This window comes from Phodopus roborovskii, unplaced genomic scaffold (genome assembly GCF_943737965.1).
Source record: "Phodopus roborovskii unplaced genomic scaffold, PHOROB, whole genome shotgun sequence".
NCBI classification, from domain to species: domain Eukaryota; kingdom Metazoa; phylum Chordata; class Mammalia; order Rodentia; family Cricetidae; genus Phodopus; species Phodopus roborovskii.
In genome coordinates this window covers 125551-197639 of record NW_026126632.1, presented here as the reverse complement: position 1 = coordinate 197639, position 72089 = coordinate 125551, and positions in this window count along the sequence as shown.

The following is a 72089-nucleotide window of genomic DNA, read 5'->3' as shown; positions in this document are numbered from 1 at the left end:
ACTAGGCCTGTATATGTAAAATCAAACTCTAGCCCAGCACACTTGACAAGGTCAGCAGGTTTCTGGATGGAAGGCTATGCTCCAGGAATTGTCTACCAGGCTGGTCTCCTGTCTGAGCAAGGGAGGAAAGTGGAGGAACTGTCTTTTTCTTCTTTTTCTTTTACATACGATCCCAGTACCTCTCTCCTGAGCTCCTTCCCTCTAACCTCTCAGCCTGCTCACATGCAAGCTGGACCACCCTACCTTCCCATCCTCCATCCCAATTCCACCTGTAGGGCAATGTCATCCAGGTGGGGTCATGTAAATCTGCCAAGTCATTTGAAGTAGGGACTAGGACTTCTCTCCTGCCTCTAGGTTAAGGCAGCATTCCTCCATGGGGGATGTGTCCCCAAGGTCCTTTTGTCAATCAGGAATACATCCTGGTTCCACCATCTAGGGGTCCCTTGGACTGCTCATTCCTTATGGCTGAGACCCATATTCGGGGTGCCTGAGTCAATCCCATGCTGGATTCCCAGCTATCAGTCTGGGGGCCGTTAGTTCCTCCTTGTTCAAGTCATCTGTCTGTATGTGTTTCTGCAAGCTGGTCTTGTCTGTAGGGAGCCGTCCCTACATTCTCCATTACAAGATGGTGCTGGCATCCGGCTGGCTGTTGGAATAAATAAGCCTGTGCTCATGTGCAAGGGGATTTCTCCTGCACCTCTCCCCGTGGTGTCATTTGGCCTGATGAGCGAGCAACCAGTCAGGGAGTGACATGTCCTAATCGAGGCTGAGTTTCTATATAAGGGTGTGGGTTTTTGCTCCCCGGGGTCTTCGCTCTGCAAATGGTGTAAGCTTATGCTCTGCCTCTGAAGAAGCATTAAAGCTATTATCTCAGAAGGATCCTATCTGTGTGACGCCTCGTTCTTGCTGGCGAGACGGTAGCCCAAGACAACTGGTGCCAAAACCGGGGAACTCGACCAATCCATCGTCAGCACCATCAAAGACCCCCCCAACTTTCGAGTTGGGAGGATTCATAACTGCGAGGAGGTAAGTTAAGTAAGGTATGACTGATCCTCATAACATCTTTGATTTTGGGTTGAATCTGCCGGAGCCATGGGAGGGGTCCGTAGAGGCTTTAGTGATTGGTTGGTATCGCTTTTATTCTCTTTCTGTAGATCATCTTTTGTTACCATCGAGGCCGCTGCTAAGGAGATTTCTGTACTTAAGTCGGAAGTAGATAAGCTGCAGTATGCTGCGCCTCTTAAGTATTTTGTAAATAAAAAGCGAGGTGCTCCAGATCCACTTTCGGTTTCGTGTGGTGCCAAGGCTTGTAAGACGGACGAGATAAGCCGAGGGCGCCTGTTGTGCAGCCATGGGCTCTATGCATTCCACTGTTACAGCACTGCAATCAATCCTTACACAGCGGGATCTGAAGCTATCTCACCGACTCCTACAGCGATTTGTCAAGGATGTAGACAGTGTAGCTCCCTGGTTCGCGGTCTCAGGCTCTCTCTCATTGGCCTCATGGAGGAAGTTAGAAGGGATCTTGAGCTGCTCAGGCCAATGGAGAACTTGGGCCTAGCGCTATGGCCATCTGGACAATGATAGAAAATTGTTTAGAGGATGAGGATTGTAAGTCTGCTATTGCGGAGTGGACAAGGGGTTTTAACCGAGTTTCAGGATAGTCTATCAGAAGATGAACAAAGCGAGAGGATGGGTGCGCGCAAAAAGGAAACTAAAAGTGAAAAAGGACCCCTCTGGAAAAGATAGTCAGGAGGAGAAACCAAAGAAATCTCTTAGGAGGTCTAAAAAGAAAGACCTAAAGAAAAGGGAGAGCTCAAGCGGCCTCTATCCTAAGTTATATCTGGAGGCCCGGGTATTGAAGGCCCCTCTGAGTCCGAAGAGTCTGATGTCTTGGACACAGAAGAGGAGGCGGACTTGGAGGAAGAGGCCGCCAGATATGAAGGGGGAAAGGTACCACCCCGATGATGATTTTGGCTTTCCTATTACTATTAAGAAAGGGGACGAGAAGCCTTCTGCTTTATTGCCTTCTGCTCCTCGGCCTCCATATGAGCTTCGATAACTGAGGGACCCGAGGATCCCGTAGAGAAGGCTTCTCCTTAATCCCGTCAGGGGTCAGAAGAAAGCTGGCTTCGTTACACCTCGCATTTCCAGTTTTCGAGAATGCGGATGCAGGGAGAGTGGCCGCCCCAGTGGATTATACTCAAATAAATGAATTGGCGGAGTCAGTCAGAAAATATGGAGTTACAGCAAATTTTACCATAGTTCAACTAGAAAGATTGGCCCTGTATCATTTGACTCCAGCAGATTGGGAGACGATTGCAAAGCAGCTCTGGTCAGCATGGGCCAATATATGGAATGGAGGTCCCTCTGGCATGAGGCGGCCCAAACACAGGCAAGAGCTAATGCTGCTGCAATAACTCCGGAGCAGCAAGCCTGGGACTTTTGAATTACTCACTGGGCAGGGCCCTCATGTTAATAATCAAATGAATTATCATTGGGGAGCTTATGCACAAATTTCAGCTACAGCCATTAAGGCCTGGAAGTCGCTCTCCCATAAAGGGGAGGGTAGTGGTCAGCTTACTAAGATCAAGCAGTGCCCCCAGAACCTTTCTCAGACTTTGTAGCCAGGATGACAGAAGCAGCAGAACGCATTTTCGGGGATACTGAACAAGTCATGCCCCCTGCTAGAACAATTGATTTTTGAACAAGCTACCCAAGAATGCCGCACCGCTATAGCACCTCAAAAATAAGGGGCTACAGGATTGGCTCAGGGTATGTAGGGAGATAGGGGGGCCTCTGAGCAATACAGGTTTAGCGGCGGCAATTATCCAGGCGCAAAGGCAGAACAAAAAACCTCCCGTAAGACATGTTTTGGATGTGGAAAACCAGGGCACATTAAAAAGGACTGTAAAATGTCCAACGCCCCTAGGGCGAGCCTCTGCACCCGATGTGGCAAAGGCTACCATCGGGCGGAGCAATGCAGATCTGTTAGAGACATTAAAGGGAGACTCCTCCCTCCGACAGAGGCTCCGACCCTTGAGGTGTCAAAAATCATGCAGACAGGCCCTTGGTCCCAGGGCCCTCGAAGATATGGGAACCGATTTGTCAAATCGCTGGAAGGGAACCAGGAGAGCGGCCAAGCAGACCCATCAGAATGGACCTGCGTGCTGCCTCCTCAATCTTACTAATGCCCCAAATGGGTATTCAGCCCGTGCCTTTAGAATCAATTATTCTGCCTTCAGGCACTATGGGATTGATCCTTGGGCGAGGCTCCCTTATAGCACGGGGGCTCATAGTACATCCAGGAATTGTGGATGATGCCCACACCCCCGAGATACAGGCACTATGCTCAAGCCCTACCGGGGTTTTCTCCATCAGTCAGGGAGACAGGATTGCACAATTGCTGCTCCTACCTCATGATAACCAACATGGGCCCATTGATGGTGTCCCAAAACAAATGGGATCCTCAGGAACAGACTCTGCCTATTTGGTCATGTCTTTAAATAGTAGGCCAAAAACTACACTTTGGATAAATGAAAAGAAATTTGAAGGCGTTTTGGACACGGGGGCTGATAAGAGCATTGTCTCCACCTACTGGTGGCCGAAGACATGGCCAATGGTGGAATCTTCACACTCTTTACAGGGTCTTGGCTATAAGTCCTGCCCTGCTATCAGTGCCGCCCCTTAGCTGGAGAACCCAGGAGGGTCAAAAAGGGCAATTTACTCCTTATGTATTACCGATGCCTGTGAATCTATGGGGATGAGATGTCATGCAAGACATGGGACTGATGCTGACAAACAAATATTCACCACAGACTCAGGGGATCATGGGCAAGATGGGATATCGGCAGGGCAACGGTTTGGGCCGCTATGAACAGGGGGCGCCTTGAGCCCGTTGCTCTTAACCCCAATAGAAATAGACAGGGTCTGGGTTTTTCCTAGGCGCCACTGAGGCAGCACGACCCATACCTTGGAAAACGGAGGATCCGGTATGGGTTCCTCAGTGGCCGCTTACCTCTGAAAAATTACAAGCGTGAATCAGCTTATAGAGGAGCAATTAAAATTAGGCCATATTGAGGCCTCCACCTCACCATGGAATACTCCAATTTTTGTAATAAAAAAAGAAATCTGGAAAATGGCGCTTGCTTCATGATTTATGCGCTATTAATGAGCAAATGCAGCTTTTTGGCCCCATACAACGTGTTCTACCGGTGCTTACCACACTTCCCAAATTTTGGCCGCTATTGATTGTGGATATTAAGGATTGTTTTTTTTCCATACCTTTACATGAGCATGACAGACCCAGATTTGCCTTTACTTTACCATCTATAAATCATGCTGAACCAGACAAGAGGTTTCAGTGGAAGGTCTTACCACAAGGCATGGCAAACAGTCCAACCATCTGTCAGCTGTATGTGTATGAAGCCTTGGCCCCAGTTAAAAGACAATTCCCTTCTCTGATGCTGTTGCATTATATGGATGACATCTTGCTATGTCATAAAGATTTTGATCTTTTAAAACTGGCATATCCTGTATTGTTGCAAGCATTGGAGAAGAGAGGCCTATATATAGCCACAGATAAAGTACAAATCTCGGATACTGGACATCTTTTTAGGCTCCAAGATCTTTCCAGATAAGATTGTGCCACAGAGATTAGAAATCAGAAAGGATTATCTACATACTCTTAATGATTTTCAAAAGTTATTGGGGGACATAAATTGGCTCAGACCTTTTCTAAAAATTCCCTCCGCCGAGGTTAAGCCTTTGTTTGATGTGTTGGAGGGAGATAGCCACATTGCATCCCCAAGAGAATTGACTCCCGCCGCAAGACAGGCTTTACTAAAGGTGGAAGCAGCCATACAGATGGCTCAATTGTCACGCATAGAGGAAAATAAACCGATTACTCTATGCGTGTTCAGGACAAAAGGGCTTCCGACCGCAGTATTATGGCAACAATGTCCTTTATTATGGATACAGCCTAATGCCTCTCCCATGAAAGTTATTGATTGGTACCCGGACGCGGTGGCCCAACTGGCCATGAGAGGATTAAAGGCCTCCCTCATGCACTTCGGCATTGAACCTAATTTGCTGATTGTACCCTATAATGCTGTACAGGTTGCCACCCTTGCCGCTACTTCAAATGATTGGGCTATTTTGGTCACAACCTTTGTTGGAAAGATAGACAATCATTATCCTAAACATCCACTTTTACAATTTGCCCTTAACCAGCCTATGATTTTTCCAAAAATTACCTCGTCATCCTATTAAAAATGGACTGGTGGTGTATACTGATGGGTCTAAGACAGGACTGGGAGCTTTTGTGGTGGAGGGCAAAATATACTCCATACAATTTCAGGAAACATCGCCTCAAGTGGTGGAATGCATGGTAGTTTGGGAAGTACTACAAAGGTTTCAGGGTCCATTGAACATCGTGTCAGATTCATCTTATGTAGTTAATGCTTTAAAATTGTTAGAGACGGCTGGCATTATAAAAATGACCAGCAAGGTTGCAATCATTTTTCTGGACATCCAAAACTGTCTGCTTGTTAGAGGGCAGCCCTTCTTTATTACTCACATAAGGGCACATTCCGGGCTACCAGGACCCATGGCCTTAGGTAATGATTTGGCTGACAAAGCAACTAGATTGGTTGCCATGGTTCTAATCCCGCCACTAGAGGCTGCCAAGGAATTTCACAAGAATTTTCATGTGACTTCTGAAACCCTGCAACGCCGTTTTTCCATCACTAGGAAGGAGGCTCGTGAGATTGTTGTCAATTGTCAACATTGTTGTCAGTTTCTTCCTGCACCCCATTTTGGAATTAATCCTCGAGGCATTCAGCCCTTACAGGTTTGGCAGATGGATGTGACCCATGTCTCATCCTTTCGAAAGTTACAATATGTGCATGTACCAATAGACACCTGCTCTGGCGTTCTCCATGCCACACCACTCACTGGGGAGAAAACCTCCCACGTGATTCAACACTGTCTTGAGGCATGGAGTGCCTGGGGGTAAGCCTAAATGTTTAAAAACTGACAATGGGCCTGCCTATACTTCTCAAAAATTCAGACAGTTTTGTGCACAAATGCAAGTCACACATGTCACGGGCTTGCCATATAATCCTCAAGGACAAGGCATTATTGAGCGTGCACATCGCACACTCAAATCATATCTCCTTAAGCAAAAAGGGGGAATAATGATGGGTTTGTCCCCCGTGCCACGGGTGGCTATAGCAATGGCACTTTTCACCATGAATTTTTTAAACATGGATGAACATGGTCGTTCTGCGGCAGAGCGACATTGCTCAGACCCATGTCGACCTAAGGAACTGGTAAAATGGAAAGATGTGTTAACCAATGAATGGAAAGGCCCAGATCCTATTCTAATAAGATCCAGGGGAGCTGTTTGTGTTTTCCCACAGAATGAAGAAAATCCTTTCTGGGTCCCAGAAAAACTCACTCGGATGGTCTTGGAGCAGAAAGATGTGGAGACCCGAGGGCAAGAAAAAGGGGAGCCGACTGCTCCCCCTGATGTCACTGATGATACTCAGCATCCCAGCTGTCCTAGGGGAGCCTCGTTGGGGAATCATGTCAACGTTCCCACTTTCAATGCTGGTGATGTATAATGCTCAGGTCTTTCCCCGATTCTTTGCCACCAATAGGGAGCTGGGTCTAGCCTTTTTGCCTAAGGACAGTTTCGGAGGCTCTGGATAAACAGACTTCAGGCAATACTCAAATTCAGGGGGGGCTTCATGTTGGTGAACCAATGTATAGATTTAGTACAGGAGCAGTTGGACATATTATGGCAATTGGCCCAATTGGGCTGTGAGCAGAAGCTCCCTGGTTTATGTGTCACCTCCATTCAATATGAAAATTTTACCAAAGCACCTAATTTGTCTAAGAGTCTTTCTCAGTTCATGTTACAGAATTGGACCGCAGAATTTGAACAGACCCTCGGAGAATTGAGGACCGCTATTATCCAGATTAATTCCACCCGCCTCGATCTTTCCCTGACAGAGGGCCTATCATCTTGGATTGCCTCGGCTGTTTCCTATTTTAAGGAATGGGTGGGGGTGAGGTTATTCTTTGCAGCCATCTGCTGTGGTCTGCTGTTGCTTCTTTGGCTGGTTTGCAAAAGTCAGGAATCAGGCAAAAAGAGATAAGGTGGTTATCGCCCAGGCACTTGCCGCACTTGATAGTGGAACGTCAGCTGATGTTTGGCTGTCTATGCTTAAGCAATAGGCTGCTGGCCGGATAGCTCTTGCACACCCGGAGCCTAGGCTCATTGCACAGGGTAGAGTGTCTGGCTTGAGCAGCCCATGAGGGATGTTGAGCAAGGCATCTCACAGAGAGTTGCTCAATAGGCAGGCCTCTCTGGGAGGCACGTTGTCCTGCATAAGGGTTGCCTGCCTAGTTCCCCTTTCCCAGAAAAAACGGCAGAGGACAGGTTGAGAGGACCTCTGGTCAAGCTAACAGCCTGATGGCGACTCTTGTACACGGTCTTAATGTTTATTTGGGAAGGTATGACCTCTGCCTCTATCCCTCAACATATGGGTGACCTATTTGCTTGTGAAAATATAAAGCCTTATCATTAAATAAGAAAAAAAGGGGGGGAGATGTAGGGAGCCGCCCTACATTCTCCATTACAAGATGGCGCTGGCATCCGGCTGGCTGTTGGCATAAATAAGCCTGTGCGCATGTGCAAGGGGATTTCTCCCCTGCCTCTCCCTTGGCGTCATTTGGCCTGATGAGCGAGCAACCAGTCAGGGAGTGACACGTCCTAATCGAGGCTGAGTTTCTATATAAGGGTGTGGGTTTTTGCTCCCGGGGTCTTCGCTCTGCAGTTGGTGTAAGCTTATGCTCTGCCTCTGAAGAAGCATTAAAGCTATTATCTCAGAAGGATCCTATCTGTGTGACACGTCGTTCTTGCTGGCGAGACGGTAGCACGGGACACTTGTCCTCACCCTCTGCAATTGGATTTTGGTTAGAATCAGTGTTTAGGTATGGTGTTTGCTTCTGTTACAAAGAGGAGGCACTGAGTGGGATCCCACCCAATAACCTCCTGGGGTGGGGGATGACTGCAGTCTAGCAGCAGGGAGGGGAGGCAGCAGTTGGAGGCCCTGCTCTGCTCTCACCAGCTCCCATGAAAGGCCCCTTGAGTGTTCCATGCCCCCTTCCAGAAGGCCCCTTCAGGCAAAGCCACACCCAGGCTCTCTCTTTCATAGGATAGAGACTTTGTTTCTATCATACAACAAACATGTACCACAGGGATTGTCCTACAGCCCAATAGTTATTGTTCCAAGGTCTCACAGGCACCTTGTCACCTGAAGGTCTTTCTTCCAACCAGCACAGAGTGCTTTCCCATTGCCCAAACTCTGTGCCCTAAGATGTGTCTACTGCAAAAGGAGCTCTATATTCTCAAATACTCGCAGTTGCAATACACATGCAGATGCTTAAGACTCCCTCCAGGGCACTGCCTCTGCTACCTCCCCATATCTGAAAACTGTAGAATAAATTTGTCATACTCAACCTCTTTTCTTATCTTCCTAAGAACCAAAAGAATAAGAGGCATTTGTGTATTGACTGGAAATTTGTACCAGGTCTAAGGGTGTAATGAGAAAGCGCTGATTTGATGCTCATCTCACACTTCACATCTAGAGAGATGCTCACTGTCTGGGGTACCAGGCAAAGCCACCTGGTCCCACTTCTTACAAGTCTGTCTTCATGTATCTGCAAAGGCTGGGACCAGTGGAATTTCCAGGAAGGTATCTATGAAACTGCCCCTCCCAATTTTTACAAACAATCTTCAGGTCACTTTCCCTAAGGTTTTGCATAGAAAAATCCTTGAAGTTTTCATCAAAATTGCTTTTTTCTACTTTCCATTTCCGAGATCAAAGAAATATGAATGTGTCCTAGGAGGAAGTAAATCCCCTTCAGGAAGAAAGACTTCTCTTAGGAGATATGCCATGTAATCCCCACAGCCAAGAGAGCATTTGAACTTTACTGGATCAAGCAAACTTCCCCAGTTTGTCCTTTGAATCAAGCTTCAATAAGGTTGACTTTTACTAGGTTCAGCCACCAGGCACATACACCATGTCTGTGTGATCCCACATGGACCAGGTACACCAGCATGAGGATTCCACAAGGGGCCTGAGGATCCTCTGGAAACACCCCAGAGAGGCCAAACACAGGCTTCGGTTGTTCAAAATCTTGACAATTAAGTGGTAGCCTCCCATACTCCCCATTTCCCTGATGGGCATATTACACCCAGGCACTGCAGTTGAATTCCACTAATGCAAATACTAGTGGAAAGATGTCACATCATCTCCTGTAACTGGTACTGACATAATCTGTGGATAGTCAATGTTGCACCACCCTGCATATCTCCAGAAGGAAAGCTGTGCTGGAGTGCCTTGTGTTCTGTAAATGGGTCTGTGTAGGCTTTTTCTATTCATTGTATACATTCAACCTGCAAAGTACTTTTTCAAGGGGCTTCTGTTTCTCAACTCTACCCAAGCCATGTACTGCCCTTGACTGTCACAGCTTGGGCTGTGCACCAGGATGGACCTGAGCCTCTCCCACCCTTTCCTGTTCTCCTGTTTCCAGCAGGTGTTTAATACTTTCTACTGTCAATCAATCATCTCCTATGAGAGGAATACAGTCAAACTGGAACAGAAGTTGCTGGTGACAAGGTGAGAACACAGATACCCATGACTCTCTTCCATTGCCAAAGACCTGTGCTGTGGCAGGACTGTGGCAGTATAGTTGGAGCACTGCAGGCTGGGTTGGGACTTCATGACCAGGCCTTCTGTCTCTACCCTGGGTTCTGTCAATACCCTTCAGGGCCCTGCCCTGAGCAGTCAGACATAGGTTGTCACTTTTATCAAAGCTAGAACCTCCAAAGTGCACAGGTGGCTTTAGTTTATAGGACAAACTTTCTGAACACATGACCCTCAGCCTGTAAGTTAGTGGATGTCAGAGCAGAGCCTAAGATTGTCTGTCCACTTAGCCTTAACTTTAGTCAGAGGTACCACCTATGAGTCAGTATCCTCACCAGTAGTTTGTGAGTTTGCCTCCTGCCTCAATGGAGGAAGTACACTTATGAGTGCTTTCCCAGAAGCCTAGTAGTCTTTAAGAGGAGGGACCAGGAGTGTATTCCAAGATGATGCCTACAAGTGCATCCTGTGGACTCTGCCATTGTCCTCCAAGGACAGAGAGTCTTCCTGAGGTGTATGTCTCATGGACTCCTCATTGTTTTGCATGATCTCTAATCCTGGACTCCTGTTTGGGCTCCTTGAAGGCAGGAGTGTCTCTCCTACCACTAGCAGTGACAGCATGGAGTCCCTCTACAAGCACATTGCACAAACCTCCCTTCACAGTCAACAGGAGCTCATGGTCACAGACAGCTGAAGTCTCAGTGCTGTTGCTTCAAACCTTTGTCTCTGTACTGCGACTGGTCCAGCATGTAGAAATCTGGATGGTAGAGTGGAACTCATCAGTCTCCTTCCTCCTCCTTTCTCACATTCCTCCTCTCCCTCTCCATTTCTCCCTCTTCCTATGCCTCCTTCCCGCTTCCCTTCATTCCCTTCATTCCCATCCTCCATTCTTTTCTCCACACCTCCATTCTCTTCTCTACTTCACATTCCTAGCAGGCAGGTGGGTTTGTCGTATTTAGTGCTTAGGATTCTCCAGAGAAGCAGAAGAAATGGACCACCATGGGGTATATAAGAAGAGAATGACAGTAACAGACTGGCTCAAATGGTTACAGAGCAGGAGGTATCCTGAGTATGCTCCTGGGAGGAGAGAGGGAAGAGAAGTCCAGCCAGCCTAGGTTGAGTTCTCAATGTGTCCTATCCCTCTAAGATACTTGTATGGAAACCCCTACGCTCATAGCATGACATGAGGTCATAGAGCATGTCCTAGGCCATGAGAGCACAACACCATCGATGGGATTCTCCTGTCCTATGAGAAAACAGCCAGAGATAGTATCAAGAGCCATAGAACTATCTCTCCAGATACTACTGTGCCTCAGCCTTAGACTTCACCCTCCTGAGCTGAGTGAGTGTAAATCCCTATTGTTTATAAGCCACGTGGTTTGTGATGCTTTATTATAGCTGCCAGAATAATCAGACCTTGTCCAAACCATCCATCTTTCCGGACTGAAGCTTGTATAAGTTGGCAGTGTCTCTGAATGGTGGGCTGGTAAAGGGATAGAAGGGAGGCAGCTTTCAGGGGTCACAGAAAAGTCTTCTACATTTTAGCAGTACCACAGGGTAGCTAAGGAGTGACCAGGCCCAGAGACCCCGCCCTCTGCGGCTACAGCTACCTGAACTGAAATATCCATGCAGACTGGACCCTTCTTTACATGAGGGCAACATTCATGGCATCTGACTTGTGCCTTCTGGCCATGAGATTTTTCTCAACCCTGGAGCAATAGTGTACACAACACAATTATAAAGAACTCTATTTCCTTCTTGACTATCTTGGGTAAAACATATAGTTTGCCAAACTGCACAGGTCAATGTGTATTGTGACCCAGCTAGAAGGTGTATATCCCTTGTCAGCTGTAGAATGCCATGGGAGTGGGGGTTGGTTTTAAAGATGTGGCCCAAGATGAGCAGGTGTCTCTAAGTGGTCTTTGCCGTGGGGAGGATCCTGACCCACAGGGAGCCCTGTGTTTTCACATCCATTCCTGTCCTCTCCCACCCACCTTTACTGAGATTCCCAGGAAACTGACAGTTGTGTGTACAAAAACAGCGCCCACCAGCATGTGCCCAGCCAAGATTATTCTGTCCAGTCAGATTTCCACACCTGCCTACTGCCCCATCCTACAAACTGGGCCCACAAGAATAGGGCTCAGCGCAGGCAGTGGGGAGACAGAGACGTCCAATTATGTTCAATAAACCAGGAACTTAAGGACTCACAGAGACTCTGGCAGAACAAAGGAGACCTGCACACATTCAAGCCAGAAAGGGTCACATAACTAAATGGAGGAATTAAGCACAGGCTCCCATCTCCAACTAAGATGATCGATAACCACTGACAAAGGAAAAAAAAAATCACTTTTCTCCATGTCCAGGAGTACTAGTTGAACACAAAACACACTCAAAGTATTTTTGTCATTTTTTATTTCTTTTTAAATCTTAGTGGCCTTTGTTTGTTTATTTCTCTTTTTGTGGTTCTGTCTGTGTTTCTTATGTTTTTCTTTTGAGTATTTACAGAAAGAGAGAGAAAAAAAATTTGGAAGGATAAGTGGAAAGGACCTGCAAATAATTGGGGGAGGGGAATACTAATAAAAACATACTGCATGAAAAAATTCAATTAGAAAGAGAAAACAAACTTGGTTCTGTGGTATCACCAGCATCACTCCCTGTGGTGTTTCCTGGGCTGCCTTGAAGGAGGACCTCAGACAAGTACCCTGACTAGATATCTCAGACCAAGCTGTGCCATCTGCTTCCTGACTCATGACAAACATATAATGTAACATTGGCTTGGGGTCCAGCAGCTCAGGCCAGGCTGCAAGATTGTGAAAGGAGGCATACCGTCTGTCCCTTGGACAAATGAGGGATTAGTGAATCTGGAATCGGGATCCCTGTGACAGTTTGAAGAGGACAAGGATATCAAGGACAGACTGTTAAATTTCAGCTCTTGTACCTGGAATTAACTCAGGACCCTCAAAATCAGAGATGCCACCTCTTGTGACTAAGATCTTGTAACTGTCTTCCCTTTCTTGCTGTTGTCTTAGAGTGAGTTGAGCATCTCAGGAAGGCATCCCAGAGAGCCATTGACCTGGTAGAACTTGCCAGTCAAGAGGGGAGCACAGGGCTCAGTTTATGAGGTGGATACAGGGTACATCTGTGGAGCCTGTGCCCTGGAGATAGAGTGGACTGTGAAAGTCCTGTCCAACCCACATCCCTGCCTAGGGGTATCCTGCCTTGGCAACCTCACACCTCCCTCATTCTGTGCCCAGGCCTCATTCTGAAAGCTCAGGATGAAGTGAGGTAGCCGATGTTAATGCTACACTGTTCCAGAAGATGGCACCCAAAGCTGACATTTGTTTCCTAAGTTGCTCTCCCAATTCCAGGTTCCAGATAAAGGCAGGCATTTGGCTCACATTTAGCTGACTGTACTACATTTCTAATGGTTGGAACTACATTTTCTTTTTTGGAGATGTCTTTTTAAACCACTGAGGGTCTGGAGATGCCTGTAATGGTACCCTGCATCACCCTAAGTCCACAGTGCTTCCCCAAGTCACAAAGCTCCCAGCCAAACATACACTTCCAGCTCTGAACAGTAGATCCACAGCTTAGGCTCACCAGCCCTGAGCCAGCTGGTCAGCTCTCCTTGTTCTATGGTCTGACACGTTGGAGCTCTGGCCTCTACACAAATAAGTGTCATTCAGAGAGGCCTGCCCCTCCCAACATCTTCCATCTCTTTCTATTCTAGAAATTGGGCACTTGATTCACACACCCTGCATACCAAAGCCAGGAGGTGTTCATGGACATGGTACCTCAACACCAGTGATGACCCATATGGTGTGTTGGTCTTCAACTATTCCTATGTTATCTTCCTCCCCCACCCTTAGCCAGGATTTGAATCTGGGCATCTGGTAAACACACAACTCAGATATGCTCTTATCAGTTCCACAGAACCTTCCAGGTTGTACAGTCTTTAGATACATACTCTCATCCCAGAATTTCTTTGTTTATTATAATCCTCATCCACACCTGCATCTTCCCTTCAGTGCAACACCTGAGCCTGGCCATGGTCCACTCATAACATGTTACATGTCTGTGATTTCCCACCCCCAACCACCTCTTTCTCATCGTATTTTAAAACTGTGTCATTCTGTAACCTAGGTAGACCTAGAACTCAGTATATAGTCCAAGCTACCTCAATCCCATCATAACCTTCCTGTAGCTTCTCCAGAGTTTGGCTTAGAGATATGAGGCATCACACATGTCTGACTCCTTTTCCTGTGTCCATGTTGCGGGTTAAAACTCCAGACTCAGTTGGATGGTAGTAATTGTTTGCCTTTCTGTGCCTGTCCTTGGCTACAGAAGGCAACTAGCTAAAACAAACACCAGCGATGTTTGCCTATGAACTACTCACATAGGCTCATGCTTACCTACTTCGTCAATGCACAGCTCACCAATGCATAATTTAGCTAATAGCAAGGGATCAATCTTCCATGTGTCAGAAAAATTATAAGGAGAATTAAAATGAGATAAACTTAAAGCCAAATTATCAAATGATTGTTTAAATAATTAAGGACAAAACAGTTGTGCTGGGGAGCACCTTTAATCCAAGAACTCATGAAGCAGAAACAGGTGGGTCTCTGAGTTCCAGGTGGACCTAGTCTACAGAGTGAGCTCCAGGATAGCTAGGGCTATGTAGAGAAATCCTGTCTCAAACAAACAAAGAAACAAACAAACAAAAAGAACACGGCTTCTTGCCAGATTTTAGAGATGGATAGGCATCTTCAAACCTTTCAAAGACCTATAGAATATTGCATTGAAAATGGTTAGGGTTTTTCTTGACAATGAGACAATACTCCTCCTGGAAACACCAATTATATCAGAAAGAAAGATGGACATCAAAGAAACTTGTTATGGGGTTTGATTTCAATATGAGAAGACTAGCCATTTGGGCAAGATACTGCACGTGTCTGGACTGTTTGACTTTGTGCTGTATAAACTGGACATGCAGGACCCACACAGGGTTCCTGCTTCATGGAAGAGTCTGCCGGAATTCTGAAGGACACAGAGAAAAATAACTGACAAACTGCCAATATAGGTGGACAGTTTAAACTGTCCTGCTTTGCTGAGGAGTCTACCAGACTCACTATGGCCTATAGGCTGAAGATGGAATATTACAGAATAACTTTAAGTGACTGATCTGGTGGGAGATGTCTCTTGTCATTACTAGAGTTTATACGCTATCCTTCGGTAGTCTTTGAAAGAGTTGAAGACAGATAGTATGGTTATAGTTTTCCTTAGTCCAACCAGATACTCTCCTCCTATCATAAGTGGCCCAAGTTGCAGATAGCCCAGATCACACTTTTGAGGTCAAACAAGGGTTCACTGCTCTGCAAGAAATCCTGGACAAATTAAGTGGGATGTAGAAGACTGGACGGCCTTGAATGCATTCCATGGGGCTTACAGTCCTGTCCATATCCATTTCCATCTCATTCTCTCTGATTACTTCCAAGTGTTGTATTCAGGTGTTTTTGGTGAAGTTTTCCTATATGTGTAAAAAAGGTAATAGCTGAGTTGTCATAGACATGGGCAAATGGTTTTACTCAAGAGAATATATACATTTGCATGAGTATGCATAGGTAGTAATATTATTTCTCAGTGTGCTTTGTATGGGATGTCCATTCTGTGTGTGGTGCTTCCAGGATGTGTGTGGTACATGTATGTGGTGATAGTATGGATCATAGAATCTTGAAATAGTAGTAGAGAAACCTGTAAGCATGACCATGAGGGATTTCTCAACTGAGTTCATTGAAGTGGGAAAAACCACTCTAGATACAGACAGCAATATTCATTGGTCTGAGATCCCAAGCTGATTAATAACAAGATGAAAGGAAGGGAGATCTGGCATTCTCCTCTCTATCATTTATGATTGTGGATGCTATATGACCCCGTGCCTCGTGTTCCTGCCACCATGCATCCTTCCTTTACATGAAGGACTGCATGTTTACTATGAACTAAAATCACCTTATTTAAGTTGATTTTTTTTCTGGCATTTTGTCACAACCTCAACAAGAAAGGTAACTAATACAGAAAACTGGCATCAGGAGTGGTGCTGCAGCTAAACCCTGACGGTGTGGTTCTTAGGCCTTTGAAAATAGATGCAGGAAAAAAGTCTGAAAGTTTGCAACATTGACACAGAAAAACCCAAGAATGCTTGTGTGTGTTAAATATGCTTTTGCTGGATATGTGAGAGCAGTGTGTATGCATGATATACATAATGTGATATGAATGGTGGAGAGGCTGTGGAGCAAAGTTGCTCAAACAGTCATGTCAGGAGAAAGTGTGGTAAAGATTGTGCTATGTATGTTAGGGTGTTCTGTGTTGTGATGTATTGTGGTGTAGAAGGGCATATAATGTGCATGTGACACATGACATGTTTTTGTGAAATGTCTGAGCTTTTATTGACACATTACCATTCAGAATCATTTCTCTATGTCAGCCATGCCTTCTGCTCTTGATGACCATGTCCAATGGGGGAGCTATAGGCAGCATGGACCAATGGAAAATGGACCAAGCATCATGCCTATCTCTCTTCCCACAATCATAGTGAAAGAAAAAACCCAGGTTCCAAAGGCATCTGGAGCCTGGCATGAGACTAGTCTGTCCTCACTACAGCATTCATTTATCCTTTTCTTTTTCCCCTCCTGGGAGTCTGATACCAGAAGGTGGCATTCACAGATGGGACAGAGCAGCAGTCTCCAGACTGAGCATGAAAGATGTCCAGAAAGTCTTTCTGGAAAGACATTCATTACAGCACACAGGAGAAAAAAAATGGAGTGGGAAACTGGAAGCCTAGCCAGTGAGGATAAAGCTCAGCTCTTGGTGGCCTGTACCCAAGCCACCAGTGCTTCATGCTGCCTTTATCTGGAGCTTCCATGGCCCAGAACACATCCATTGCACTAGGAGTAGAACCCTCTTCCCAGGGCCCACACTTCCTGACTCACTCAGCAACATAGTAGGTGCTTTAGCATTTGCCTCTCACGTATCCTCCAACCCAAAGGTCATTTCCTGGCTGCTCCTAGCTCAGACATCAGCACTTCACATGAAATCAGTTTCAGTGCACATGGTCTACCAAACACAAATGTACCAAAAAGTACATGGGCTAGAAGCACCCATAGCCACTGCCCAGGAGTTCACAATCCACACCGTGTAGCTCCCCGACAGTCTCGCCACTGTATATCTTTAGCTAAATTCCAAGCAAGGCATCATTTCATGTGTAATTACTTATTCTTTAAGTGAGAAATGATATCCTCAAAAGAAGGGACACATCAGGAGAATGCAGGAGTGGTAATGGCATCTGGGATAGGGTGGAGAAGGCGGAAGTGCTAGGATGAAAGGAAGAGAGGTGGGAGAGGAAGAAGCAGAGGTCTGGGGTGGGTAGCAGAGAAGATGAGTTGGATGGGGGAAGAGGGTGACACTGTCACACTGACCTTTCACATCATGAAGCCTGACCTCAGAATCCCTCACTACTTTGGCAGTGAACAGGGGGGAATGCAGATCAAACATGGTACCAGAAAGACATAGGTTTCAAACTAATGTCACCTAGACAATACCATTACCAAACTCCTAGCATTTCCACAAAATCAGGGCTTTGTTGAACTGACCCAGAGCATGTGCAGCTGTCCATTGCTGAATTGGAGTTTTGCAGTGAATCCCACAGGGCTCTCTGTAGAATGCCAAGGATGCAAACAGGTTCTTAGTATAGGAGCTGAATGAGTCAGAGCCAGGTCTCCATATACAGGTTCAGAGCCTTTGGGATTTCGTACAGATATCTCCATCACTGGCTAGTAGGGCTAAGTGTTTGACTCTGTTCAGCCTAGGAATCCCAGAAACAAAGGATATCAAAACTGACAATCAGCTATGAGGTATGTCCCCAGCTGAGCACAGGGACCAGGATGTAGACACCACTGAGCCTTCCTCAGGGTAGGGACCAGAAGAGGTAAAGAAAAGCTGCAGGAAACAGAGACTGAAACTGGGCCTCTGCTGGGGTGGGAACAGCTTTCCTATCCACATGGGACAGTGCTGGCTACTGGGATCCATGGGCTGCTGGCTACTGGGATCCATGGGCTCCTGTCCCTTTAATGGCCATGGCCTGGTGGAGGAGAATGCCACCTCCATAGCCTACCATCTGCACAGTGTGCTGGCTAGGCTTCTGCCAAGCAAGAGTGACCTCAGGAGAACCAAGAGTGTGACCCATAGTCATTTGCGGAAGCTCAATATCTGCAAGCTAGAGGGCTTTGGTTACTCTTGGTTATTCTTCTCAAGGTGTGCATTATAGCCTTCCATTCACTCCACAACCCTACTGCAGTTGTATGTATGGGTCTGTGTGCCCAAGACTGCAGGTAACAGTCAGACCATCTCTTTTCACTTCCAGGATCCAGAGGAGAACCTGCTCCCTCCTACATCACCACCTGCTCCATCCCCTCCTCCTCCATCTCCATTACCTGTTAACAAAAAAACCCTACTGTGATCATTGTGTGCTGTGGCTGTGGAAACAGAGGGGTACAGATGACTGGGTTGGGCAGAATGTGACCTTGGGCTCAGCTGGAGACCACAGGCACAGTCAATCACCAGCACAGAGGCCTGAGTGTGGGGGAGATACAGGACATGCATCCCTCTGTGTCTGGGGGCTCCTGGATCCCTGTCTCTCTCCCATGGCTAGAGGGCAGCAGCACAAAGGAAGGTTCTCTGAGAGCTGGCATCACTCTTTTGGTAGATTCCAAGTCCCTGGACACGGCCACTGTGGCCTGTCTTACCAGACTCTGGTTCCCATATCATTGCCTCAGCCCTAACAATGTGTTTGCTGTCACCCTTAGTCTGTGGATAAATAAGCCAAGATGTATTGGGTCTATCTAGCAAGTTCAGATACAGTATATAAAGAAAAGATCAGTCATGAGTTACTTCAGTCCACCAGGAAAACTGGTCGAATAAATGCCAGTAGCCCTGGCAAGCCAGTACTAAGGCTCTTCGTATGCAGTAGAAGAGCTGCTCTGGTGCCCACTGAAGGGGACAATGGGTTACAAGATGCAGGACTTGGAGGGGCATCACAAGATTGTTCTGTGTGTAGGTGAGCCCCAGGAGGCAAACAGCTATCCATCTGAAGCCCCTCTACCTAGGAGGCCCAGGCAAACCCCAAAAGGGGGAAAGACTGACAGCAACCCCAGGGCCCAATATGGAGACCCCACAGGAAAGGAAGAAAGAGCCCGCAGGTCTCCCACCATGCCCTACCCTGTCTGTGGAGGGCCCATGGCTGCCTCTTGGGAGCTTCTAAGTCTTCTGCAATTGCCCAGCCCATCTGAGAGCCATTCTTGCCAGTTCCCACAGTGACTACTCCAGAACCCAAGTCTTTAGCTGTTTTGAATGTAGGATCACCTGTTACTCTGTTTCAGGTAATCATGCTTGATCAAACCACATTAGTCTGGAAGGAATCCACATCTTTTCATTTTATGTGGAAACAAAAATAGAAATCCTTTTCCCCAGTAACTTGTCCTTCAACTTAAATTTTGGAGTCAAAGCATTTTTTATTATTATTATTTTACATGTCGATCCCAGTTCCCCCTCCCTTCCTCCATTTGACCCTCTCTGCGCTCTCACATGCACTCTAACCACCCTCCCCTCCCATCCCCCCACCCCAATTCCATATGTAGGGGAATGCCATCCAGTTGGGGGTCATGTAGATCTGACAGGTCATGTGAAGTAGGGAATAGAGCTTCTCTCCTGTCTCTAGATTAAGGCAGTTATCCCTCCATGGAGGATTTGTTGGCAAAGTCCTTTTGTGCACCAGGGATACCTCCTGGCTCCACTGTCTGAGGTCCCTTAGACTGCTCAGTCCTGGCTGAGACCCATATTCAGGGGGGCCTGAGTCAGTCCCATGCTGGCTTCCCTGCTATCAGTCTGGTGGCCTGTTAGCTCCTCTTTGTTCAGGTAAGCTAGGTGTTTCTGCAGCCTGGTCTTGTCCTCTCCATTTGCATATGGGCTCTACTTTGACTCAGTGTTTATGTATGGGTCTTTGCTCCTGTTTCCAACAGGCATTAGTTGAGGGATAGGACTTCTTGTGTCCATGTTGACCCAGTTGTAGGCAATGTGGGCCCCAGTGTCTTTAGGGTTGGGGGGCAGGTCTCATGCATTCCTGTTTGTTCATGGTCATGTGTGCTTTTCAGGGAAACCTAGATACATGCTGCAGCTACTTTTACCCAAACTGCCACCAGATGCCCTGATGTGCTGTCATTCCAAGGTCCAGGTGAGCCAGACAGGGAAACTGGGAGACTGAGAATGACTGCTGCCTTTATGTTTCAAACTATCAATTTACTGGTTCCACAGTTTCATGGGAGCCCTGCACTGAAAAGTGTTCCCTTTAGCTGAGACTGCTCCCTGCAGGATTTACTGTGTCTTGTGGGGCCCCAAGCCCCCTGCAGGGTACAAAGTTAAGTGAGTATCAGGTAGTACCTGTAGCTCCCCTCAAGACAGAAAGTAAGATGTCCACTGCTACACTCTCTGCTTGGATATAAAAAGTTGTCAGCAGGGATCTGTGCAGGGCAGGGATTCAGCAGGATTTCAGCTGGAACCTAAAGCCTCCTGCAGGACAGTCTGAAGCACTAGGCCTGTATATGTAAAATCAAAAACTAGCCCAGCTCACTTGACAAGTTCAGCAGGTTTCTGCATGTATGCACTCTGGGATTCTACAACAGGCTGGTCTCATGTCTGAGCAAGGAGAAAGTGTCTAAGTGGGATCCCACCCAATACCCTCCTGGGGTGGGGGGGTGACTGCAGTCTATCAGCAGCTGGGGGGGGGGCAGCAGATGGAGGCCCTGCTCTGCTCTCACCAACTCCCATGACAGGCCCCTTGAGTGTTCAATGCCCCCTTCCAGGAGGCCCCTTCAGGCAAAGCCACACCCAGGCCCTCTCTTTGGTAGGAACAAAAGCACAGGGATAGGATCCTATTGGAACTGGCTGTGCCTCCCCTGTCTGTGTGACCCAGTGGGATGGCTGTTCCTAAGCTCCTGATCCTGGGTGGGAGGGGCATGCAGGCATGAGGACTTGAAGGGGTCTCAGATGTTAGTAAACCAGTGTGAGAAGGCCTGAACTTGAACTTGGTGAGGACTGCTTCCTGGAACCTCATCTAGCTGCTTGTTTGTTCCAGGACTTCATATGCTTTTGTACCTCAACCTATCCTAACCCAAGATATTCTTTAGAAATATCGGTTTCCCGAATACCTGGGCAATTTTTTTTAGCAGGAGTAAGTGGTTTTGTTTCCTTTGAACTTTCACAAAATGAATGTCTGGCCCATGACCTTTGACTTCCCAAAGGTAAAAAATAATTGTCTAGTGGGCATCATCACCTTCATAAATACACACAAAATCCATTCCAGTTTGTGAATCTTGAGTCAAACCCGCTGAGGTCTGGGCTCTCTTTGCTCCATGCTGTATCTCTGTGCCTGTTAAAATGAACAAAATGTCTACAATAATGATGGATATCTCCCAAACCCACTCATCTTCCTGTACAAACCCTCACAGGACCTGCTTGAAACCTGTACATCATTTCTTTCTCACAGCTGCCTCAGAGAAACTATAACTTCCATTCAGATAGAAATGGACTAGGGACACTTTCTAGACCACTAGCTCTATTGTTGGAAGGAAACTAGAGATCCTGCAAAGTCAGAACAGCTTTCAGCAGTCATGCCCAGTAGTCAGCCAGAACAGCACCCTGCAGCCTGGCACCAGACCTTCTATTATGTGTGTGTGCCCCCTTTTCTGACCTGCTGGGTCACAGCTGTGGAAACTGAGAATATGGCATTCAGTTTGGGGCTCAGCATGGTGAGGTTGTTGAGTGGTACAGCCAGGTTGTAAACAGTGCCCTCTGTATCCAGGCTCTGTACCAGGTATCATGGTGTCGGGGTGATCAAGGGAAACATTTAAACAGTACACCTTATAGTATAAAGTGTGATATATGTAAAGTGATTATGAATATTCAATTCTCGGGGGCCGTAATGTAACTAATGCCAATGTTCAGAATGTTCTTTTTTGTTCTTGAAGTTCACAAATAAACAAGATATGAAAGAGCCCAACTATTTATAGTCACATGTAAACTAAGCAACATGGAAATAGGAATTTCTATAGCATCTTAACTATGCAGAGGAAGCATTATAATTAGACCTGTAATGTCAAGAGGAATTTCATCAGAAACATAGTGAGGTCCTTTGGGGTTCTTGCAGACATGTTTTAAAACTGAAACCAGAATTAGAAATAGTTTGTAGAAAAACATTCATGGTCCCGAGGCTGATGCCCCATTCTTTAAGGCAACATATTTAAACAGTCAAGGAAAAAGGGACTTTTCTGATACCAACCTAATCACCAATCAAAGAAATTCTCTGAAAATAATGATTTGTGAGCACTGAGACATTGCAAAGAGGATCACACATTCTAGAGTGTGGGGTGTGCATGTTATAAGAATATAGGGAAACTTTAAAGAAATTTAGAAGATACACAAATTACTTTGGAGACAATAACCTTTGGCCACAAGGAATCATAAAAGACTATTAAAGGGTCCAGAAAACAGGTGGCAACAGCACCAGTCCATACTTTTGAGCCCATCATTAATGAGTAGATGGCCTTGTAGGCAGATGTTTGTACAAGGGATTTGAAAGGCAATGCATTTGTAGGTATCTGGACTATAGGTAGTTATGGAGTTGCTGTGTGTGTGTGTGTGTGTGTGTGTGTGTGTGTGTGTGTGTGTGTGTGATGTGAAAAATTTGTGCAATGTGGTCCTAAGCAGTGTTTCGTGATAGTTTTCTATATGAATGAAATTCATTCCTTCATAAATACAGAGCTTCCCCAATTTTAATTTTGGTTTACATTAGGACTTGACACAAGTAACTTCATGTTGATTATGATTTTGCATCAACGTGGCCAGCATAACCAGTTGAGTCCTGATGGGTCCTAACTCCTCCACCTTAAGTCAGGCAGCTTCAGCCTTCCAATGACATCTCTGTGGCCTTCTGATTTTCTCCTTCCTCTAAGGGCAATATGCCAAAACCACTGTTGTAAATCCTAGCCTACTTTGGACTTTGCTCTAATAGAGACTGTGTTCATATCACACAACAAACATGTACCACACAGATTGATCTTCAGCCCAGTAGGGAGTGTTTCAACCTCTCATAAGCACCTTGTAACTGGAAGATCTGTCTTCTAACGATCCCAGAGTGCTTTCCCATTGCAAAACTCTGTGTTCTAAGATGTGTCTACTGCACAAGGAGCTCTACATTCTCAACTACTGGTAGTCCCATGCACAAACAGATGGCCTACGACTCCCTGCAGGGTACTGCCTCTGCTACCTCCCCATTCCTGAAAATATGTAGAATCCAATGTCATACACATTCTCTTTGCCCATCATCTAAAGGAACCATCTAAGAGGCATTTGTGTATTGATTGGACATCTGTACCAAGTCTTAGGTTGTAGTGACAAAGCTCTGATTTGCTGATCATCAGCATGATCCACATCTAGAGAGATGCTCACTGTCTGGTGTACCAGGCAAAGCCAGCTGGTCCCACCTCTTCCAAGTCTGTCTTCATGTATCTGCAAACAGGGAGACCGATGGAATATCCAGGAAGATATCTATGAAACTGCCCCTCCCATTCTTTAAATACTCCCTTGAGGTCACTTTCCCTAAGGTTTTGCAAAAAGAAGTCCTTGAAATTTTCATCAGGATTGCATGTTCCTAGTTTCCATTGTCCAGATCGAAGAACTATGAATGTGTCCTAAGAAGAAGTAAATCCCCTTCGGGAAGAAAGACTTCTCTTACAAGATATGCCATGTGATCCCCAAGCCAAGAGGGCATCTGAACTTTACTGGATCAAGCAAACTCCCCCAGTGTGTCCTTTGTATCAAGCTTCAATAGAGTTAAGTGTTACCATGTTCAGCCACCAGCACATACACCATGTCTATGTGATCCCATAGGGAACAGATACACCAGCATGAGGACTCCATGAAGGGTCCCAGGATCCTCTGAAAACACCCCAGAGAGGCCAAACACAGGCTATCTGGTTGTTCAAAATTTGATAATTAAGTGGTGCCCTCCCCATACTCCCCATTTCCCTAAAGGGCATATTACCCAGGCACTGTAATTGAATGCCTCCAATGCAACTACTGGTGTAAAGATGACACTTCTCCTGTAACTGGTACTGACTTAATCTGTGGATAGTCAATGTTGCACCACCCTGCATATCTCCAGAAGGAAAGCTGTGCTGGAGTACCTTGTGTTGTGTGAAGGGGTCTGTGTGGGCTTTTTCTGTTCATTGCATAAGTTCAACCTGAAAAGCACTTGCTCAGGTGACTTCTGTCTCTTAACATTACCAAGCATCGCTGCCATGTTCTGCCCTTCACTGTCACAGCTTGGGTTATATGCACCTGGATGGACCTGAGCCTCTCCCACCCTTTCCTGTTCTCTTGTTTCCAGCAGCTGTTTAACACTTTCTACTGTCAATCAAACATCTCCTATGGGAGGAATAAGGTCAAACTGGAACAGAGGTTGCTGGTGACAAGGTGGGAACACGGATACCCATGACTCTCTTCCATTGCCAAACACCTGTGCTGTGGCAGGATTGTGACAGTATAGTTGCAGCAATGCAGGCTGGGTTGAGCCTTCATGACCAGGCCTTCTGCCTCTACCCTAGGTTCTGTCAATACCCTTCGGTGCCCTGCCCTGAGCAGTTAGGCATTGGTTGTCACTTTTATCAAAGTAGTACAGCTAGACACTCCAGAGTGCACACGTGGCTTTAGTTTATAGGATAAACCTTCTCAACACATGACCCTCAGCCTGAAAGTTAGTGGATGTCAGAGCAGAGCCTTAGGGTGTCTGTCCACCTAGCCTTGACTTTAGTCTCAGGCACAACCAACGAGTCAGGGTATCCTTGCCAGTCATTTGTGAGTTTGCCTGTTGCCTCCCTTTCAATGGAGGAAGTACACTTATGAGTGCTTTCCCTAAGCCTAGTAGTCTTTAAGAGGAGGGACTAGGATTCTAGCCAAAGATACTGCCTACAAGTGCATCCTGGGACTCTGCCTTTGTCCCCCAAGTACAGAGAGTCTTCCTGAGGTGTATGGCTCAGGGACTTTTCATTGTTTTGCCTGATCTCTAATCCTGGACTCCTGTTTGGGCTCCTTGAAGGCAGGAGTGTCTCTCCTACCACTAGCAGTGACAGCATGGAGTCCCTCTACAAGCACATTGCACAAGCATCCCTTCAAAGTCAACAGGAGCTTATGGTCACACACACACAGCTGAAGTCTCGGTGCTGTTGCTTCACCCCTTTGTCTCTGCACTGCGACTGGTCCAGCATGTAGAAGTCTGGATGGTAGAGGTGAACTCATCAGTCTCCTTCCTCCTCCTTTCTCACCTTCCTCCTCTCCCTCTCCATTTCTCCCTCTTCCTATGCCTCCTTCCCTGCTTCCCTTCATTCCCTTCATTCTCATCCTCCATTCTTTTCTCCACACCTCCATTCTCTTCTCTACTTCACATTCCTATCAGGCAGGTGAGTTTGTCGTGTTTAGTGCTTAAGATTCTCCAGAGAAGCAGAAGAAAAGGATCAACATGGGTAGATAAGAAGAGAATGACAGTAACAGACTGGCTCAAGTGGTTACAGAGCAGGAGCTGTCTTGTGTCTACCCCTGGGAGGAGATAGGGAACAGAAGTCCAGCCAGCCTAGGTTGAGGTCTCAATGTGTCCATCCCCCTATAATACTTGTATGGAAACCCCTACACTCATAGCATAGCATGACATCATAGAGTGTGTCCTAGGCCATGAGCGCAGAGCCCCATCAGTGGGATTCATCTGTCATATGAGAAAACAGCCAGAGGCATTATCAAGAGCCACAGAACTGACTAACCAGACACTAGAGTGCCTCAGCCTTAGACTTCACCCTCCTGAGCTGAGTGAAGAGAAAATCCCTATTGTTTGTAAGCCACATGGTTTGTGATGCTTTATTATAGCTGCCAGAATAATCACACCTTGTCCAAACCATCCATCTTTCTGGACTGAAGCTTGTATAAGGTGGCAGTGTCTCTGAATGGTGGGCTGGTAAAGGGAGAGAAGGGAGGCAGCTGTCAAGGGTCACAGAAAGTCTTCTACATTTTGGCCATATCACAGGCTTGCTAAGGAGTGACCAGGCCCAGAGACCCTGCCCTCTGTGGCTACAGCTACCTGAACTGAAATATCCATGCAGACTGGACACTTCTTCACATGAGGCAACATTCATGAGGTCTGACTGGTGCCTTCTGGCCTTGAGATTTGGCCCAACACTGGAGGAATAGGGTGCACAGGTGAATTATAAAGAACTCTATTTCCTTGGTGACTACCTTGGGTAAATCAGATAGTTTGCCAAAACTGCACAGGTCCATTTGTAATGTGACCCCAGCTAGAAGGTGCATATCCCTTGTCAGCTGTAGAATGCCATGGGAGTGAGCGTTGGTTTTAAGGATGTGGCCCAGGCTGAGCAGGTTTCTCTACGTGTTATTTGCCTTGGGGTGGATCCTGACCCACAGGGAGCCCTGTGTTTCCACATCCATTTCTGTCCTCTCCCACCTTACTTTACTGAGATCCCCAGGAAACTGACAGCTGTGTGGAGAAAAACAGCACCCATCACCATGTGCCCAGCCAAGATTATTCTGTCCAGTCAGATTTCCACACCTGCCTACTGTCCCTTACTACAAACTGGGCCCACAAGAATAGGGCTCAGCGCAGGCAGTGGGGAGACAGAGACGTCCAATTATGTTCAATAAAGCATGAACTTAAGGACTCACAGAGACTCTGGCAGAACAAAGGAGACCTGCACACATTCAAGCCAGGGAGGGTCCCATAACTAAATGGAGGAAGTAAGCACAGGCTCCCTTCTCCAACTAAGATGATTGATAACCACTGACAAAGGGAAAAAAAATCACTTTTCTCCATGGAATCTCATTATGTGTATTAATACACTTTGAGGAAGGCTACATGTTCAGGAGTAATTGCAGAACACAAAACACAATGGTATTTTTGTACTTTAAAAAAAATCATATTGGCCTTTTGCTTTTTTATTTCTGATTTTGTGGTTGTATTTGTGTTTCCTGGGGTTTTCTTTTGTGTATTTAAAGAAAGAGCGAAAGAAAAAATTTGGGAGGGTAAATGGAAAGGACCTGCAAATAATTGGGGGAGGGGAATCTAATAAAAACATACCTCTTGACAAATTTCCATTAGAAAGAGAAAACAAACTCGGTTCTTTGGTATCACCAGCATCACTGCCTTGAAGAAGGACCTCAGACCAATACCCTGCCAAGACATCTCAGACCAAGCTGTGCCATCAGCTTCCTGTCACATGACAAACATGATGTCAAAGTGATTGTGAAAGGAGGCATATGGTCCCTTGGACAAACGAGGGAGTAGTGACCCTGGAATTGGGATCCCTGTGACAGTTTGAGGAGGACAAGGACACAAAGGCTAGAAGGTTAACGATCAGCTCTGCTGCCTGGAAATAACTTAGGAGCCTCAAACTCAGAGATGCCATCTCTTGTGACTAAAATCTTGAAGCTGTCTTCCCTTTTTGCTGTTGTCTTAGATAGAATTGAGCATCTCAGGAAGGGATCCCAGAGAACCATTGACCTGGTAGAACTTGCCAGTCAAGAGGAAGCACAGGGCTCAGTTTATGAGGTGGATACAGGGTACATCTGTGGAGCCTGTGCCCTGGAGATAGAGTGGACTGTGAATGTCCTGTCCATCCACATACCTGCCTAGGGGTATCCTGCCTTGGCAACCTGACACCTTCCTCATTCTGTGCCCAGGCCTCATTCTGAGACCTGGGGGATGAGAGTGAGGTAGCTGATGTTAATGCTACACTGTTCCAGAAGATGGCAACCAAAGCTGACATTTGTCCCCTAAGCCACTATCCCAATTCCAGGGACCAGATAAAGGCAGGCATTTGGCTCACTGATTAGCTGCCTTTGTACTACATTTCTAATGGTTGGAGATGTCCTTATAAACCACTGAGTGTCTGGAGATGCCTGTAATGTTGCCCTGCATCACCCCAAGTTTACAATGCATTCTCAAGTCACAAAGCTCCCAGGCAAACATGCACTTCCACCTCTGAACAGTACATCCATAGCTTTGGCTCACCAGCCATGAGCCAGTTGGTCAGCTCTCCCTGCTCTATGGGCTGACAAGTTGGTGCTCTGTCCCCTACACAAATAAGTGTCCTTCAGAGAAGTCTGCCTGTCACAACATCATCCATCTCTTTCTATTCTGGAAATTGGGCACTTGAGTCCCTCAACTTGCATCCCAAAGCTAGGGGGTGTTCATGGTACCTCAACACCTGTGATGACCCATATGGTGTGTTGGTCTTCAACTATTCCTATGTTATCTTCCTCCCCAATCCTAAGCCAGGTCTTGAATCTGGGCATCTGCCTAACACACAACTCAGATATGCTCTTATCAGTTCCACAGAACCTTCCAGTCCATACAGTCTTTAGATAAATACTCTCATCCCAGAATTTCTTTGTTTATTATAATCCTCATCCACACCTGCATCTTCCCTTCAGTGCCACACCAGAGCCAGGCCATGGCCCACTGTTACAACATGCTACAAGTCTCTGATCCCAACCCCAACCACCCCTTTCTCATAGCATTTTAAAACTGTGTCATTCTGTAACCTTGGTAGACCTTGAACTCAGTATATAGCCCAAGCTACCCCAGTCCCATCGTTACCCTCCTGCAGATTCTTCAGAGTTGGGCTTATAGATCTGAGGCATCACACATGTCTGACTCCTTTTCCTGTGTCCATGTTTGGGTTAAAACTCCAGATTCAGTTGGATGGTAGTAATTGTTTGCCTTTCTGTGCCTGTCCTACAGGCTACAGAAGGTAACTAGCAGAAAACAAACACCAGGGTTGTTTGCCTATGAAGTACTCACATAGGCTAATTCTAGCCTACAGTACCTTGGGTAGATTAGAATCCCACCTTCTTGGCACTGTAAAGATGCTTCGCAGGCTTGCTCTAATAGCTATACAGGGGCACTTGGTCACCTGGTCTGACTTACCTGCTATTTGTCATGTTGATACACACACAATTGAAAAAAGTGACCCTCATTTGCTGAGATTCGTTAGCCTCAAATATAGAAGATGCTGAAATAGAAAACTCCTAAGTACCAGACTAAAATGCTAACACTATGGCCTGGACTCACCTCTTCCAGGGTCTACTTAAATGGCTTGTCCATAAATAGTGCATTAAGTCAAAGCAATGATCATGCTGTTGACATTTCTCCTTAAAGTGGAAGCAAAAAGTGGGTGGACTTGGTATAGCACACACTAGGAATGGCCCAGTGAGTGAGACAGCAGATGCAGCTCTCTCCACTCCAGCAAAGCTTGTAGCACCTCACTCTTTCATGTTATAGAGTGTAAAGAAGACTTGTGTCCTATTTTATACAGAAGGGATGAGACCCTGCCATTAGGCCTGGCCTTTTACCCCTGGCTATGGAACCTCTGCCCTAAGTGCAGTCTACTCAGTGTGCTATGAGCCCAGCCTCTGCCTGGGCTGCTGGAGAAGCAGGAGGATGGTGGAATCTGTGCCAGCCAGCTTCGGGATCAATCTTAGGGACTTCTTACTGGGAATAGTAGGCCCAACAATTCAAGTCCTGCAATGAGTATAGTAAAAATAAATAATAAAATGCCTTTTAGACATGTAAGACTAGCTTAGTCAGGATTCCAACTACACGCAAGTCTGCACCTGATAACCAGAACCCACTGATATCACTCACTCAAGGTAACCACAGTCCTAGACCCCATGATACCCACTAGACACTATATAAGCATATACTTATATATAATATGAGGTTAAGAGCAATGTTCTGTTTTGCATATCAGGAGAGACCCCCACCTTGATATGTGCAGTGGCTGAAGAGTCTCCCTCAGGATCCTCACCATTGAATCAGACTTCTGTTAGCAACTGGACATGACCTTCAGCTAAGACACACTGCTCAGGTGAGCAGTCTTAGAGTGATAAACTTAAGCTGTAGCTTGGAATTTATACTTTGAGCCTTGCGTGATGACCCTTAACATCATAAAGCTTGTTTCACATGTCAGTCCCAGTTCTCTCACCCTCTCCTCCTCCCCCTGACCCTGCCCAACACCCATCCCATTTCCTTTCTGGGTCCCAGGGAGGGTGAGGCCGTCCATGAGGAGTCTTCATATCATTTGGCCTGTCATATCATTTGGAGCAGGACTTAGGCCCTCCCCCATGTGTCTAGGTTGAGGGAGTATCCTTCTATGTGGAATGGCCTCCTGAAGTCCTTTCATAGTCTAGGTATAAATACTAATCCACTACCAGAGGCCCCATAGATTGCCCAGTCCTCCAAAATAACACCACATTCAGGGGGTCTGGGTCCATCCTATGCTCATTTCAGGTCAACAGTTTCTGTGGGTTTCTCCGGCCTGATCTTGACTCCTTTGCTCACCACTCCTCCCTGTCTGCAACTGGATTCCAGGAGTTCAGCTTGGTGTTTGACTGTGGGTGTCTGCTTCTGCCTCCATCAGCTACTGGATGAAGGCTCTAGGATATCCTATAAGGTAGTCATCAATCTCATTATCGAGGAAGGGCATTTAAGGTAGCCTCTCTACTATTGCTATATTGGTAGTTGGTGTCATCCTTGTAGATCTCTGGACATTTACCTAGTGCCAAATTTCTCTTTAAACCTATAATTGCTCCATCTTATATGGTATCTCTTTTCTTGCTCTCCTCTTTTCTTTCCTTGACTCGATTTTCCTGCTCCTTCATGCCCTCTTCTCCCCTCTTCTCTCCTTCTCTTTCTCCTAAATCCCTCTCCCTTCCTCCTATGCTCCCAATTTGTGCAGGAGATCTTATCCCTTTCCCCCTTCTGCAGGGGACCAGGTATGCCTCTCCCACGATATTCCTTGTTTCCTAACTTTTCTGATGGTAAGGACTGTAGGCTTGTAATCCTTTGCTCTATGTCTAAAGTCAATTCGAGTGGGTATGTGACATGTTTGTTCTTTTGTGACTGGGTTACCTCACTCAGGGTAGTTTCTTCTAGTTCCATCCATTTGCATGGGACTTGCAAGATTCCATTGTGTTTTACTGCTGAGTAGTACTCCATTATGTAAACGTAATACATTTTCCCCATCCATTCTTCAGTTGAGGAGTATTTAGGTTGCTTCCAGGTTCTGGCTATTTCAAATAATGCTGCTATGAACACATTTGAACAAATGTCCTAGTTGTATGAATGTGCATCTTTTGAATATATGCCTAAGAGTGGAAAAGCTGGATCTTGTGGTAGACTGATTCCTGTTTTCCTGAGGAAATGCCATGTTGATTTCCACAGTTGCTGAATGAGTTTGCGCTCCCGCCAGCAATGGAGGGGCATTCCCTTTTCTCCACATCTTCTCCAGTATAAACTGTCTTTGGCGTTTCTGATTTTAGCCATTCTGCCGGGAGTAAGATGGAATCACAGGGTTGTTTTGATTTGGATTTCCCTGATGGCTAACAAAGTTTATCACTTTCTTAAATATCTTTTAGCCAAGTTAGATTCCTATATTGAGAATTCTCTATTTAGTTGTGTACCCCAAATTTTAATTAGATTATTTGTTATTTTCCTACCCAGATTCTTAAGTTCTTTGTATATTTTGGAACTCAGCCCTCTGTCAGATGAGGGCTGCTGTTTTGTCTTATTGACTATGTCCTTTGCCTTGCAGAAGCTTTTCAATGTCAGGAGGTCCCATTTACTAATTGTTGATCTCAGTGTCTGTGCTACTGTTTTTTTTTTTTTTTTTTCTTTTTTTGTTGGTGGGGGGATGCAATGTCCTGTAAGGATACGTTCAAGGTTACCTCCCACTTTCTAAGAGGTTCAGTGTGGCTGGAGTTAAGTTGAGGTGTTTGATCCATTTGGACTTAACTTTTATGCATGGTGAAAAATATGGATCTATCTGCAGTCTTCTACAAGTCAGCATCTATTTATGCCAACACTTTTTGTTGAAGATGCTTGATGGGAGATGTCATTCTGTAAATATGTGTCTATGCTGGTTAATGAATAAAGCACTGTTGGCCAATAGGAAAGCACGGTAGGTGGGACTAGGAGACAAGGAGGATTCCAGGAAGGAGTAAGGAGGAGTCAGCATGTAGAGAGCAAAATGTCAGCCCACTCTCCGGTAAGATGAGACCACGTGGACATACTTAGAGTAATAGAAATTGGTTAATACTTAAGACAGAGCTAGCCGATAAGAAACAAGTAACTGGCCAAAGGCATTATATCAAATACAGTGTCTCTGTGTGTTAATTGGGGCTCCTGCTGAAGTGAGTAACATATGGTGCTGCAACGTGGGTAATGAGAACTACCACTTAAACTTTAGTAAAACCTCTAAAAAGGGTTTTATAAACAAAAGAACAAAGACAAGCAAGGCTTCTTAATAACAGCATTTTCTGGATTGGACTCTGTTATGCATGAGACATGCAAAGATTTGCATGGGCTCCTTTAAGGGAGGTTTCCTGACAGCATAAGCTGCCAAAAAACTTCAGGGCCTTTAAGAAACTCTGCTAACAATTCATTGGTGGGTATGAGAGCTGGCTATGGCAGTGACCATATCTCCAAAGCAGCAGCCTGCTGCTGGATGGCAGCACAGACAAAGGGAATGAGTACAGCTCTCAGTGCTGTTGGTAAAAGTACCAGCAGCCATCTTTGATAGACCACGGCTGAAAAAACTTTGGCTTTCATTTTAAGAATGTTGTCTAGTAGATAAAAGACTTGTGGCCAGAAAAAGATAAAGATTTACAGTAAAGTCAGATTCAGATTAAGAAAAACCGCTAAGGGTTTACAGTGTGTTTTAAAATATACATAGGTTTGGGAGAGAAAAAAGAATAAAATGGTTTTAAAAAGATAGAGAGGAGCTTGGTGTGATGGCACACACCTCTAATCCAAGCATTCGGGAGGCAGAGGCTAGCAGATTTCTGTGATACCAAAGTAAACCTGGTATGCAGAGTGAATTTCAGGACAGATAAATGATACACAGAGAAACCCTGTCTCAAAAAAATAAAAAAATAAAAATAAAAGAAACAGAGTAATAAAAAAGCCACATAAAGGTGAAAAGGACTGAGAAAATCTGGATATTGTACGGTATTATATTGTCTTTGTGTCGTTTGACTGCTGAGGAAACAACAACTGGTAAAAGAAAAGCTGCTGGATTAATTCTATTTATATATTTTAAAAGTGCTTTGACTTCAAAATTTAAGTCTAAAACAAGTTACTGGGAAAAATGATTTCTATGTTTGTTTCCATAGAAAATAAAAAGCTGTGGATTCCTTCCTGACTAATGTGGTTTGAGCAAGCCAGACCCCCTGAAACAGCATCCCAGGTGATCAACATTTAAAACAGCTGGGACAGGGCAGCATTGAAGACTACAGCCAGGATTTCTACATCTTCTTAGGATCCCCAATGGCAGTGCCCCCTAAAGGCAGGAAGCAGTTTGGAAAGAACAACGCCCAAATTCCCAAATGTGGTTTATAAATGTAGGTTATAAATGGTTAATGACCACAACCAATTTCCTTTTAAAGGTAAAAAGGGAATTATGGTATAGCTATGAATACTTTACTTTGGAATGGATTCTCATTTATTGATATAAATTTAAGGTCAATTTTGTAATTAAGTATATGTCTCCTCTTGTTTAGGTATTGTGTTTATATAACTCATTTAGAAATGTAATGTATAATTTAATACAGGGTATAGATAGTTATATATAATAGTCAGAACTTACAGTTAGGTTAGTATTTCTATATATATAGAGATGTATTGTGATGAATAGGCATCCTTCAAACCTTTCAAAGACCTACAGAATATGGCATTTAAAATGGTTTACGGCTTTTCTTTACAGTGAGACATAATTGCTCCTGGCAACACAATCTGTGTCAGAAAGGAAGATGGACCTTGAAGAAACACATTATGAAGTTACTTCCAGTATAGCCAGACTAGCCATTTGGACAAGATACTGCTCTTGTCTGGACTATTTGACTTTATGCTGTATAATCTGCACCTGCAAGACCCTCAAAAAGTGACAGCTGATACAAGATGGACATTGCTACAGAGTTCCTGCTTCATTAAAGAGTATGCCAGACAGTATGCAGGACACAGAGAAAAATGACTGACAAACTGCCACTACAGGTGGACAGTTTAGTTTCCTCCTTTGCTGAGGAGTGTGCTAGACACACTATGGCCTATAGGCTGAAGATGGAACACTACAGAAAAACTTCGGGTGACTGGCCAGGCAAGATGTCTCTGTCATTTCTAGAGTTTGTATATTATCCTTCTGTGGTCTTTGATGGAGTTGAAGACAGATAGTTATGATTATAGTTTTCCTTAGTAAGATAGGTTACATGGAAGACTTTAGATTCACAAAGATAGGATAGGTGATAGACTATTTTCTTCAAATCTTACTAAATATTAATGGACTAACTATTGTTAAATGTGATTCTTATTTGATAACTGTTGTGTGATATATTTTGCTATGTTAAGGTTAAAACCCTTCTTTTTATTTAGACAGAAAAGAGGAGATGATGGGAGATGTCATTCTGTAATTATGTTTGTCATACTGGTTAATAAAGAGCTGTTGGCCAATAGGAAAGCAAGATAGGAGGGACTAGAAGACAAGGAGGATTTGAGGAAGGAGTAGGGAGGAGTCGGCATGTAGAGACCAGAGAGTATAGTATGCCAGCCCACTCTCCGGGAAGATGAGATCACATGGATATATTTAGGTTAATAGAAATGGGTTAATAATACTTAAGACAGAGCTAGCCTATAAGAAACAAATAACTGGCCAACAGCATTATATCAAATACAGGGACTCTTGTGTGTTAATTGGTGCTGACCCTACATTGAGAGCAAGCTGACAGAAAACCTTACTCATAACAGAGGCTTTCTTTTTTACATTGTATAATTTTGCTTCTTTATCAAAAATCAGGTGTTGAGTATAGTGTGTGTTAATATCAGGGTTTTCAATTTGATTCCATTGCTCTACCTGTCTATTTTTGTGCCAGTACCAAGATGATTTCAGGTCTATAGCTCTATTATAGAGCCTGAAGTCATGAATGGTGATGCCTTGGAAGTTCCTTTATTGTATAGGGTTGTTTTGGCAATCCTGGGTCTTGGTTTTTCCATCTAAAATTGAGTATTATTCTTTCAAGGTCTGTGAGGAATTCTGCTTGGATTTTAGTGAGCTGCATTGAATCTGCAGATTGCTCTTAGCAAGATTGCCATTTTTACTATGTTGATCCTACTTATCTAAAAGCATAGGAGATCTTTCCATTTTCTGGTATCTTCTTTAATTTCTTTAAAGACTTAAAGGTCTTATTATATAGGTGTTTCACTTGTTTGGTTAGCATTAGCCCCAAGATATTTTATGCAGTTTGTGGCTATTGTAAATACTGAAGTTTCTCTGATTTCTTTCTCAGCCCCTTTGTCGTCTATATATAGTAGGGCTACTGATTTTGTATTTTTTTTTTTAAGACAATCTTGTATCCTGACATGTTGCTGAAGGTGTTTATCAGCTCTAGGAGTTCCCTGTAGAATTCTGCAGGTAACTTATGTATACAATGATATCATCTGCAGAAAGTGAAACTATTTGACTTCTTTCTTTTCCAATTTGTTTCCCTTGACTCTTTTTGTTGTCTTATTTCTCTAGCTAGAATTTCAGGTACAATATTGAAGAGATATGTCCACAGCCTTGTCTTGTTCCTGATTTTAGGGGATTTGCATTGAGTTTCTCACCATTTTGCTATATATATATATTGCTTTTATTATGTTTAGGTATGTTCCTGTTATCCCTATCTATCCAATAACTTAATCATGAAGGGCTGTTAGATTTTTGTCATAGGCTTTGTTCGCATCTAGAGAAATGATCATGTGGTTTTTCTTTTTCAGTTTGTTTATATGGTGGATTATATTGATGGATTTTTCTATGTTTTACCATCCCTGCATCCCTGGGATGAAGCCTACTTGGTCATAGTGTATGATTTGTCTGTTGTGTTCTTGAATTTGATTTGCCAGCATTTTATTGAGTATTTTTGCATCAGTTTTCCTGAGGAATATTGGTCTATAGTTCTCTTTCTTAGTTGTGTCTGTGTGGCTTGGGTACCAAGGTTACTGCAGCCTTGTAGAAAGAGATCTCAATGACTGGTCTGCTTCTATTGTGTGGATCACTTTAAGGAGTATTAGCTCTTATTTACATTTCTGGATGTATACTGTCCTGAAACCATCTGGCCCTGGGCTTTTTTTTTTTTTCCCCTTGGCTTGGAATATTTTTATGACTGCTTCTATTTCATTAGGGGTTATATGTCTATTTAAATTGCTTATATGTTCCTGATTTAATTTTGGTAAGTAATAGCTATCCAGAAATTTGTTCATTTCCATGAAATTTTTGATTTTCTGGAGAACACGTTTGAAGCATGACTTGCAGATTCTCTGCATTTCCTAATGTCCGTTGCTATGTCCCCATTTCCATTTCTGATTTTGTTAATTTTCATGTTCTCTCTCTGCCTTTTGGTTACTTTGGATAAAGTTTCTCTATCTTGTTGATTTTCTTGAAGAACCAACTCTTTGTTACAGTAATTCTTTGTATTGCTTTCCTAGTTTCTACTTTAATGATTTCAGCCCTCAATTTGATTACTTCCTGGAATCTACTCCAGGGTGAGTTTGCTTCTTTTTGTACTTCTCGAGCTTTCAGTCGTGCTGGTAATTCTCTAATATGACTCTTCTCCAGTTTCTTAATGTGCTCATTAGTGCTGTGAACTTTCCTCTTAGTACTGCTTTCAAAGTGGCCCATAATTTGGGATATATCCTGTCTTTGTTCTCATTGAATTCTAGGAAGCCTTTAATTTCTTTTGTTGCAATGGTTTTGTTGCAATAGTTCAGTTTCCATGAGTTCGTAGGGTTCCTGCCATTTGTGTTAGTGTTGAATTCTAGCTTTAAAGCATGGTGGTGATAAGATACAAGGGGTTATTCCAATTTTTATGTACCTATTGAGATTTCCTATATGGCCGAGTATGTGGTCAATTTTCGAGAAGGTTCCATGTGGGACTGAGAAGAAGCTATATTCCTGTGTGTTTGGATAGAATGTTCTATAACTATCTGTTAAACCCAATTGGGTCATAACTTCTGTTAGTTCCTTTGTTTCTTTGCTAAGTTTTGCCCTAGTGGACCTGTCTAGTGTTGAGATGTGATTGCTTAATCTCCTACTATAAGTGAGTAGAGTTTTATGTGTGATTTGGGTTTTATCAATGTTTAACGAATGTGGGTGCCTTTCTATTTGGGGCATAGATGTTGAGAATTGTGACTTCATCTCGATATATTTCTCCTGTGATGAATCAGAAATGTCCTTCTTCATACTTTTAAATTGGCTTTAGTTTAAGTTCTAATTTGTAAATTATTATAATTGCTATACCTGCTTGTTTCTTGGATACATTTTATTGGAAAATCATTTCCCATCCCATAACTCTGAGGTAGGGTGTGTCTTTGAAATTGAGTTATGTTTTTTTTTTTTAATGCAGCAGAAAGATGGACTCTGTGTTTGATCAATTCTTTTAGCATGTGTCTTTTTATAGGCATCTTAAGACCATAATATTGAGGGATATTAATGACAATTGAGTGTTAATTCTTGTTTGTTTTATTATGTGTGGATTTGCTCACTCCACCCATTTTTCTTTTGGCTGTTGATAAGTGGGATTTTATATTGTCTGTGGGTGGAGTTGAATTCCTTGGGTTGGATTAGTTGATGTGTATTGTTTAAATCTGATTCTGTCATGAAATAACTTGGTTTTTCCATCAACAGTGAATGAAATTTTGCTGGGTATAGTAGAGTGGGCTGGTATCCGTGGTCTCTTCGTGTTGGTAGATATCTATCGAGGTCCTTCTGGCCTTCAGATTTTCCATGGAGGAGTCAGGTTAATTCTGATAGGTTTGCCTTTATATGTTACTTGGCCTTTTTCCTCTGATGCTCTTAATATTTTTATTTATACTGTATGTCTGATATTTTAATTGTTATGTGGTGAGGGGATCTTTTTGTGTTCCACTCTATCTGGTGTTCTGTAAGATTCTTGTACTTCCATTGGCATGTATTAATTTAGGTTGGGAAAGATTTCTTCTTTGATTTTGTGGAATATAATTTCTGCACCTTTGTGTTGGGCTTCTTCCCTTCTTTTACATCTGTTATTCTAGGTTTTGCCTTTTCTCTGTGTCCCAAATTCCCTGGATATTTTGTGTCAGGACTTTTTTGGACATAACATGCTATATGGTTGATGAATCTATTTCTCCTAGGGTATCTTCAATGCCTGTGATTCTCTCTTCCATCTCTTATAATCTATTATTTATCAATGCATATGTATTTCCTGACCAGTTTCAGATTTTCTATTTACAGCATTCCCTCAGACTGCTGTTATTTTTCTTGTCGTTGTTTTTGTTTTTGTTTTTATTTGTCTCTATTTGAGGACTCAAACCTTGCAATGTTTGACTTGAGTCTTGCAATCTTTGGTAGTCTTTTTTCTTCCATTACTTTCAAAGCCCTGGCTGACCACGGCCACTGGCATTATTTTGACCAGTTTTCCTGGTGGACTAAAGGTAACTCATGACTGATCTTTTCTGTATATACTGTATCTGAACTTGCTAGATAGACCCAATAGTTCTTGGCTTATTCATCCACAGACTAAGGGTGACAGCAAAGACATTGTTAGGGCTGAGGCAATAACATGGGAAGCAGAGACTGGTAAGACAGGCCACAGTGGCTGTGTGAATGAAGGGACTTGGAATCTACACAGAGGGCTGCCAGCTCTCAGAGAACCTTCCTTTGTACTGCTCCCCTCTAGCCATGGGAGAGAGACAGGGATCCAGGTGTCAGTAGACACAGAGGGATGCATGTCCTGTATCTCCCCCAACACTAGGCAACTGTTGTGGTGTTTGACTGGGCCTGAGGTCCCCAGCTGAGATCAAAGTCACATCCTGCCCAACCCAGTCATCTGGACCCCTTTTTATCCACAGCCAAAGCATGCATCAATCACAGTAGGGTTTGGGTTAACAGGACATGGAGATGGAGCTGAAGCAGGTGGTGATGTAGGAGGAGACAGGTTCTCCTCTGGATCCTAGAAGTGAAAAAATTTGTTCTGTGCCTTGCCTGCAGTCTCGAGCACAGAGTCCCTTACATACAACTGCACTAGGGGGTGGTCAGTCAGCTAATGCTGTGGAGTGAAAGGAAGGCTGTAATGCACACCCTGGGGAGTTCATTCATGAGAAGAGTAACCAAAGCCTTCTGGTTTGCAGATATTGAGCTTCCCACAATGCCAATAGTCATGCTCTTGGTTCTGCTGAGGTCACTTTTCCTTGGCACAGGCCTAGCCAGCAGGCTGTGCAGAGGGTAAGCAATGGAGGTGGCATTCTCCTCCACCAGGACATGGCCAATACAGGGGCAAGCAAGCAGGGCTCGCAATAACCCGCACTGTCCCATATGGATAGGAAATCTGTTCCCACCCCAGCACAGGCCCCAGCCCAGTCTCTGTTTGCTGCAGCTTTTCTTTACCTCTTCTGGCCCCTTCCCAGAGGAAGGCACAGTTGTTTCCCCATCCTGGTCCTTGTGTTCAGCTAGGGACATCCCTCATAGCTGATAGTCAGTTTCAATATCGTCTCTTTTCCCCAGCCCTGGGATTCTTACACTGACCACAGTGAAACCCTTAGCCTTACCAGCCAGTGATAGAGATAATTGTACTGAATCCCAAAGGCTCTGAACTTGTATATGGAGACCGGCTCTGACTTATGCGGTTCCTATACTAAGAACCCCTTTGCATCCTTGGCCTTCTACAGAGAGCCCTATGGGATCCAATGCAAATGAAGCAATGGACAGCTGCACTCGCTGGATCAGGTCTCCAAAGCCCTGGTTTTTGGAAATGCTGGGAGTCTGGTGATGGTATTGTCTAGTTGACATAAGTTTGAGCCCTGCAGCTTTCTGTTACAATCATTGATCTGCATTCCCCCCTGTTCACTGCCAAACTAGTGAGGTATTCTGATATCCCTTAAGAAAGATTGGTGTGACAGTATCACCCTCTTCCCCCATCCATGTCACCTTCTCTGGCTGTGGTGGAGGTGGCGGTGGTGGTGGCTCCTTAGGCTGGAATGTGAAACAGACAAAAGTGTGCTGGAGAGGGAGGGTGGGCTCTGCCTTGGTCCTGCCAATAGAGGGGACCTTGGCTTGGAGCAGGAAGACAACATGGCCTGTGTGGGTGCTTGTTGCCTGCTGGGGTGCTGTGTCCAGAGTGCTCTAAATGCCAGAGGCATCACCATCCCTCTCCAATGAGGGAGAGGCTATCTGGTCCTAGGTTTGGTCCCTGGAGAGGCCCACAGCTGGAGTGCCTCACATGTGTCTAAGCCCAGCTGCAGTAGAGCCCACACTCACCCTTCCTATTGGTAGAAGCTCACTGTCACTCAGCCTCCCCATTCCTCCTGCAGCCTCCTCACCCTCTATATTAGTCCCTGGATTTCACTGCTCACTGCAGCTCCAGGAAGAGATGGGCCCTGAGAGCTATGTACTAAATGCCACCTGCCCCCACCTCCCAGGCCTCTTCTTCCATTTCCTCCAGCTCTCTTCCTTCCATCCTAGCTCTTCTTCTTCTACACCCTGTCCCAGATGCCAGTACCATCCCTACATCCTGCTATGCTATGGCCAAGCCCTAGTGATATCTCTGGATGTGTGTGTTATACCAAAAGCCTGAATGGTAACTGCATTTCCTGGTGGGGCAGGGTGGTTCTGCTTTCTCTTTGTGCCTCTGCAGCCCAGTATGGGGTTGCATGACACACTGTGGTCAGGAAAGGAATGGTGTCAAAGGTATCTCTGACCTCGGGCTTCCTAATCATGCCTCAAAGTCATCGCCCTGCATATGGGGCCACTGGACTTCGTAAGGGATCCTGCCCTGAAGTAAAGGGGCACCTCTGGGGTTTGGCTACATGAGGCCTATAAATGTATAGTGGATACAAGATGGCCCCGACCTAAGGGTGCTCGGATGGCCACTGTGCAGGGCTTTCTTTTCAGGCCAAGCCTCGGAGACAGATCTCCTGTTTCAGCTATGCTGAACAATTCTTGGGACCCATGACTTGGATGTTTATATTTGTGACTTTATGTGTCTCCTGGATGCTGTTAGTCCCTTGGTCAGATGGGAAATTTGAAGCAGACTGGATATAGGACTGCCTTGTGACACTATTTCCTTGGAGAAGGGCATGTGTGTGGGAGCCAGAGTGGGGGAGGGGGAGGGAGAGTGGGGAGGGGGACAGGAGACTTGACCTTCTTGTAGCACAGCCTGAAACAGCAGATCAGCAACATGATGGCTACCAGCAAGACCGGCAGAATAATAAGCCAATTCCAGTTGAAGATAGTGCCGCCTCCTGATGACTTGTTTGGTGTGCTGTGTGGTCTGGAACTGGGATTGGATCTTTTGCCTGTAGTATCATGCATATGGTGCTGCTGCTGCTACTTATACTGCTGTCAAGGCTGCTGCTATGAAGTGCTCCCTGTGAGGAAAAGCAACAGTGGCTTCTTCCCCTGTACCCACCCTTGCTTCCCATTTGTACACACACTCTCTTCATTCACCTAGATTGGCTAGACACAAGGGCTACAGTGGAGTTAGTGACCCAGATTGGTCTTCAGAGAGAGCAGCCAACATTGCCTCGAAGAGGATGACTCTGGATTTCCCATGGCCTGACCCAGTTCTCACCATGGCCTTGATTGATAGCGCACTAGACTGAAGGTGATTAGATCTCTAGGAGAGGCTCAGGCTGTTGGGTCACTACAGAGGTGTAGGGATAGGGGTTGTGTGGCTGCATTCCCTGTCTAATCTCTTTGTCTCCCTGCTCTGCCTAACAAAGCTTGCACCTCCTTGTGAATATTGAGAGGAACTCAAGAGTTGTCACTAATGGGCCCAAAGCTGCTTCTCCTTGGATTCTCCCCCTCCCCTTCTAGTCACACTGCATTGATCTCAGGTGCTTGGAGGACAGATGTGGAAATGGACAGATGTGGAGCACTTGAGGAGTAGCACTTTCTTTCTCAGGGGCCCTGTTGTGCTGTGTGTTCCACATGCCAGACAGCTTCCCCACCACAGCTGGAGAGGAGAGGGGACCTGTGGACACTGTTAGGTTTGGGGACAAGATGGGTAGAGGGTGGGCAGTGATTTTGCATAGTTTTAAGTCCATATCAGCTGCTGGGTATATGATGCACTGGTACATATTTTGTCTGCTACTGGTACAAATTCTGGATTCCTGAGCATGCATGTGGAGCTGTATTGTGCCCTATATGTCATAGACAGAGTCTGGCAGAGCCTCCTACCTGTCCAAGGTAGCTCTTCTATAAGCTGCTACAGCCTACCTAAAGTACTTGTGGTCACCTCCAGGCCTCTTGTGACCATCTTTCTCCTCTGGGTGGATCTGCATCACCTCTGGGTTCTTACCTTGGTACTCCCACAGTTGGTTCCGGTGATGACAAGACTGTTGCCAATGAAGGAGATGCCGTTGTTCAGACTGACCTCAAGAGACACTTCCCTAATGCATGGAAGAGAGACTAGATGACTGAAGTGCCCCAGAGACTCAGTTTGTTGAAAGTGTCACACACATCAGTCCTCAGTGTAATGATGCTGAAATTCAGCACAGGCCTCCCTGACAGTGAACAGGTGGGTAGAGCAACTCTACTACCCAAAGCATAAAGACTCAAGCACTGCAGGGATGCGAAGGCTGCAGATTAGGCCAGAAGGGGTTTCATGTCATATGACCACAATGAGAGGAGCTAAGGAATCAGGCAGATATTCAACGGCCGGTTTGAACCCTCGAACCCATCATCTCCTCCATCCTGCCCTCATCAGCATCTAGGCACTGTCTGTTCCTAAGAAACACCAAGGTCACTAATAGAGTCTTGTGGAATGGAAATGGAACCCATATAAGGCAGACAGTAGGCCCACAAATTAACACGTGCAATTAATATACTAAAAAAAAAAAAAAAAATCAGACTTGTAAAACTAGCTTAGTCAGTATTCCTGCTGAATGCAAGGCTGCGCCTGATAAGCAGAACCCAATGATATCACTCTCTCAAGATAGCTAGACACAGTCTTAGACACTATGATGCCCACTAGACACTATATAAGCATATATGTATGTAGGAGACCAACAGCAGATGGTCTGCTCTGCCTATCAGGAGAGACCCCACTTTGATGTGCCACGGGGATGGAGAGTGTCCCTAGCATCCTCACCCTTGAATCAGAGATTTGTGTTAGTCACTGGACCTGACCTTCACCTAAGATACTTTGCACAGATGAGCAATCTGTTCCTAGACTCTGATGGCGTCATATTGATCTTACTGTTGTTGACTGTTCCTATATATTGTCTACATATACCTTCTGTCAGTGAGTCCCAGTGGGATCTCTCCCTTTTCTTTTGAGTAGAGGACCATGGTTCCCTTCCAGTGCGTGCAATCAGGTACAATACTCCGATGGCTCTCCTCTTTCAGTGAGTGGAGGTTGGACTAGAGCACTGGCAGAAGGGCAGTAGCTCTGGGACAGATTACCCTATGCATAGTCCCCAGTTCTCTGTAGGCTCCAGCAGGGGAGCGAAAGGCAGCCTCCTTCAAAGTTTTAAATATTTTATTAAATGTTTATTTTATAAATAAACAGTGATTTATACAAATAAACCATCTTCAGAGCCTGGGAAATCCTAGCTACAGCCTCTCAAACTGAAGTTATGCACACACAGGAAGTGCACATGTTTTTGGTATCAGGTGGAAAGACTTTACTAAACACACGTAAATCCCTCCATAGCATTTAGTCTCTACATGAGCCTATGCAACCTAAAGCCAGGTTTCCTGTGAAGCATCAGATGAAAAGCCTTAAATGACAGATTGCATTAAAGAACACAACGAACTATCAAACTAGATTTAAATGATAATTAACAAACACCTCGGTATCTAGTGTTTAATCTAAGGGCATAAGTAAGTAATAAAATACATACACAAAGCATTAAATAAATATAAGATCTCAATATGTTCTTTCCCCAAAATTAACCAGACTTGCTTTTCTAGACATCTGCACTGGAAATGTGGCTGAGAAAACCTGATATTAACATCCAATACTTTCACATTGGCCCCCCTACCTAACAAACACATTAACATTAGTCTCAACTGCCACAGTTAAATATTTAAAACATTCTGTGTCTCACTAAGCAGGAAATGTGTGTCTGGGACATTCGCAAGCATTTAGTTTTCTGTCATCTTCACTCCCACTCACACCCAATCAGAAACATGTCTCTGAAACCTTGCATTTTCTTTCTGCTCATCCTGGAAACTCGGGATATTGATGATTTGATCATTTGTTCTTTTTTCCCTTGATGGGCACTGAACATGTTACATTTCCAGATGTTTGGAAATAACTGTTAGAGAAAGATCTGTGGCTGGTGTATGATTCTTAATTTAGTGCCCAGCCCACACCCTGGCTGACTACAGAGCACTCAACAGACATGGCGTCATTTATGGATGAAAACAAGATCCAGAAAGTCAACTTAGAATAAGAAAGTAAAATCAGAATTCACATGTACAGGAAAGTGAAAGAAGATGGAAGGACAGAGAAGCAGACAACTGAGAAGAGAGAATTAAGATGGATCTTCTTCCGCATGACTTCTGGTTTGTGTACAGTGCATATATTGGTATCAGCGTACAGCACAATAGACAAACCTGTGAACTTAGCCCAACCCAGCACCCAAGGAGGGCTGCTCAGGCACCTGGCCTGGAAACTCTGCAACTCACAGTTCAGGAGTCTAGATTCTGAAGCCCTGCACACCAACTACCCCATAAATGGAGCCAGAACGCTAGCCACACAGGAGAGACCACCAAAATAGAGTCAATCCAGATCCCAGTTGTGGTCTGCAGTTTGCAATTCCTGAGGAATCGCCTCCTGGGACCTGGGCCAGCTGCCTCTAACTGAAGCCAGGCTCAGGTGCTCTTGTAGGGTAGGGTACTTGTCTTGTTCAGTCAATGCTGCTGGATGTTACTTCCCACCCCAGCTATTCACCACCCTGTCTCCTCCTTTCCACTCCACCCCACCCCACCCCACCCCTCACCACCCCAACTCCCTCCCAACATCCCAGCCCTAGCACACTCATACCATCTCCCTCCCCTAGTGACACTCTGACCTTTGCTTTCCTGGTTCCTGACTTTTCCATGCAAACCTCCCCAAAATCCCTCCAGCCTGACAACTTGACATCCTCCCCTATGGAGTTGGTCTAGCAGAGCTGTGTATTCTCAGAGCCTAGAAACTCACCTTATTATTTACTTGCTGAATGGCCCCACTGATATTTTCCCTTTTTGGGAGCCCTCACTCCACACTTGTAGAATGACAGCCCTGTTCCAGGTTTGGAGAAGTTCTGTAACAATGGAGAATCTAAAGGTGTTCTAGGAAACAACTGCCTCGAGAGTAATAAAATGACAGTTAATCTGAATGTTAGCTTTCAGGTGCCATAAGAAAACTCCTGAAGCAATTAACTGTTTTTAAAAAATGGACTTATGTTTTAGAAATATTTGTTCTGCTGTAAAAATAATATAACAATATTACATATGTACATAATAGTAGCCATTTAAATCACATTTTAAAATATTCGATTTCAAAGACTAATTATAAACATTTCAAACTAAAAATTTTTTTCTCCATAAATCACAGAGTGTAATTAGACCACAGCTGTGTGTGGACATAGGGTCAGCACTCCAATATAGGCAGCACAGGTCAGGAGAGCATCCTTTCCACCAGCAACCACAGGTACCAATAGCTCTCAGCTAGGAGAGTGCTTCATCAGATTCTCCCTTGTTGACCTTTGGCTCACAGCTCTGAGAGCTCAGGGATCAGGAGGTCTTGTCTTTGGTGCTTTAGGAAGGCAATACCTCCAGTTGACAGTCAACATCTGGTATGGCTGGAATATCTCACGAGCCAGGAAAGAAATGGAAGAGGTGGAGGGCTCACCATTGTAAGAAGTAGGGTTTTTCTGCCTGCCGCTGCTGGTCTTGTCCCACCACCGTGCAAGCCCCAAATAATGCACAGAGACTCTGTATTTGATATAAGGCTGTTGGCCAGGTGCTAGTTTCTTATCAGCTAGCTCTGTCTTAATTATTAACCTATTTCTATGTATTTCTACGTGGTCTTACCAGCGAGAGGCGGCTGGTTGTTCTATTCTCTCCAGATTCGCCATCTTGACTCTTCCTTCCTACTTCCTCTTTCCTGCTTGTCTCCTAGTCCATCCTATCTTCCTTTCCTATTGGCCTGCAGTGCTTTATTCATTAACCAGTATGAGAAACATATACAGAATGACCTCTCCCATCATCTCCTCTTTTCTGTCTAAATAAAAAGAAGGGTTTTAACCTTAACATTGCAAAATGTATTACACAACAGTTATCAAGTAAGAATCACAGTTAACACTATTCAGTCCATTAACATTTAGGAAGATTTAAGAAAATATTCTATCTTCTATTCTATCTTTGTGAGTCTAAAGTCCTATATGTAACTTATCTTTAAGCTTAACTAAGGAAATCTATAACCATAACTGTCTGTCTTCAACTCCTTCAAAGACCACAGAAGGATGGTATATAAACTCTAGAAATGACAGAGACAACTCACTGCCTGGTCACGCGAAGTTCTTTTGTAATCTTCCATCTTCAGCCCATAGGCCATAGTGTGTCTGGCAGACTCTTCAGCAAAGTAGGAACCTTTAAACTGTCTTCTTGTATTGGCAGTTTATCAGTCACTTTCCTCTGTGTCCTGCAGACTGTCTGGCAGACTCTTCCACGAAGCAGGAACTCTGTAGCAATGTCCATGTTGAATCAGTAGTCACTTTCCCGTGGGTCCTGCATGCCAAGTTTATACAGCATAAAGTCAAACAGTCCAGACAAGTGCAGTATCTTGTCCAAATGGCTAGTCTTGCCATATTGAAAGTAAATTTCATAGTGCGTTTCTTCGATGTCCATCTTCCATCTTCCTTTCTGGTGCAGGTGGTATTGCCAGGAGCATTTATGCCTCACTGTCAAGAAAAACCCTAAACCATTTTAAATGCCACATTCTGTAGGTCTTTGAAAGTTTTGAAGAATGCCTATCCATCTCAAATACATCTCTGCATATCTAGAAAACCTAACTCACCTAGCTATAAGTTTTTACTATTATAGGTAACTATCTAAAATCTGTACTACATTATACATTACATTTCTAAATGAGTTATATAAACACAATACCTTAAAAAGAGGAGACATATACTTAATTACAAAATTGACCTTAAATTTATATCAATAAATGAGAATCCATTCCAAAGTAAAGTATTCATAGCAATACCATAATTCCCTTTTTACCTTTAAAAGGAAATTGGTTTTGGTCATTAACCATTTATAACTAACCCCATTTAAATGAAAACAACCATTTATAAACAATATTTGGGAATTTGGGTGTCGTTCTTTCCAAATTACTTCCTGCTGAAAGGGGCGCTGTCATGGGGAGCCTAAGAAGAGGCAGAAATCCTGGCTGAGGTCTGAAAGACTGCCTTGTTCAAGCTGTTTTGAATGTTGGATCACCAGCGACTCTGTTTCAGGGGGTCTGGCTTGATCAAACCACATTAGTCTGGAAGGAATCCACAGCTTTTCATTTTCTGTGGAAACAAAAATAGAAATCCTTTTCCTCAGTAACTTGCCCTTGAACTTAAATGTTGGAGTCAAAGCAATATATAAATTGAATTAATCCAGCAGCATTTCCTTTATCAGTTGTTATTTTCTCAGCAGGCAAACAATGCAGAGACAACACAATAGCATACAGTAACCAGATTCTCTCTGAGCTTTTCATCTTTACATGGCTTTATTTTTACTCTATTTCTTTTATTTTTTATTTTTTGAGACAGGGTTTCACTGTGTAACTCTTATCTGTCCTGGAAATTACTCTGCATACCAGGTTTACTTGGAACCACAGAGATCTGCTTGCTTCTATCTCCTGAGTGCTGGAATTAAAGGCGTGTGCTGACACACCCAGCTGTTCTCTGTCTTTTTAAAACCATTTTTTTATTCTCTTTCTCTCCCAAGCCTACGTATATTTTAGAACATACTGTAAACCTTTAGATGTTTTCTTACTATGAATCTGTCGTATTGTAAATCTTGATCTTTTTCTGGCCACGAGTCTTTTACCTGGTAAACAACAACATTGTTAAAATGAAAGTCTTTTTTGTTTCTGCCTCAGTTATCAAAGACAGCAGCGGGTACATTTACCACCAGCAATGAAAGCTGTGGTCACTTCCCTGGTCAACACTGCCGTCCAGCAGGCATGTTGCCGGATTGGAGATGTGGTCACTGCCATCGCCATCTCTCATACACACCAATAAATTGTTAGCAGTGCTTCTTAAAAGCCATGCGGGTTTTTTGCTGCTTATGCTGAGACAGGAAACCTCTCTTAAAGGAGCCGTGCAATCTGCTTGTCTCTCGCAAGTCAGAGTCCATCCGAGAAAAATGCTGTTACCAAGAAACCTTGTTTGTCTCTGTTCTTTTGTTTCTAAAACCTTTTTTTAAACTTTTGTTAAATTTTAAGTGTAAGTTCTTATTAACCACATGGGCGCCATTTGTAAGGAGTATGGTTTTTTCGCCAGCCATCCGGTTTTGTCCAGCTGCCGTGCCAGCCATAAAAAACACACTGAGACTTTGTATTTGATATAATACTTTTGGCCGGTTACTTGTTTCTTATCACCTAGCTCTGTCTTAAGTATTAACCCATTTCTATGTATGTCCACCTGGACTTGCTAGCAAGAGGCGGCTGCAGGTTCTGCCTTCTCCTGACTCTCCATCTTGGCTCTCCTTCCTTCTTCCTCTTTCCTCCTCGTCTCCTAGTCCCTCCTCTCTTCCTTTCCGATTGGCCAACAGTGCTTTATTCATTAACCAGTATGAGAAACATATACAGAATGACCTCTCCCATCACACCAGCCTTTGAAGGATTGTCCCCAATGATTAAAGATTTCCACTAGGATACAGTGCTGTTACCTTGGGGACCAGGGCTTTTCATCTAACCCACAACAAGCTGGATCAAAACTTAGAACCCGTGCATTATTTTTGTTCAAAAGTGAAAGTGTGACTGAAAACAAGCCGTGCACTGGAAGATGATGTTGCCTATCCCATAAAGGCCTGATGTTCAGTACAGAATGTAAATGAGCCAATATAAACAATAAACACCCTAGATGGAGAAAGAACACATACATTCATCCTCTTCAGAGGAACAAAGCCCAGGTCATGTGAACAGATGGCCTGGACACTCAGGAATGAATAAGTGATTAAGGACTAAGAGATATCTACTCAGTGGAAAAAACTATCAAACTATGACATAAGAACAGTCATGGAAGATGTGATGAGAATTCTTATGTGATGGATTATCCTGTTTGATGAAGTTCAACATGTTACTTATGGGATCATGTTTAAAGAGAGTTGCAAAAGAAAACACAAGAGTCCCACAAGCCCTGTGCTATGCCTTGTAAACTTTATGCTGTATGTGCTGAGATCTATTTTAGAATGTATTAGAGGGAAGGTTTCAGCTATTGATTCCTTTTCTCAGCATCGAGTCATGAAAGGAAAAATGATCATGGCATTTCTAAACATGATTTCCCTCATACTCTGGGTGGTTCTACATTCCTTTTGAATTCAGTTGTCTGGCACTGAAACCATCTCTCCACACCTTGCTTGCCCACTCTGCCATGCCAGGTACTTTTATACAGAAGAATGGAGTCCAGTGCAGCTTACCCACTCTCCTCTCTAAATCTTGACAGGCTCTAAGGCCATGCCTGGTGATGTCATAAAGGCCTTGTACCTCCCTGCAGATGCTGTCCCAAGTTCTGAGCCTCCATGTGGCACATTCATGCCCATTGATGCTGTGAAGCAGTCCAAGTCAAAGGGACTGACCACAGGCTAGGTTTTCATGACAACCCCAATTGAGTCCCACTCTGGAGTTCCTCAGCCCTATTGTCTCAGGGGACAATGAGGAAGCTTCCAGACAATTCCAGTCTCTCCTAGTGTGTGGGACTTCCCATGTTCCTTTTCCTTGGGGCTTTCCTCTCAACCTTTCCTGAGGGTCTGACCCACTTAACCTGTGATCACATTAAACGGGTTCTTTTAAGTCATCAGTCAGGCAATTGGATGGGTGACCTCTCCTCACTCACAGGGGACCCTGACAGCAGCACACAATCTCCATCTGTTTTTGAATCCAGACCTTGTGTGCCGACTTCAGGACTCACAAGTGACCTCCCACTTTCCACACACTTGTCCCTTGCTGTTTTAATCTCTTGACCCACAGTAACTGGTGAGCTCAACCACCTTTTCCTCTAACAAAACACTTGTTCCTTGAGGTGTCCCCTAAGGATGTCCTGAAAGGGGCTGGGATTGGAGACAAGGAGGTCTCATCTGAGACTCCTACACAGGGCCTATAACAGCCCCTAGGTACTGTCAGCATAGACATGAGCAGAGGATTAGGTCACAAAGTCACCATGACAACCTCCCTGACCATCACAATCCCAGGGTGTATATCCCAAGGTAGCAGAGGACTCTGTAGGTATTTGGGGAAAAACCTTTCCCCAGAGCAGTTGGTCCGAGCTCCTAGGCTCTGAGTATTCCAGGTAGAGTGCTACCATTGGTGGTAGGATACAAGTGGTAGTCCTCAATTCCTGGGACTGTGTAGAGGTGGTGGGGAAAAGGTCCACAGGTACTGGCATTAGATTCAGCCTACCTGTGACCTTACACCATATTGCAAGGGTCAGACAACATGGGGATTCACATTCCCCGCATGCCTTATTTGGCCCTCTTACTGTTCCTGCTCCTGTTGAATATTCCCATTTCTAAGTCTAGAAGCCTCAGGTACCCTGGCCCTGGCTGGAAACTATTCCAGAGGCTGGGCGAGTGTTCCTCAATTTCCAAGGAACAGCAGATCCAACAAATGAACTGGAACCAACGCCAACTAGAAGACAACTGTCAGGGTGTTTTCGACCTCTACATCATCCTGGACAAGTGAGTTGCCCTCCTGTGTTGTCCCTAAAGATCGCTTGGGCATCAGTGGTAGATCTGACTCCACAGGATAGTAAAGATCATTGTGGACACTCCCCCAGGATGTAGGCTTCTGTCACTGACTTCCTGAATTCAGGGAGGCCATCACAGGCCTTCTGGATGTGGTTCACCCTCTTGACTCTGATGTGGTCACCATGCCCCTCAGGCCCAAAGACTACAGGGAGGTACCTTTTTAGCCATGTGAATTACCCAAGGAGGGGCCTTTGAGATTGTTGCTGCCACTGTGGGCACTCTCTCAGCTGGTCAGAGTTGTGTTTATTTTACTGCCCTCAGGATTCAGCCATGGACAGTCCCTATCCTGGGAAGAGACTGAGTTTCTCAGTGTGGCAGAGAAGTTGGACCAGTCTTTAGACCTCTCCTGGCTGTCAAGGGAGTGAATGGAATCTGGATTTGAGACCAGAAAGGCTCAGGGCTTCTTTGGTGGTGTCCTATCTAATTATCCAATTTCTTAGTTTACAGAAATTTGCAGTATGCCCTTAAGTTCTATAAAATGGGAGATCATATTTATACTTCAGTCTCCTGAGTTAAGCCTTTATAATCAGACAACTGGGTATCACATTTCTTTAAGGGTTTTTCTCTCTCTCTCTCTCTCTCTCTCTCTCTCTCTCTCTCTCTCCTCTCTTTTCCCCATATAGAATAAAGTACCGGTATCAACATAGGATACCCCAAGACCAAGTTCTTAGCACAAAGGAGATTGGTTTGGCCCAGAGGGACAGACAGCAGAGAATAAGAGACAAAGACAGTAGATAGAGGACTGCAGGGTGAGGGAGAAGGGATTTTTTCTTTGTTGTGTGCATATGTGTTTATTATGTCAGGGGGAGGGGAGATGAGAGGATAAAGGGTTGCCTGTGGATAGAGTTTCTGTCTTCCATACCCTGACAGGAGCACTGAGATTGCAGATCTTGTGTTACTGCAGCCATATGGAAGGCCTGGGAATTCTCACTCAGGGCTTCACACTTACACAGCACCCCATGTACCCACTCAGCCATATGCACAGCTGCTTGGAAATATTTTCTAACTCTTTTGTATGCTGTTATTGTTTTCTATGCCCCTAGTTCATAATTTTTCCTTTATATGGTGTCCAATGGTTGTACAAGCTTTTGACACTTTTTTAAATGTTATCATTATCCTTGACTGAACATTCCAATGTCTCTACCTTTTTCTCCACACCTCGTGCTCTGTGCTCTCATAACCCATTCTGTTTGTGCGGCTTTCCCCTGAGCACTTTATTTAGCTTGTTAGTTTCCCTCATTCCCAGCATTTCTTTGGGGTATCCCTTCAGTATCTCTATCTCTACATTGATTTCCATTCTCATACCCTTTATCAACTCCTTTATCTCTTGTGTTCAGAAGCTGATCCACACCCTGCTTCATTTCTCCATGCACTTATATGCATCTCCATCTATGTGCTTTCCATGCAGGGGCAAAGCAAGAGAAAATGGGCCTAGGGGTCTGAGTCTTCATGGGAACAGCACAAGGTTCTTGTAGTAATTGGAACTGACAACCCCAGGGAAGAAATGAGCAGGTCTACAGCTGCCTTCTTTGTCAGCCAGCTCCTGGCTCAGGACAGTGTGGTTTGCAGGGTGTTCAGGAAGTTGGGACACATAACTGCCACCATAGCCAAAGCCCAGCTCCTGGGGGAATTTCTCCCCCATTCTGCTGTGGATGCTGGTACATATAGAGGAGTGTGTGGACTCTGGGGCTATTCATTACTTCCCTTATTGGTGTGATAGAACACTGGACAGATTTTATTTGTATTCCTCTACTGAGGAGAATAAGGGATGGGCAGAATACAAAAGTATGACATTTGTCCATGGGAGAAAGTTTGTGTCATACATGGGTTTTCAGCAATTACTGACCACTGCGGGGTCACCTAAATGCACACACAGAGCATGAGACTTGAGTGTGTACATTGTAAAACAAACCAGTAAAAACAATGGAGGGCTTTATTTTAGATCATGAATGGCTGAATGGTCCAGTCTATCCTGGTGGAGAAAACAAGACAGCAACAGCTGGTATGACATGGTGGGCAACAAAGAGCTGGAAGACCTACCGTTCCCAAAACCCCAGCTATGCCTCAGATGTTTCATACACTAAAGAGTGATCTCACCTGAGCAGTATCTTTGACCCCTAACAACCTGAAAGTTCCATAAGGGAACCCAAAGGTAAAAAGCCCAGTTCCCCCTCTAGGCCTTTCCTGGTGTTCCAAAGCATCTGATCAGAATAGTGCCAGTAGCCCTGGGCCCCCCATGGACAGGACTGAGAATTGGCAAGTCAGAAGTCAGTCGAGGCAGGGTGGGAAGCCTCACATATCAGAACATTAGGTAGCTCTTCCAATCAAGACATCTTCCTTCATTGTGAGACTACGTAGCCCTCACCTAGCATAAGTCGGCATTGTGATGAGACCCTGAAGTCCATTTGGGGGCTCCCACCATCTGAGTAGATGAGGCTGCTTGGATATCTTCTGTTCCTTATGGTCCTGAAGAAAATAACCTGTCATGACGATCCTCCATGGTCAGCACTGACACACGGGCACATTGATTAAAAACAAACAAAGACGCGATGGAACACTGGAAAGGCCAAAACTATCCTTCCCTGCACTATGATATGGCATACCTTGACATATGTCTCCTTTGTCTTCAGGTCAGGCAGTGTGGGCAGAAACTGGATCTATGTTTATACATTTACAGAAGATTTGGTGAAGAAATTCCAGAATTATGGCTTCTGGCTATCATTGCCTCTGTGCTTCAATGGAGAAACACTCTAACAGACAAAGAGCATGTTTCTTACATTTGATGGGCATGAGATTCCCTCATAGAGGAGCATAGACTCAGGCTGGTGTGCTAACAGGGGACAGAGTCCAATGGGGGTACTCCAGCACTGGCTGAGCCTCCTCAGGGGTTAGGCATAGTTCCACTCTCTGGGACCCCTCAAAGTGGAAAGCAAACCATGATAGGAGGGCACTTATACTTAGGAGAGGATGTTCAGAGCCAGAGGGGTAGACTGGAAAGCTTGTCATGGAGAGACAAAGGACAGGCAGGAATCATCAGAGAAATGTTTTTTGGTCCCAGAGACACTGTAGAGGTGAAGTGAGTCCTGGAGGAGGACAGAGATAGGAAGAGGATAGTGGACTGGGTCAGGCAGAAGCATAGATTCTAAGTCCAGGTAGAGGGGTATGTGATGGGGTGAGAGGAGGCTTGGTGTTGGCAAAGAGTGGGGCTAGGCTGGTCAAAGGGGAGAGAACTGGATTGGGCTCTTCAGGAAAAGAGATGAGGGCAGGACTGGGGTTGGAAATCCCTGGTTTGGTCACCACTGGGTGTGATGAGCATGATTCTCTCATCTTCTAGCCTTCGGATCTGGGCCAAGCATGGCGCTATCAGAGCTCAGACCCTGTAAAGCCTCACCGTTGCCCAATAGGAAGCCACATCATTGTCCACTGTAGATCACCTTGCTGTGACTGCTTAGCCACGTTGCAGTAAGGGTCATCATTGGAGCAAGGAATGTAGGTCAAAGACAGATGCCCTTGGTAATCCTTTACCAGCTCAGGAAAACTGGAAGCGGGGCCAGCCTCGGGCCCCTCAAGCCCAGGTGTACGGGGCAATGGATACACCTGTAACCCGACCAATACAGATGATCTCTCAGAGAAACCCCTTTATGTCCAGGACCTTATCTGAGGGACCCCAGGAAGCACAGGATTGGACCTCTGTTCCGCCACCCGAGCAATATTAACACCACAAATGGGCACTCAAGCCTTGAGAACAGGAGTCTTTGGGCCTCTTCCACCAGGAGCAATAGGGCTATTGTTAGGACGCAGTAGTCCCTTGTTGAAAGGAATTAGAGATATTCCAGGAGTAATAGATTCAGACTTTCATGGAGAAATAAAAATCATGGTTAGGGCAGAAATGGGGGTATTAATGATACCACAGGGTGCTCGGATAGCGCAATTCGTTCTTCTCCCTATGTTCAAAACCAACAACCCCTTTTTAAAAGACATCAGGGGATCTGCTGGTTTTGGGTCCACAGGCTCCATGGGTGCCTTTTGGGTATCAACTCTTGAACAGCCCCCCATGCTCACCCTTACCATACAAGGTAGACGATTTTCTGGACTTGGGGACACGGGAGCGGACTCCTCAGTAATAGCATAAAAAAACATTGGCAACAAGCATGGCCTCTTCAGCCAGCCTCCACTCATTTACAAGGAGTGGGAACTGCTGTGGCTCCAGAACGTAGTACTCAGTTTCTTAAATGGCCAGATGATGAAGGACATACAGGAATTTTTCAGCCTTTTGTGTTAAGTCATATACCTGTTAATCTTTGGGGGAGAGATGTGCTTCAGGCCATGGAAGCAGTCCTTACTACTGAGCCTGTTAAAAATATGCTGGCTGACCAAGGTTATGTACAAAGAAAAGGACTGGGTAAATTCCTACAAGGTGACCCTCTGTCTGTTGCATCCAAAAATTTAATTATCAAAAGAGCCAGAGATCGCTCTGGGCTGAGAAATTTTCCGTAGGGGCTATTGCTATGCAGCCTGTTCCCATTCCTATTATCTGGGAAACTGATAACGCAGTATGGGTGGAGCTATGGCCCTTATCTATTGAGAAGTTACAGGCTGCACATCAACTTGTAAAGGAACAATTAGAGGCAGGACATATTGTTCCTTCCACTTCCCCATGGAATACCCCAATCTTTGTTATAAAGAAAAAATCTGGAAAATGGAGACTCCTACAAGATCTCGGAGCTGTTAATGATTGTATGCAAATTATGGGAGCAACACAACCTGGCTTGCCTTACCCTGTGGGTATTCCTCAAGGCTATCATTTATTAGTTATAGACCTAAAAGGTTGCTTTCTTAGCATTCCTTTGCATCCTCAGGATAGTGAGCGATTTGCATTTAGCATTCCTTCTGTTAACTTTAAAGAGCCCTATAAGAGATATCAATGGGTGGTGTTGCCTCAAGGAATGGCCAATAGGCCCACTATTTGTCAAATTTATGTATCATTGGCCATTGCCCCCGTTAGAGAGAAATTTCAATCCCTATATATTATACATTATATGGATGGTATTCTTTTAGCCGGCCTGGATTCTAAGGAAGTGAATGAGGCTTTTGGGGAATTGCAACATAATCTTCAACTAGCTGGCTTAAGATTAGCCCCAGAAAAGGTGCAACAAGAAATTCCCTATCAATACCTGGGTCATCAATTGTTATTTTCTGGTATCCGTCCTCAAAAGATTACTTTAAGGCTGGATAATCTGACCACCCTTAATGATTTTCAACAATTATTGGGAGACATAAATTGGGTTCGATCTAGTTTGGCCCTAACCACTGGGCAGCTTAGACCATTATTTGATATCTTACAAGGAGATTCTGATCCCACTTCTCCGCGCACCTTAACACCTGATGTGTGAGAATGTATACAGCTTGTGCAAAAATGTCTCCAATCTGCACATTTAAATTATATTGACTATTCTCAGAATTTGATGTTATTAGTCTTTGCTTCAGCGTATTCCCCTACTGCGGTATTTTGGCAAACTGATCCTGTATTATGGGTACATGAACATGCATCCCCAAGAAGGACAGTTAGATCTTATCCTCAGGCAATGCTTTCAATTATTCAAAAGGCATACAAAATGAGTATTCAAGTTTTTGGCAAGATGCCGGATTTAATTGTTACTCCCTATACTCAACAACAGATACAATGGCTTCAACATTGAGGAGGAGTGGGCACATTTCTTGTGTTCCACACCCTGCCGCTTTGATAGTCATTTTCCTTCCAGTAAGTTAGCTGACTTTTTAAAAAATCACCCTGTGTGTTTCCCCAAGGTTATTTCCCAAAATCCTCTGAAGGGGGCCCGCAATGTATTTACAGATGGCTCTTCAAATGGTTGTGCAGTAGTTGTTTCTTTTCCCATTATCAAACGCTCTATAGTTAAAGTGAAGTCTGCACAATTTGCAGAACTAGCTGCAGTACAATTAGCCCTTCAACATTTTTCTGATGAGCCATTTAACTTATACACGGATAGTAAATATGTGTATCATATATGGGCTCCCTTAGAAACTGGTGCTTATATAGCTCCAGTGTCTCGCGTACAAGAACATTTACTAGCCGTACAAAGCCTACTATGGAGGCGCTCTTATCCAACTTTTGTAGGACATCTCCGAGCGCATTCGGATTTGCCCGGCCCTTTAAGTGAAGGAAATGCCATTGCTGATTTTAATACTAAAACAGAGAGTTCCATCATGATGATGAGAGAGTCTGGGTATGAAGCAGCCTGCAAAGCTCATACAACCTTCCACCTTAATGCAGGGTCACTCAAATTCCACTTTAAAATTATTAGAATCCAAGCTATTGATATAGTTAAGAACTGTCCCCTATGTGCAGAGTTCTTACCTGTTCCACACCTTGGAGTTAACCCCCGTGGTGTCACACCTAATGATATCTGGCAGATGGATGTTACACATGTTCCTTCCTTTGGTCGACTACAATTTGTTCAAGTATCTGTGGATACCCATTCTCATCTCATATTTGCCTCTGCTCATACTGGAGAAAAGGTTAAGGATGTTAAGAGCCATTGTTTACAAGCCGTTGCTTATTAAGGAATGCCCAGACAATTAAAAACTGATAATGGCCCTGCTTATACTAGTCAGGGTTTTAATTCTTTTTGCAAAAAAAAATTTTTTATCTAACATAAGACGGGTATCCCTTATAATCCTCAGGGTCAGGCCATGGTGGAACGTGCACATCGCACAATTAAAGCCTATCTTCATAAAACAAAAAAGGGGGAGTTTACAGGATCTCCTCATAATCACTTTTCTCTTGTCCTATACATTTTAAATTTTTTAACTATTGATGGTGCTGCTCGATCTGCGGCCGACAGGCATTGGCGTCCTCAGTCATCTGACTATGGCTCAGTTATGTGGAAGAATGTCACTGCTGGAAAATGGTGCGGCACTGACCCAGTTCTAGTATGGTCCCGAGGGTCAGTTTGTGTCTTTCCACAAGACACAGATAACCCTGTTTGGGTGCCTGAGCGGCTGATTCGCCATATGCGGAGGGATGGTGATTGTAACAGCCAGAAAGAAGGTCTGATGGGTCTTTCAGAATCTACCCATCCTGATGCCTGTGCATCTGAGTAGCCATATGTGGCCTTTTTCCTGATCAGTAATTATAGTTTGGATCAAGTGGCTATATAAATTTACACTGATCCAAAGGACAAGAATTTCACCTTCATCTTAGGCACTGTATTCTGGTTCCATTCTTTTGTTGTAACCAAATGCTACTAATTTTGGAGAAAGTTTCAATTGTTCTCAGCAGGTCTGCTGAGCGTAACAGCTGTCCTGGGCCAAGTACCCCAGGTGTGCATCAGCGAGGAAAGATTCCTGGATCAAGGCTGCCAGTGCCGCCTTCACCACTGAAGCAACAGTTTCTACCATAGCCCTCTCCCAATCTGTAAATACTGCAAGCACAGTGGATCAACTAGCAGGTGACTTGGCTTAAGCCTTAGCTACCCAAAGCACACTTAATTATCTACTACAAATTGGCATTTTTAAACTAAATTTACAAACTAACCTCCTATAGGAACACTTGAATTTTTGTGAGAAGCTCACATGGCTTCCTGTTCGCTGTCTTTTAAACATATCCGTGTTAATGCATCATTTTTCTCCAGAAATCCTGGAGTGATGAGTTTTTAAGTTATACACATGCTTTAGCCATGCAGACCATTAACATCTATGAGACCTGAGTGCCACTTGCAAATGAAGAAGGCCTTTTACAAGGACTTCAAGTTGTGGGCAGAACATTGGGGTTTGTAGCCCTTGCACTTGGTGCTACTTTGCCACAGCATTAAACAGGCCCATGCCAACTTTCTAACAAGACAGATACTGTCTTTTGCTCAAGAGAAAATGCCTCTGCCCATGTGTGGCTGACAAACTATTCACCAGTGACGGGTAAGGCAGAGGGGGCAAATATCCAACCTAAGACAGGAAGGTTACAGGCCTGGGTGACCTCTCCAATGACGGGTAAGGAATTATGCTGATGTCCTCTGTCACCTAAGACAGGTGTTAGTTTATATTAAAAGAAAGGGGGACCTGTAGGGCCCTGCATGGACTCCCAAGGCACCTTGAGCTAGCCTGAAGCTGTTGGCGGGAACTCCTCGCCCCAAGTCTGTTGTTGGTACTCTTCTCGTTTTGATACCACACCTCGTGACAACACATCTTGTGACAACACACCTCGTGACACACACCCTGTGACAACCATACCTCGTGACAATACAGGGAGGAGCTAAGCCAAAAATTCCTGTAATTTTCCACTGTGCTATAAGTCGGTATTTAAGCCCGTTCTTGCCTCTCAATAAAGGGTATTCAGCATTTGGTGTTCCAACTTTGCCATTGAACGAATGACCCGCTGTCTTGTCTTAATTTCAATCTCTAGGCCTTCGCCCGATTCGTGGAACAGATTGTAGCATGGGCGCTACAATTTACATCATTGCCCCAGCCCTTTCTTTACCTTTTACAAGGTAACTGCTCCCATCGGTGAACAAGGTCAGTGCTTCCCCGGCCAGATGGAAGTCCGTAAGATCTTTGCGAACTCCAGTCTCTTTAACCAGCAGTTATGGCAGTCACAAATCACCGGTTCATCAGTCTCCTCAGGCAGAAGAGTGGCAGGTAGTGTGCCAGTGAGTCATGTACGCGTTGGTCATCCATTGGTGTGGGCCTTTTCTCCTGAAAATCTGGCCCTTTTTGGCAGAAGCTCGATAGCCCAGATCTGACAGTTCCAGCAGCAGTGCTTGTGTTCCTTCCATGGAGTCGTGTTGGGTGGCTTCTGTTAGAAATAGGTCATCCACGTACTGGAGGAAGGTTGGATCCTGGACCTGGGGGAGTTGGATCCTGAAGCTGGCCAGATCTTTATGAATGGCCTCATCAAAGATGGTCAGAGAGTTTTTAAACCCTTGTGGCAGTCGGGTTCAAGTGAGCTGTCCAGTTCTGCCCATGTCAGGGTCCCTCCATTCAAGAGGCAAAAAGCGGTTGGCTGGCAGGATGAAACCTCAGGCAGAAGAAGGCATCTTTTAGGTCTAATACGGTGTAACACCTCCGCTTAGGTGGAGGGCACTCAGGAGGTGATAAGGGTTTGGGACAGTTGGATGTATATCATGTGTCCTTTTATTGACCTCTCTCTCAAGTCCTGCTCTGGCCGATAATCACTGGTACCAGGCTTTTTAACTGGCAGCAAGGGAGTGTTCCAGGAGACTGAATAGGAACCAGGATGTCTTGTTGGATTCACGTCTGGATATGGGGTCGAATTTCTTTCTGGGCCTCTCATGGGGAACTGTTTAACTGACACTGGTGTAGCACTAGCTTTCAGCTGAATGACCTGTGCAGGCTCTTGCTTTGCCAGAGCCATTTAGGATATTTTAGCCCAAGCTAAGAGAGTATGGGCCAATCATCAGTCCATATTGGAGGTTCCAGCTCCATTTGAACAGTTGAGGTCAAGCCCTGACTCCTCAAAGTGGAGTCTGTACTCATCTTTTAGCCTAACAGTAAGGCTTCAAGTCATAGCCAGCCTTGAGCCACATCCTCTTGCAAAGTTGTTTATGCCATAGCTCTAGCTGAGTCTTATCTTGGCAAAATAGGATACTGCTCAATGGGCAGTCTGTTTACTTCAGGAACTGAGATAAGCAGATAAAAATGGACTGAGAACTGCCAGAGCCCCAGAGTCAGCACAGCTACCCCTCCCCACTCCCTCCTTTTTTTTGCTTTAAAAACTCCACTTTGTGCCTGATAAAGTTAGACCTTGACAAGCATTGCTTGGTCTCCTTCCTTCTTTCTCTCCCATTATTTCAGGTTCTAGCCCACCTCGACCCATGAATAACTAGGTCCCACTGGTCGGGTCAAGAGGCGCCCAAAGTGCTGTTCCAGGGAGGGCTTTTACTGAACAGAGTCCTCCATCCCTAAATAAAATCGGTAGCTCACACTGAGAAGAGTGCTGGATCTGAGAGCTGCAGCACAGCGATTTGGAATCCATCCTCACCACTCATGAGCACACAGATTCCTGATGAGTCACCCCCCCATTCCATTCAATAATAATGGGTCAATATTTCTCTAAGGAAGTTTAAGTTCTTTAGGGACTTCAAGTTTTCCTTTCGAGAATGAGGAATTAGAGTTTCATGTAAAGAGTTAATAAGTTTCTTTGCTTTCGTTTCTAAAAATTTTCCTTGGGTTATTCTCAAAGGACCAGATATTCACCCCCTGACATGGAAAAATGTGGGTGAGGATCTTACTACACTACTTAAAGAACAGGACCTAGAGTCCCTATGCCTTAGGAACTCCTGCTGTGGCTAACGCCCAGCCAAGTGTATAAAAAAATTAATGCAGCCTGTCAGAAACTGGTGAATTCATTGGAATTTATTCAGAATTTGTATTGCAGCTACAATTCAAGAGATTTCAATTAAGGATGTTTTATTTCAACAAACTAATCTTAGCCTAGAAAAAAGGAGGGCTAAAAGATGTATTATGTTCTGTATGTATGATGTGGCCACACATGTGAATGTTTGAGTGTCTGAATTGTGATTGTGAATATGTGAATGTGTGAATCCCAACAATAGGTACTACCTGAATTTCTTAGGTTATACAAAAAAGAAAAATACAGAGAGAGAGAGACATCAGGTCATGTCTTAATTGAAAGAGTTGGAGATCTGCATCTCCCATGACTGTCTTGCAGAACGAAACAGTAGTAAATGGTCAAAGTCAGAATGGCCTGCGAGCCAGAGAAATCTGTATGGATGTCTCAAAAGAGTTTATCAGAGGAGAGAATACAGAAATCATCCTAAATTTTGGTGGTTAAAAAAATGAGAGAATGGAGGTTAATGTAAGACTTGATGAGAAAAGCTATTGAAAAGAGGCATCAAGAAACTGCAGCCCTGTTACCCCCCCACCACCACCACCAAAAAGGTATCAGTGTAGATGCAAATGAGACCTTGTCAGCTATTGAGAAGAAGCCTCAGGGAACTATAGGCCCTATTAGGCCCCCCACCTAGAAATGTGTCAGTGAAAATGCAAATGAGACCAGGTCAGCTAATGAAAGCTTTACAGGTCAGAGTAGAAAAAGTTTTCAAAAGTATTTGGGACTTAAGTTACATCCTAAAGAAATTAGGCCTCAAAGATTAGAAATCAGAAAAGATAGCTTATGATCATTAAATGATTTTCAAAAGTTATTAGGAAATATTCCAATCGTTATGTCCTTTTTTAAAAAAGCACCTACTGGTGATTTGAAACCTTTAAGCTATATCCTTAAAGGAGATAGTGATCCCAATTCACCTAGACAGCTAACTGAAGAGAGTAGACAAGTTCTCTTACAATCGGAGAATGCAATCCTGCATCAGCAGATATGCTATATTCATTATGCAAAACCATAGGGTTAGGGTTAGGGTTAGGGTTAGGGTTAGGGTTAGGGTTAGGGGTAGGGGTTAGGGTTAGGCTTATGTACTTCCCACACAGCATAGTGGATATTCTTTCTGTCTTATGGCAAAGGGGACCATTGTTATGGTTGCATTTACCTGTTTTCTCAGTCAAAGTGTTAAATCCTTATTTTAAAGCAGTAGCTTGTTGGTACAAAATGCTGTTTAAGAGATATTTGGCCAGAGAACGAAGCGTAATACATGTTCCCTATACCAAACAGTAAGTTAATGGTTATTTCAAAACCTTTACAACCAGCAATTAACAGGGAAAGGAATGTTTAATTAGATGGTGAGGGGTTACCTCCCCTTTTCTGACATTGGGCTCCTGCACCAGCCATGGCACTCCTGACTTAAGGAGTTAATTTTCTTTTATCATTAAAAGTGTCCTTTCTCTGAATAGATTTAGGGCCTACGTTTTCAAGCATTTATTAATTATAATTTTTGTTCCATCAGCTTTTGCTCAGTTTTTGGAAAAAAATTTACAATCAGTTTATAGACTATTACCATTTGTACTAATACATCCTTTTGTATTCCCTAAAATTTTAAGGAGCAATCTGTTAGTTTTTACTGATGGTTCTTTTGAGGGAAAAGCAGCTTATGTTATTTATTGATGGGAAAAGAATATGTAGTGCAGACAGATCCAGCTTCAGCTCAGATAGTTGAACTACGCGAGCTGTTGCAATAGTTTTTCAGCTTCTAATGAATGATTCCTTTAACTCATACTGATAGTCATGTTTTCAGAGCTCTTCAAGTTTTAGAGATAGTTCCATACATTGAAACTAGTAGTAATCAGGTTACATTACTATTTGAGCAAATTCAAACTGCCATTCATGAAAGAAAGGCACCTTGCTTTGTGGGTCATATAAGAGCTCATTCAAACCTTCCTGGTCCACTGACTAAAAGTAATGAGTAAACTGATAGTCACTTTATCTTAGGTAGAATTAGCTCAGCAGTCACACAGCTTTCATGATCAAAATAGTAATAGTTTAAGAAAACAGTTTGTTTGAACTAGAGAGACTCAGAAGGCCATTCAGGTTACTTCTAGCCCTATATCCTGGTTGACCTCTCCACTAATTTGTGGGGAGGGGATCTCTTAGAAGAGATGGAAGTTGTCCTTACTACCCAAACCCTTGCCCAAGGCACTCTGCCAAGAAACAAAGATCTCCTGATGATGTGTAAAATGGGCTGGGGCAAAGGACTAGGGCTAGGTAAGCTGGGGCAAGGAGAATTCTGCTCTGTTGCCACTCTCCCATTAGACACCCAGGCTCCAGGCCATAGGAAAGGATTTGGCCATTTTTAATGTGGGTCGCTGTTGCACTGCCAGCCCCCATTCCCATTGCATGGATTTCTGACTTCCAATGTGGATGGAACAATGGCTCTTAACCGCAGAAAAACTTCTGGTGGCTTCCCAACTAGTTCAAGAACAATTGGAGGCAGGACATGTGATCCCCTCCACCTCTCCCTGGAATTCTCCTATATTTTTGATTAAAAAGGCTTCAGGAAATGGAGATTGCTCCAGGATTTGAGGGCCATTAATGCAACAATGCAGTCTATGGGAACTCTTCAGCTCAGCTTGCCCTCACCCGTGGTTATTCCTAAAGATTGGCATCTAATTGTTATTAATTTAAAGGATTGCTTCTTTTCCATTCCGCTGCACTCCCAAGTTAGCCCCAGGTTTGCATTTAGCCTTCCTTTGATTAAATTTCAGGAACCTGCCCTTTGCTTTCAATGGGTAGTTCTCCCCCAAGGAATGGTTAAAAGTCCTACAATATGCCAGGCCTATGTGGCTACCTGCCTGGATCCTATCAGGAGCAAGTTTTCTAATCTTTACATTATCCATTATATGGATGATATTCTGCTGGCAGCACCTGCTGAGGAGAGATGTCTTGAAGTGTTTGCTAAATTACAGGAGCTCCTGGAGGCTCGAGGATTTATTTTGGGCCCAGAGAATGTTCAAAAGGGCGCCAGAGAATGTTGAAAAGAAACCTCCTTATACCTATCTAGGCCATCGAATCCAACAGACCATTCTCCGGCCTAAAAGGCTCCAAATTGATTATTCAAATTTAAAAACTCTTCAAGATCGGCAAAAGTTTTTGGGGGACGTTCAATGGATCCTCCTCTATTTCCATTAAAACAGGGAAGCTTAAACCAATATATGATATTCTTCCAGGGGATCCAGCTCCAACCTCTTCCAGACAGATTACACCAAGGCCAAAGAGGCCATCCAATTGCTATTAAAAAGCATTGAAAAAGTCCATCATCTTTGCCGCCTAGATTATGGACACCCTCTTATTATACTTGTACTTTCCTCCAGTTGTTCACCCACCACTGGCTTTTGGCAAAACGGCCCTATATATTGCATTCATTTGTCAGCCTCCCCTAAGAAGGTGGCGTCATCATCAAAATAGGAATAGTCTAAGAAAAGAGTTTGGTTTAACTGAAGAGACTGCTCATCAAATTGTCAAATAGTGTTGTGTGCCCACAATATTTACCAGGAACTAATATAGGAGTAAATCCCTCAGGCCTGCTTCCTAATCATTTATGGCAAATGGATGTCACTCATATTGCAAAATTTGGCAGAATAAAGTATGTGCATGTGACAGTCGATACATATTCAGGCTTCTTAATGGCCACTGCACAAACTGGAGAAGCCATTAAGCATGTGGTAAGTCACTGTTTAAAATGTTTTGCTCACATGGGAGTTCCAAAAAATTATAAAGGCAGAAAATGGATCTGGATATACTAGTAAAGCATTTCAACAATTTGTGCCCAATAAAAATTAAACATATAACAGGCATTCCTTATAATCCTCAAGAGCAAAAAATTGTGGAGCATGCTCCACAATATTGCTCCTTAATATGGCAACTTATAAGGAGAAGGGAGTCATGTCTCCAGTCTCCACATGATCCATTAAATCATGCACTCTTCATTTTAAATTTTTTGAATGTGGATGCCTAAGAGCAATCTGTGGCAGACAGATTGTGATATGATGGAACTCAAGAGACTATTACTCAAGTCAAATGGAAATGTCCATACATGAGACTGTGGAAAGGCCCAACCCAGTCCTAATATGGGGTTGAGGGGGGTCGAGGGGATGTTTGTGTTTTCTTGCAGGAAGAAGATGAGGCCCAGTGGTACCAGATCAGTTGGTGAGATGCTCAGAACAGAGGAAAACGGGACCTGAGTCCTTTGAAGCATAATTACCTTCTCTCTCTCTCTCTCTCTCTCTCTCTCTCTCTCTCTCTCTCTCTCTCTCCTCTCTGTGTGTGTGTGTGTGTGTCTCGTCTGTCTGTCTCTCTCAGGGGTCATTCCCTAGAACTGACAAGGCTTAAACCTATTGTTTTTACAACAAGGAGGAATTTGTGCAGCACTCAGAGAGGAATGTTGCTTTTATGCTGATAAGACCCAACCCATTTAGTGGAAGACAGCTTAGATAGAATGCAGAAAAATCTTGAGGAATGTAAACAACAGCCAGAACAGGTCGAGTCCTGCTATAAAAATTGGCTTTCCACCTCCCCTTGGCTTTCTACCCTGCTTCCTTCTTTCCTGGGACCATTTGTGGGATTATTGCTGCTGCTGACTTTTGGGCCTTGGGCATTCCAGAAATTAACTCAAATTGATTCCATGCTTGAAAAACCTATTTCTGTACACTACCATCAGCTTTTGGAAAAGGAACAGGGCTCCCCTGAGGAACCTGTTGAGGATGGTGACAATGCCAGTTCTGATCCCCCTAGACAAGGACTTGATTTCACAGGACTCGAACAACAGAGGACCTGGTTCTCTCAAATATGGAGACGTCAATGACGGGAATGTCGCGGTGCCACAAATCGGATGCAGGCCCTCCTATTTGGCTGTAGGTATCTCAATGACGGGAGTAGCATAGGGCCGTCTCTCAGGAGCCCACTCTTCTTGCCCAAGTTTCTTGCCCGATTTTTGACCATGGCCTTGAGTGCTGAGGGCGGATGCACCCTATGCAGCCTAAGACAGAGGTCCTACCCATTTGTCACATAGTGACAAGCCCATCCCCAGGGTCCCGATTGTGGGAGCCCACCGCGTAGCCTAAGACAGACCCTCCATAAAAATAAAAAAAATAGGGGGATATGTTAGGAGCTGGCCTGGAGTTGCAGCCAGCCTTGAGCCACATCCTCTTGCAAAGTTGTTTATGCCATAGCTCTAGCTGAGCCTTTTCTTGGCAAAATAGGAAACTGCTCAATGGGCAGTCTGTTTACTTCAGGAACTGAGATAAGCAGATAACAATGGACTGAGAACTGCCAGAGCCCCAGAGTCAGCACAGCTACCCCTCCCCACTCCCTCCCTGCTTTGCCTGAAAAACCCCTCTTTGTGCCTGATGAAGTTAGACCTTGACAAGCATTGCTTGGTCTCCTTCCTTCTTTCTCTCCCATTATTTTCATGTTCTAGCCCACCTCGACCCATGAATAACTAGGTCCCGCTGGTCAGGTCACTAAGACTTTCTGACTTGAATTCTGTGGCAAGGAAGGGGGTAGTTAGTATAAGAGAAGGTGTATTTAATTATGTTGAGGGTTATCATACAAGGCTCATACTATAAATTCCTAACTACAATCTTATGCCTATCTTCTGAAGATTACTCATCTGTGCAAAGTATCTTAGGTGAAGGTCAGGTCCAGTGACTAACACAAGTCTCTGATTCAAGGGTGAGGATGCTAGGGACACTCTCCATCCCCGTGGCACATCAAAGTGGGGTCTCTCCTGATATGCAGAGCAGACCATCTGCTGTTGGTCTCATACATACGTATATGCTTATATAGTGTCTTGTGGGCATCATGAAGTCTAGGACTGTGTCTATCTATCTTGAGAGAGTGTATCATTGGGTTCTGCTTATCAGGTGCAGCCTTGCATTCAGCAGGAATACTGACTAAGCTAGTTTTACAATTCTGAAAGTTTTTTTTTTTTTTTTTTTTTTTAGTATATTAATTGCACTTGTTAATTGGTGGGCCTACTGTTCCAGTAATATATCCATAACATTGTGCCTGAAGCTGGCTGGACACAGATTCCACATGCCTCACAAGGCATCATCATCAAGGAGTCCCTCCTGTTTCTCCAGCAGCCCAGGGAGAGACTGGGTTTACAGCTCAGTAACTAGACTGCACTTAGACTTTTCCACAGCCAGGATATAAATGGTCAGGCCTAATGGTATGGTCTCACCACCTCTGTATAATATAGTGCACACGTCTTCCTTACACCCTATGACACCAAACACAGAGGGACAACAAGCTTTGCTGCAGTGTACAGCGCTGCATTTGCAGCATCACTCACTGAGCCATTCCTAGTGTGTCCCCTAAGAAGCTCACCCACTTTTTGCTTCCTCTGAAGAGAACAATGTAAAATCAGTCATAATTGCAATGACTGTTGGGCTATGATGGACAAGCATTTTAAGCAGACCCTGTTGAGTCCAGGCCACAAGTGTGAGCACTTTATCTCTGGTATTTAGGGACTTACTTTTTCAGCATCTTCTTTCTTTTAGGCCAACATTTCCATAAAGTAGTGGGCCATTGTTCTCACTGTGGGTGTGTATCACTATGGCAAATGGCAAGAAAGTCAGATCAAGTTACCAAGTGCCCCTGGCTAGCTATCAGAGCAAGACTATGAAGCATTTTTACAGTGCCAAGAAGGAGGGATTCTCATCTACCCAAGGTGCTATAGGGTAGAATTAGGCTGTGTAAAAGGGCAGCTCACTAGGTTAAGCAAAACATAATTTACTATGTAGAGTGGGCAGGAGAGCTTTGAACTGCCTACATTTGGGCTTTGAATGAAATCAAGAGAGTGCTTGACACCCTCGGTTCACCATGGCCTGAGAGCAACAGTTCCTGCCCCAAGTATGTTACATCCAATGTTACATCCTGTCATAGATGGCCCAAGTTGCAGACAGCCCAGATCAAAATTTTGAAACAAAACAAGGGTTAACTGTTCTGCAAGACATCTTTGATAAATAAGAGGGATGGAAAGACTGGAGGGCCTTGAATGAATTCCCTGGGGCTTACTGTCCTGCCCTTTTCCATTTCCATTTCCATCTCCCTTTCTCAGATTGCTTCCAAGTCCTGTATTCAGGTGTTTTCTGTGAAGCATTCCTATGTGTGTACAAAAGGTAAGAGCTGAGGGGTCACAGACATGGGCAAATGGTGTTTCTCAAGAGAGTGTGTACATTTACATGAGTATGTATATGTTGTGATACTGTTTCTGAGGGAGGGTTATAGGGGATGTCAATTATGTGTGTGGTACTTCCATGATGTATGTGGTACATGTAATGTATATAGTGATAGTATTGATCATAGAATCTAGAATAGTAGACAAACCAATTACCATGGCCATAAGGGAGTTTTTCAACTGAGTAAACTGAAGTGAGAAAAACCACTCTAGATACAGACAGCAATATCCATTGGTCTGAGATCCCAAGCTGATTAATAACAAGATGAAAGGAAGGGAGATCTGGCATTCTCCACTCTATCATTTATGATTGTGGATGCAATATGACCCCATGCCTCATGTTCCTGCCACCATGCATCCTTCCCTTACATGAAGGACTGCACGCTTACTATGAACTAAAATCAGTTTAAGTTGATTTTTTTCTGGCATTTTGTCACAACCTCAACAAGAAAAGTAACTAATACAGAAAACTGGCATCAGGAGTGATGCTGTAGCTAATCCCTGACGGTGTGGTTCTTAGGCCTTTGAAAATAGATGCAGGAAAATAGTCTGAATGTTTGGAACATTGTCAAAGGCTGTGGCGCAAGTGGCTAAAACAGGCGTGTCAGGAGAAAGTGTGATAATGACTGTGCTATGTATGTTAGGGTGTTTTGTGATGTGATGTATTGTGTGGAAGGGCATATAATGTGTAAGGGCCACATGATGTGTTTTTATGATATATACAACATGTCTGAGCTTTTATGTAACTTGTAGTGTCTACTACATATTCATGGGTTTTATATCATGTATTTATGTTGTCGTTTACATATGAATATTATGTATAATAATTGTGTAATGTGTTTATAACTGAGAGTGAAATAAAGTGTGTGTTGTTTTAAATAGAAAAGTAGTATGTGATGGGAGATGTCATTCTGTATATGTTTGTCATACTGGTTAATGAATAAAGCACTGTTGGCCAATAGGAAAGCTAGGTAGGCGGGACTAGGAGACAAGGAGGAAAGAGGAAGTAGGAAGGAGCATCAAGATGGGGAGCCTGCAGAGAACAGAACTGCCATTCCTCCGCTCAAGGTAAGACCATATAGTAATACATAGAAATGGGTTAATACTTAAGACAGAGCTAGCCTATAAGAAACAAGTAATGGGCCAACAGAATTGTATCTAATACAGAGACTCAGTGTGTTAACTGGGGCTGGCGGCTGTGGGACAAGACCAGGAGTGGGAGGAAAAGCCGTACTCTTTACAAGTATGTCTACTTGTACATATATTGTGTGTACATATATTGTATTAAAAAAAATCTTGACAGGGGTGTGTATGAGTGTGTGTGTGTGTATGTGTGTGTGTGTGTTTTCATGATGTCCGATATGGGTGATTAAGTATGTAGTATTTCTAAAGGGCACATGGGTTTACATGCCCTAAGTAGGCACGCATATATAGTTCAGCCCCTGGACTTTTAAAATGTTGGCCTTCGTGGGCAAACAGTTGTCCCTTTCAGGGAAACCTAAGGTAGGTGCCAGCACCAGAAATGAATTAGATTTAGCTGTTTTCTTGAGGTAGCACTGAGCCAACAGGTGTGCTATGGAGTCTGGGGAGGGTCCTTGTAAATGAGGGTCCTTGCTCTACTACGCTGAGGTGTCAGGATAACACAGAAGGGAGGATAGAGCTGGCTCTCAGCCCCGAGGCAGCTATGCAGGCAAATGAGGAAAAGGTAGAATCCTGCCTATGGTCTCACCCACCCAGCCATCCTCACTACTCTGTCCTTTTCATTTTGTGTCAGTGTCAGGGAGGTGTTCGCAGGTGTTGGAAAGACCCTGCTAAACCCCAGTGCGATGGGCAAGTGAATGAGGATGAAGACAGCTGCATTGACTCCAGACCTATATCTATGGGGGTCACCTCCTGTGAAGAACTCCCTTTAGTGGGTCAGGTACTAGAACTGTGTCTGAGACAGGGCATCTCCTGTGAGGGACTCTCTCGTGTGCATCAGGGACTTGACCTGTGTCTAAGGAGCCAAATCCTCTTAGGTATTTTCTTGGGTGGTTCAAGGACCAGACCTATCCCTTATGTCCTTGGTCTTGGGCTCTTTATTAGCACACCAGAGAAACAGAGAAAAGAATGGATAGACTTCATGCTCAGTATCACAGTCAACACGGTGGATGCTGATCCCTAACCCTGTGTAGATAGGGCCCTGCCCTCTGCTACAGTGCCCATGTGGATTGGGGAGTGTGTGAGGTCTCCAAGCAGGAAGGTTTCAGCTGAGTTGGCATAGCTCAGAACAGGGATGGACTCTCATGACTTTGGACTTGTTGCATCACTGATTGCAGTAGGACTCCTAACTTCTCAGGATCCTTCCCAGCTACATTAGCATGGATACTAAGTGACCATAGATGATGGTCCACACAATGTCGCTGTATGATAAGGGCCTGAGAATTCCATCTTCAAGGTAGCCCTTCATGAAAGGTGAGAGCAGAGAGAACATGGCACCTAAGTCTCCTGCTCCAACACTTTAATGTTCGCCTTGCAGATCCCTATCAAGTGAATTTCAAGGGATGAGGATTTAAAAATACAAATGACCTGAGCCAAGTTATTTGCAGGTTCACGTTCAGTGACTCCAGGGTAGTTGGTAAGTAATGCATTGGTATCCCAGTACCCATGAGGTACACATTACCATTCAGAATCATTTCTCAAAGTCAGCCATGCCTTCTGCTTTGCAGACCACGCACAATGGGGAAGCTATAGGCCTATCATAATCTGTCTTCATGCAAACAGTGGAAGAATCAGCTCCCAAAGGCATCTGGAGCCTGGCATGACACTGGCCTGTCCTCACTACAGCATCCATTTAGCCTTTTGTTGTTCCCCTTCTTGAGGTTCTAATCCCACAAGATGGCCTCCACAGATGCGACAGGCAGAGCCTCCTAACTGAGCATGAAAGATGTCCAGCAGGTCTTTCTGGAAAGTCATTCATTACAGCACACAGGGGAAACAAAGGACTGGGAAACTGGAAGCCTAGCCAGTGGGGATACAGCTCAGTTCTTGGCTTTTTGCCCCAGCTCAGGGGACTGGGAATAGAATGTGTGTTGAGGATTAGCGGCTTCAGCCACAGTTTCAGAATTCCTCTCAGACTCCCAAAGGAGGAAAAGAAAAATGTTTATTCCCTTATGAGCATTCTCCAGCTCAGCAAACATCACAACTGCCCACACACTTCCTTGGTCTAAACCTGGTTGCCATTCTTGCTCCTCTTCTCCTATCCCTGTACCCAGGCCACCAGCGCTTCATGCTGCCTTTATCTGGAGCCTCCATGGCGCCTGACACATCCATTGCACTAGAAGTACCACCCAAACTTCTTCCAAGAGCCCACACTTTCTCACTCACTACGTTCAGCAACCTAGTAGGTGCCTTACCATTTGCCTCTCACCTATCCCTGAGCCTCCAACCCTAAGGTCATTTCCTGGCTGCTCCCATCTCAGACATCAGCACTTCACACGAAATCAGTTTCAGTGCACATGGTCTACCAAACACAAATGTACCAAAAAGTACATGGGCTTGAAGCACCCATAGCCACTGCCCAGGAGTTCACAATC